This window comes from Capsicum annuum, chromosome 8, assembly GCF_002878395.1.
Source record: "Capsicum annuum cultivar UCD-10X-F1 chromosome 8, UCD10Xv1.1, whole genome shotgun sequence".
Classification (NCBI taxonomy): Eukaryota; Viridiplantae; Streptophyta; class Magnoliopsida; order Solanales; family Solanaceae; genus Capsicum; species Capsicum annuum.
The window spans coordinates 168,381,870-168,453,958 of record NC_061118.1 but is presented as its reverse complement, the minus strand read 5'-3'; the positions used below and the strand labels follow the sequence as shown (position 1 = coordinate 168,453,958).

The 72,089-nt window shown below is 33.4% G+C and overlaps 5 protein-coding genes, 1 long non-coding RNA gene and 1 other non-coding gene across 7 annotated transcripts in view; 4 read left to right on the top strand and 3 right to left on the bottom strand.

The window, feature by feature from the left end:
• Window positions 1–6,622: 6,622 nt before the first annotated feature.
• LOC107840368 (proteasome assembly chaperone 2) lies at window positions 6,623–10,872 on the bottom strand. The gene is made up of 7 exons (XM_016684204.2): window positions 10,714–10,872; window positions 10,438–10,603; window positions 9,586–9,644; window positions 9,200–9,318; window positions 8,611–8,845; window positions 8,199–8,322; window positions 6,623–7,086 (listed from the first exon to the last, which is right to left on the bottom strand). Exons 1-7 carry the CDS (start codon window positions 10,771–10,773, stop codon window positions 7,007–7,009), a joined length of 843 nt encoding a protein of 280 aa, XP_016539690.1. The 5' UTR covers window positions 10,774–10,872; the 3' UTR covers window positions 6,623–7,006.
• Window positions 10,873–33,037: 22,165 nt separating this feature from the next.
• On the top strand, window positions 33,038–35,076 carry LOC107840367 (protein JINGUBANG). Its single transcript, XM_016684203.2, has 2 exons — window positions 33,038–34,161; window positions 34,262–35,076. The coding sequence occupies exons 1-2, from the start codon at window positions 33,172–33,174 to the stop codon at window positions 34,652–34,654; spliced, it is 1,383 nt and encodes a 460-aa protein (XP_016539689.1). The 5' UTR covers window positions 33,038–33,171; the 3' UTR covers window positions 34,655–35,076.
• Window positions 35,077–40,066: 4,990 nt separating this feature from the next.
• LOC107840366 (extra-large guanine nucleotide-binding protein 1) lies at window positions 40,067–45,680 on the top strand. Its single transcript, XM_016684202.2, has 9 exons — window positions 40,067–40,745; window positions 40,848–42,185; window positions 42,280–42,417; window positions 42,505–42,609; window positions 42,695–42,880; window positions 43,342–43,516; window positions 43,980–44,221; window positions 44,322–44,485; window positions 44,881–45,680. Exons 2-9 carry the CDS (start codon window positions 41,037–41,039, stop codon window positions 45,473–45,475), a joined length of 2,754 nt encoding a protein of 917 aa, XP_016539688.1. The 5' UTR covers window positions 40,067–40,745; window positions 40,848–41,036; the 3' UTR covers window positions 45,476–45,680.
• A 9,940-nt stretch (window positions 45,681–55,620) lies between these two features.
• LOC124886495 lies at window positions 55,621–56,157 on the bottom strand. The gene has a single exon (XM_047395132.1). The coding sequence runs from the start codon at window positions 56,064–56,066 to the stop codon at window positions 55,830–55,832; it is 237 nt and encodes a 78-aa protein (XP_047251088.1). The 5' UTR covers window positions 56,067–56,157; the 3' UTR covers window positions 55,621–55,829.
• A 5,155-nt stretch (window positions 56,158–61,312) lies between these two features.
• TRNAA-CGC lies at window positions 61,313–61,385 on the top strand. Its single transcript has one exon. It is a non-coding gene; the product is annotated as a tRNA-Ala (tRNA).
• A 784-nt stretch (window positions 61,386–62,169) lies between these two features.
• The window catches only part of LOC107840365, a 29,713-nt gene continuing 19,793 nt past the window's right edge, over window positions 62,170–72,089 (bottom strand). The window contains exons 8-18 of the mRNA XM_016684200.2: window positions 69,299–72,089; window positions 69,073–69,186; window positions 68,292–68,422; window positions 67,267–67,359; window positions 66,018–66,287; window positions 65,557–65,946; window positions 65,360–65,483; window positions 63,906–63,981; window positions 63,558–63,825; window positions 63,164–63,445; window positions 62,170–62,905 (exon numbers count right to left, since the gene is read on the bottom strand). The exon at window positions 69,299–72,089 is cut by the window's right edge and continues 48 nt beyond it. Of these exons, the coding sequence (XP_016539686.2) occupies window positions 63,726–63,825; window positions 63,906–63,981; window positions 65,360–65,483; window positions 65,557–65,946; window positions 66,018–66,287; window positions 67,267–67,359; window positions 68,292–68,422; window positions 69,073–69,186; window positions 69,299–72,089 (4,089 nt within the window). The 3' untranslated portion in view covers window positions 62,170–62,905; window positions 63,164–63,445; window positions 63,558–63,725. The remainder of the gene's footprint in view (window positions 62,906–63,163; window positions 63,446–63,557; window positions 63,826–63,905; window positions 63,982–65,359; window positions 65,484–65,556; window positions 65,947–66,017; window positions 66,288–67,266; window positions 67,360–68,291; window positions 68,423–69,072; window positions 69,187–69,298) is intronic.
• LOC124886494 lies at window positions 62,493–63,612 on the top strand. Its single transcript, XR_007043789.1, has 2 exons — window positions 62,493–62,979; window positions 63,106–63,612. It is a non-coding gene; the product is annotated as an uncharacterized LOC124886494 (long non-coding RNA).

Here is a 72,089-nt window from a genome sequence, read left to right as displayed (position 1 = left end):
TGCGTGTGATTATATATACTATTGTTCATTGAAATTTATTTTTCACATGCAGTCAAAATGAAAAACCTGTCAAGTGGGCCGCACTTAAAGGACCCGGCCCGGTAAGTCCTAGGGCTTTAGGATTTCGGGTCCTAGATCGATTATTTTTTTAATTTGAGCCCGGTTAACTTGACCCGGATCAAGCCTGCCGGTTAACCGGCTCAAGCCGGCCCGGAATGCTTTTAAAAAAAAATAAATTTTTTTTTTAGGGTTTTGGGCCAAACTAGCCATTGGCACAACGGCTAGTCTGGCCCATTTCTTAAAAATAAAAAAAAATTTACATTAAAAATTATTTTTTAATCCCCCAAAAAATTCTATAAATACCCACACCTTCAAATCTTTTTTCACACAATTTTTCACTCTCTCAAATCTCATTCTCTCTCAAATCTCAATTCTAAATTCTCAAATATTCAATATATTTAATTTCTTAAAGTGTTCACTTTAATTTTTTAATTTTTCATTTACAAAGTACGAGGTAAGTTTCTAAAGTCACAACCTTCGGATACTTCCAAAATTTAGTATTGTCGTTCCATCTCTTACGTTTAATTTTTATTTATTGTATTAATTGTTTAATATTTAATTTTATTATATTTGTGTATTTTGAATTTTTTTAGTTTAATTTAATTTATACTATGGATAAATTAAGAAATCTCGCTACTAAAGGTGTTAAAATTTTTTGTCCCGGAAACGGTAGTGGCAGTAAAAAGCGAATTACTAGCGGTAGAGGTAGTTCAAGTAGTAGATATACCCGTGTACCTTCACCTCTGGTACCGCTTGATACACCTTTTGAGGAAGAAATAGGTGTAGGTGCTCACGATATGGATTATGTAGAAGGTCAGAAAAATTACAGTGTAGAAGAAGAACATGAAGTTGATGCGGTTAATTTAGACGAAGATAATGAAAATATTGGTGACACCCGCAATAGAAAATGCTAATGTTAGATCTGAATCGGTTAATCTCCCTCCCCGTCCTCCCGTGCCCCAAAACCTCGTAAAACAACTAGTGTTGCATGACAATTTTTTGAACGTATATCAGATACTGAGGTGCAATGCAATATTTGTCAACAAATATATAAGCATAGAAGCGGAGGCAAGCAAAGGGGTACGGGTACGTTAATGAGACATATAGGTGAAGCTGACGAAAGAGAGTTAAATATTGCACGAGGCGGTTGGGATGTTGGTGGGCCAACGCAAATTAGAATGGACCCAGCAACCAGTCATGTAACGAAGAAGTATAATAAATTGAGCGACCGGAAAGAAATAGCTAAAATGGTAGCTGTGGGATGTTTACCTTTTAGTTTTCCTTCTTCTAGTGCCTTTATTCATTATATACAAACAATTTATAATCTTATGTTTAATGGTATTCCTAGAAGTACTTGTCGGTCTGATATTTTTAGACTTCATTCACAATATTATTTTTATTTATCAATATTGTTAAAAAATATTTAATGTAGATTGTCCCTAACTTCTGATCTTGGCCGTGTTGTAAATAAAAATGATTATTTAACCGTTACTTGTCACTGGATGGATAGTAATTTTGTGATGCAAAAATGTATTCTTGCTTTGTTATATGATGAAGATCATAAATATACTGGACACTTTATTTTTGATTCTATTGTTAAAGTTGTCGGATATTATGATATCGAAAATAAAATTTTATGTATAGCTTTTGATAATACTTCTAACAACAAGACTGCTATAAAAAAATTAAAATCTACGCTATCTTTGCCGTTGCCTGAAATTTTTCATATTAAGTATGCATGTCACATATATAATTTAATTGTAAAAGATGGTCTTGAGTTTTTTGAGCTTTATATTGAAAAAATTCGTCTTGCTGTTGGTTTTATTCAAGGAAATAATCGTAGATTGAGAATTAGAGAATTTAAAGTTAAATGTCAAGAAAATGGACTTACATCGATATTGATGCCTGAGGAAATTGATAGTAGAAGGATTTCTACGTATAAGTTTTTAAAAATTTGTTATAAATATAGAATTCCTATTACACTAACTTTTAACCAACATTGCGGTCCATTTGCTGATTTTGCTGATTGCATGCTACATGATTTTGATTGGGTTGTAATTAATGATCTTGTTAAATTTTTAGAAAAATTTTATGTAGCTACGGTTGAATTTTTCGGTGTTTATTATCCTACTATTTGTAATATTTTGGCATATATAGCTGATATTTCTGGTTTGCTCAAAGAATATAAAAATAAAGAAGGTTATAAAGAAGATGTTGGTGCCATGTTTACAAAATTTAAAAAATATTTTTTTCCGATTCCCCCTATTTACTTAGTTGGTGCTATGCTAAATCCGTACATGAAATATAATAATATGTGCCACTTTAGTACTATTATTTATACTAACTTAGAAATAAATATTAACAATGATTCTGAACAAGTACAACCTGATTTGTGGACGACTATGAGTGATGCAAATGAATACATAGAAAAATTATATAACCACTATGCTGATTTATTTGATTTAGCCATACCTACAAATATCACTTCAACTGTCGCTCCTCATCTTCCCGATGAGCCATCGTCTTCTAAAATGTCGGCACATAGTGGTTTTCCTGATTCCTTTTATGATTTAACTTGTTGGAACAGTGTTAATGAGAGAGCTTACGCATCAACTTATGAGAAGAGCTGAAATATTATCTTCGATCGCCGCCAAGGATCGCAGACGACGGATCAACACGTTGGATTGGTGGAGGAGTAATGAAACACAATATCCTGTACTTTCAAGATTAGCTAAAGATATCTTAAATGTTCCAATGTCAACCGTTGCATCAGAGAGCGCCTTTAGTCAGGGATGACAATAGCTTGGAGACAACCGACACTCATTGAGAAGCAATGCAATGAATGTTCTAGTTTGCCTTAGAGATTGGATTAGAGCGGAAAGAAGAAACCAAGGAATGGAACCGGAGCCGAGCGACGAGCTGAAACTTGAAGAAATTATGTCTTCACGAGAGAACTCAGCAGAATCAAGTGTAACGCATAGTTTTATCCCCGTTAACTTCGACTATCCTATGCAACTTCCCGTTAATATTAACATGAATGAGTTGAAAAAAATGATGCATAATTTGTAGATTTTTCATTCATGTAAATTATAAATTTTGGATCATTTTGCAATCAATAAAATTCCCCAAATTCATTCACTCCTTAGTCCTTACTTTTTATATTTTTTCATTTAATGATTTAAAATTTTAAATTGAAATTCTAGTTTTCTACTTTAAAGTAAAAACTTACTTCTAATATATTGTTAATTTACTACCAAATATTATTAATTTATTATATTAAGTAGCATATATTTTATATATTTGTGTATATATCTTCTATAGACGAGTATATTTAACCTATACATGTGTATATGTTTTATAAATTAGTATATAACTATATATATATATATTGTAATGTATATATATTGTGGTATATTTTATTTAAAGTAGTACGTATATATTGAATGGTGCATATACATGTGTATATATCTTCAATAGACGTGTATATTTAACGTATACATGTGTATATATTTTATAAATTAGTATATAACTATATCTATATATATTGTAATGTATATATATTGTAGTATATTTTATTAGTAGTAGTATATATACCTTGAATGGTGCGTATACACGTGTATATATCTTCTATAAACGTGTATATTTAATGTATACATGTATATATGTTTTATAAATTAGTATAGATGTGTATGTTTAACGTATACATGTGTATCTGTTTTATAAATTAGTATATAACTATATATATAGAGATTGTAATGTAAATATATTGTAGTATATTTTATTTAAACTTTAAAGTAGTACATATATATTAGATGGTGCGTATATATGTGTAATTATGTATATGTGTATATATTTTTTAAATTCTAATATAGTATATACTATATATATATAGTGTATATATATTATTTAACGTATTTATAATGTATATAGGTGGGGTATATATAATGTATATTGAAAAAAAGTTTATTTTTATATATTTTTGACCGATTTTTAACCGGATTTAGGTGGGTTTGACCGGGTTGGGTTAAGTGGGCCGGGTTAGGGTTGTTTTTAATTTTTTTACTGTTGAACCCGGACTGAACCGGCCCACTTAGACCCCAACCCGAACCCCGGCCCGACCCATAAACCGGCTAAATGACACGAGCCGATTCGCTCGGCCCGGCCCACTTGATAGCTTTTCTTTATTTGTTCGAAAATTCGAATCAAGCAGGGGGCATTTCTTCTTCTTCTTCTTCTTTTTTTTTCTTTTATATTACACTTCGTGTGGTCGTGAATGACCTCATGATTAAGCTTATGAATGATCCTTCTGTAATATCTGAATAACACAAATAATTTAAAGATTGTTTCTTGTTAAGGATATAGATATCCAGAGTAATTTTTTCAGATATGAATAAGGAGATATTCGATGATATTGTCATATATCCGAAAAATCTCTAATAAATAATTGCAATTATCCTATTTATTGATCAATTTTACCTTCTAAAACACAATTCTCTTATTGTAACATTTGTTCTTTGATGCAAATATATATGTTCTTGATAATGAGATGATTTATAAAATAATCAAGCGTCCATTTTTTCAGTTTTCATATGCATTTTTAACCAAAGTGGTAAAAAGAGCTTATTATGATCACCACAAGTATTTTTTTTTTTAATCTAGTACTACATGGACAAAAATACTGCAAAACTGCAAATGATGTGAGGACCCTTTTTCTTTATAGAGCGACTAACTTTTAATTGAACATTGCTTTTAATTGTATGTAACTTTTAATCTGGTGCGACTTTTTTGTCATACTTATGAATTCTTGAATATTTTTTGTTACAAAATAAAGTTAAATACTTTTCATTGCCAAAAATAATTTATTGGATGATTATCTATGAAACTAAATTATAAATTGATAATGCAACCGATCGATTCTTCGTTGAGGTGAGGTATGGTGGGCAGGAATCCTGTGTATAAATGTAGCACCATGAAATTCTTTTATTGAAGGCACTAATATTCTTGTCTTAAATTTCATATTTTCGATTTATTGAGAAAGAAATATCAACTAGGACCTTTTGTAAAATAATAAGATAACAAATACACAATAATATATTTACGTAATTTCACAAGAGCAATTTAGAAGGAGTGGTATGTATACAGTCATGTTCTTACCTTGTGAATGTAGAGAGACTTATTTCCAGAGACGATTATCGACTCAAATGAAACATACCAAAGAAAAGGGAGAAGAGCAAATATCAATACTGATAAGAAAAATCGGAGGATGTGGAACTCCCTACTTACCTTCTACTCTAATTCTTGACTTCCATATCCTCCTATCTAATGATTATTTCCTCGATAAGTTGCAGGTGCGTCATGTCCAGTCTAATAGTGAAGCATACCAAAAAAGTAGGAGAGCACTCATAATAACAATACCGATAAGAAAATGGTAGAATGTGCAACTCCCTATTAACTTTCTATTCTAATTCTTATTGACTTCCATATTCTCCTATTTAATCATTTATAGCTTCTTTAGCTAAAATTTTTGAAAAGCTGAAAGTATTATTTTTTGAAGTGTATATCTAAAAAATTTGATTATCTTGATTACGTCTTTATGAAAAAAAGCATACTCACTAGTAACGAGAGTTGCTTTTTAGAAGCTGATAAAATAATTTACTTCTGAGAAAAAATAATTTTTCTTCATAATCGTATGTGGAATCTTGATCCTTGACCTAAAACAAATTGCTGGTCTATCATTAATAGATGCTTTTCAAAATTAATTAACCAGAAATATTTTTCTTGAAAGTGATTTTCCAACTGAATAGATTTTGTAATGTGTGTTGGTAGTCAAGTGTATAAATATAAAATGAGAATTTCTTTTATTTACATTATTAGGTTTAAATATTACTAGTTATTTGACAAATTAAATTTATTTTTACATATTTGATATTTTACACAACAAAAACTACCTTTAGAGTGTTGTTTTAAATTCACTCTCACTGCTCGAATAAATGAAGTGTTAATTAAGCGAGACATCTAAAACAAGTTGTTTTAAACAACAATAGTAATATAGAGAGGATCAGGTAATGTCATTTTGTCTTAAATTTCATAATTAGCGCTTTAATTTTTGGAAAAAGAAATATTCACTGAGGACTAAACTATACAAATCCAACATTATACTGGCTCCTAATTACTATCATTAGTTTAGAAATCTAATCAGTTAATGAATACTAGTAATAATTATTTCAAAGTACTTGTCATGTTGTGATCAGTTATTTTGTAGTCCTATTTTAACAACGGCATCACACATGCATTTTGCTGTTTTAGTAAACTGAGTATCTTTCTGTCTTCATGCCATGGCATCCCAATTAATACATCTTGGCCAGATTGGCTTCTAAAATACTTAATTGAAAACACCATGAACAGCAAGGTAGCTAGTACAATAATGATTTGGTGTACAAAATAAACATGGAAAAATCAAATACACTACTCCTGCATCAGAAGAAAATGTATCGTCCTATATTTGGTAAGTCTTACAATTCCAACATCTACTACATGACAAGATTGATTTAACACCGCAAAATTCAAAAGTCTCCTTATATTTCTTAAATTTCACCACCAGTCCAAAGAAGACAATAAAATTGGGACACAAGGAGCACTATTTTCCAAGTAAATGTCGAGACATAACTTTGACTTCCAAGTACTCTTTGTTTCAACTTCAAAGAGAAATTATACAATGCAATGCCTACTTAATTTCAGCAATTTTCTGAATCAGCAATGTTGCAAATGATGATTCTGAGTTCAAATTACTTATCTACTCTTTCAGTTAAAATTGTAAGGGCTAACACTCACAAACTACAAACTAACTTGTACAAGCCAAAGTGAATCGCAGACATAAATTTCACTTTATCATAGTCAAAAGGCCGAGAAAGATGTGACAGAAGACTTAAAACTGCTCCAAAGTGGCCTAGAAAAGAGACATATCTGGTGGAGGACCATACACACTCTTCCACGAGAACGGCACAGTCCAGCTTCCACCTTCATTACCTGGAGAATTCCAGTAAAAAAGATCAATTAGTGCCTCAGAAAATTAGGTTACAACATAGTGCAACTAGGGACGTCAAACCAGACTATTTTATAGTTGGACAGTAAAACATGTATTATGATCCTTCTTTGGCCTCAGAAATAGCTAAAATATTTAAAAGTTCGGCATCAATCTTGTAAAATTTCGAAACACAATACTCACTCTATTTCTAACTAGACCTACATGATTCAATTTACAAGTGTCGACCTGCCATAAAATTGTTTAGGTCCAAGAGTTAATAAATCTACTTTTGAATTAAAGAATACGGATTTTAAGTAACTACAGAATTGCAAGATAGAATAAAGTAACTGTACTCAATTGCTTTGGATTGGCTTCACCAAGTTTCAGACCAATTTCCCAGCCAGCAACCGAAATATTAGAAAGAAAAGAAAACGAAACTAACAAAACAAACGAAATGGTACTTGATTAAAAACTCATAGTTTTTTATTCTTAACCATAAACCCTCCCGCGCAAACAGATTCTCAAACTTAAATTTCCTTCAAATGCACCACTGTTTTTTATACACTCAGTAGCTCTTCATCCACAAAAAAGCTTCCCTGGGCTGCATTGGATTTAATCCGCCCAATTGACATCTCTTATTGTGCATATCTGTGCAGCCCATGAAAATTTTCAATGTACTACTAGATAGGTGTAACTACCCTTGGGTTACCCCAGTCCATACGTATGCACTTCACGATAATTTTAAGTGTATTCGAAATGTGTGAACATTCCTCCCTCCCAAACAGATAAAATAACAATTAAAGAGAACCCATTTACATTCACCATCTCAGTCACCTCTCATGTTGTCCAAACAACATAAATTTATCAAGTACACACTGGACAGCACTTAGTTTTGCCAGCCAGATTTGGATAGGACCGTTAGGCTAGGCCAATATTCAAGCAGCTAACGCACTAGCTCACAGGATAAGAATTACTTGGCTGTATTCGGGATTTTTTACGAGCAGGAGGCTATAGCACCATTATTTTATCCGGGCATTGTATAGTTATAAATATATAGGATTTGAGATTTCAAAGAAAGAAAGCTCCTTGTAAATACAAGAAAACAATGTCTCACCGTGAGAACTATTAGGTTTAAGCCCTAGAGCTTTTGATACTGCATCAGCCAAATGGAAAGCATCGGGAATGTTGTCCCCCTCCGAGCAATAACAGAGTAGACAAGTGACCTTCACACCTTTGGCCTAGACCAATAAACCAATAGTTAATACACCAATTCAATCAGTGTAGAAATTTATACTTGACATAAGAATCTGGAAGGCATTCTATATGATATGACAAGTCACATATGACGACTAAAATCCTTAATAATGAAAGGTATTTGGAAGCAAGGACAATTTGGAAGCAACCATAAAGTGATGAAATTGGAACTCTATATGACAGTCACATATGCTGACTAAAATCCTTTATCATGAAAGATGTTTGTGCATCAAGTTATCCATGGTGAACAAGTGAAAGAAACATATCACTACCTTAAAACAAGAGAACAATGCAGCATAAGGCAAACTGGCATAGTAATCCTCATCTCCCAGCTCTTCAAAAGGCAATTCCTCTACCTCTGAGGCACTATTTTGGGCTAAATCGTCTAAATGCTTCCACATTCTCTGTGTAGGATTATACTCTGGCAATCTCTTCCAACCCTGTTTTTCACAGTGATCGTCCGTTCCATCTGAGTTGGAACTGGAAAGGTAATGAATCTGCGATCCACTGGAACAGAAATTCCATATGATCAATTTCAACACAGAATCAAGTAACATGTTCAAATAAAAGAACACAGTGCAAGTCGGCTTGATAAGTAACAGAAAACTTAAAAGCTTACAAGGACGACAGTTTAGTAATGTCTATCTTCACGAATAGAAGAATTCTTCACATGCACACAATCTTGCAGTTCCAGCAAAGAAACGTCTTATTTAGTATTCTTTACTTATCAAGTCCCTCTTTTCAGCATTAGTCAAGATTCAAGAGGCTAAAATTCCCCTAACAGAGTTTCTATCATTGAAGCACATAAAAAGAAAAAAAAACAGAAAAATATGTTCAAAGGGGAAGATCAGATGTTTATACCTTGACATATCAATGTTCTGCCAACGCCCGAACTCCATGCTAGAGAGCACAATAACGTGTTTCTTCCCATTGACCGCAGCAAAATTTGCCAAGTTCCTAGCAAATTCAATCATCATGCCCTGTTGGGTAAGCAATTAGAACTATAAAACCACATACAAGCATACACTTAATATGATACATTGCAAGAATTTTCACATTCATTGTAGCTCATCCAGGAGTAGTAGCTTATACAAATTTTTCTGATTGCAATTAACTAATTCACGGTTACTTTTAACAGTTACGTGTAGTTATGTTTAAACACCCGATGGTATAAAAAGAAGTTACACCATCAACGAATACAACAAGTTAAGCAACAACAACACCCATAGAGAAAAGGAACACTATACCTTAACAACTGGTGATCTCTGTTGTACAAGAGCCAATCCATCGGGAGATGATTCATATACTGCCAAGAACCAAATTGGAAACATCATTTGCCTTTCTAGAATGTTACAAACAACTATACTCCTATTATTTCATCTTAGGCTCTTCCCAATTTGTGAAGTTCTAAAATATCCCACCATTTTGTTAACATTGCTATTTAATATGACTTTCAAGAACTTAAATCCATGTAACGATTTCAGGTTAACTTTAAATACGTAACAGCAACTTTAATATTTTTCTTCAATCGTCCTCAATACAATGCACTAATTAATACTCCCTCCATTCACTTATTTTTTTATAACCGTGGTGTCTGGGCCAACTTGCGCATCACCTCGACTAATTCTATAGGATAGCTGCCACCTCCCACCAACAACAAGTACCAGGTAACTCATCCACCAGGGCTAGAACAGATGGAAAGAAATCACCTAATCATTGACTCCGTTGGGAATTGAACCTGAAACCTCATGGTGCTCAACCCAACTTCATCGAACCACTATGCCACACCCTTGGGTGCTCCATTCACATTCACGTTTCGCTTCTCGCGATTCAAACTATAAGAACTTTGACCAATATTTTAAGATGTATTTTTTCATCATCTTAATATAAGAAAAGTTGCTAACTTATAGTATTTTCGTATAGTTTCGGAATACCTACGTACTAAATTAATCTAATTCATTTCAGCTCTAATAATTAGTCAAACTGAGTCTCACAAAGCGAAACGTGACAAGCAAAAGTGAACGGAGCGGTAACTAAATTTCGTGTCCAGTATAAAACGAAACAAATTTAGTCATATGTTGTTGAAATTTGAATGATACCTTCAAGAGGAAGAGCCAGATCACCAGGTGGAGAAGGCCAATAGGCATTATTCCCAACGCAGGGAACAACATTTGGATCGTCCAAGCAACCAATTCTCTCCGCTCTTAAAGAAGCTACTAGAAGATCCACCGCTAATTGCCCTACATTCCCTATGGACAGCGCCGGCTACAGTGCAAAAAATTGTAAAAGAAAAAAAGAAATTACAGAATCAAAAAAGTAGAATAATAATAATTAGGAAAAGAGAAAAACATGAGAGCAAAACCCTAGAAACAAACCAGAACTAATGTGGAGTTATTTGAGCTCAAATTCTTTCCTTCTTCAGCATAAAACTCCATGAATTTGGAAATTTGAAATTCGTGTGAATTGTTAGTGTACTGATTCGGAGCTGGCCAAGTTCTTGTTGCACACGAATGCGAAGGTTGTTTTGTTCTTCTTTCCTTGGTTCCTCTGTGCTGATTGGGAGGGAGTTGGGCTGGGCCTGATGGAGGCCCATTTCTATTTTGTTATGGGCCAGTCCATAACGTTGAAGATAGAGTTGTTTTGTGGGCCTGCTCTTGATTCCAACATAACAGAAGTAAACATTGGCCCGTACTGGGAGGATTGGACCAAAGCTTCAATTTTCCTTGATGACAATTATTATTAGGAATAATAGCATACATATACACCTTAACTTACTGTATTTAAATAAATTTTCACCATTACAAAGTAATTATAAATATATCAACTAATTATATATCTTCGTTGGATGTATCATGAGCTAATTATATATTTCGACAGATCAAAATCAGAATTTTTCAGTAATTATACAAAATGTCAAAATTTTCTATAATTAAACTTCAAACTGTCGAGATTTATGTTGTTTTTCCTTATTACTAAGAAGTAGAACAATCAAGAGTAACAAAATTAAGAAGACAAATAGCAAATATTAGAAACAACACTTGACCCTAACGTAAGTGAAACAACAACTAAATATTAATTCCAAGTAAAAAGATTGTATTCATTAATGTATTTTTGGCGTAAAGTTGACAAATAGCCATTTTTCCAGCCTCAATAATTGAAAAATTGTCTAGGTATTTGTGAAATTTAACTAGTTTAATCACGAAAGTAGCTATTTTGAAAGCAAGATCGAAAAGTGGTCAGTGACGCTATTTTTTTTTTTTTAAAAAAAGAAAATTATTATTATTATTTGCTTTAACTGTACATTCTTAACTAAAATCTGTATGAATTTCAAAGGGTATTAACAGAGTTTTCATATGTACTAGGGCCCATTTCTTGAAATAATGCAAAGTGAAAACATAGAAATCAAACACTTTGGTGCTGAGATAAACAACATTGAAGCCACCTCAATAGCTGATTTGATAGCTTCTGTTTGTTCTGCATTATCCATATATGACAAGACAGATCAAACTTAATGAAAGAGCATTATCAAATAAGGAATTTAATAATGTCTGCTTAATTGTGATTTCTTTCTCTATTAACTTCAATCTAGATAAGCCACATCTTTAATACTATCAGTAACAACAATTTAAACATATATTCCAAGCAATTTAAATCAACCCTGACGTTTAATTTGATTCAAGTCAAAATTAATGGGGCCCCAATAAAGGACCATTTTGCCTGGTTTTCATTAGCTTCTTAATTCCTTGATTATAAATTCATCCCAACATTACTGCTAAGTGTCATTGATTTGGACATCATTACCATAAAAAATAGGACACTTAGCATCATTTTGTCCTTTCATGAAGTGGGATTAGTAAAGTAATTAACTTGATTTCTAGTTTTTGGTTTCTTCTTTGATTTTGTGACTAACTCATGATTGCAATGAAGTTGGTGATGCAAGAAGTGCAAGATCGATTTGATGAAACAAATGCTATGAATAGTATAGTGGCAGTTGATAATTTAATTATATCAATGTCCATACATATAGTGAATACTGATAGTTACGTTACGTTACTGCGCCATGCATGCGTCAACTTGAACCACTATTAATTCCTATTGCCACTCAAAATTATTCTCAACTTTCTTCAATTGTTTCATTCCAGAATATTCTTGAAATCAAATTTGTTTTTCCTTAAGTTATGGTTTCATCATGTCGGGCTTGTTGTAAAACATAGGTGTTGGACCTAATTTTATTAACTTTAATAGGTGAGCATATTTTTCAAGTCATATAGAGACCACTTAAATGGTCGATATGAACTCTTTCAAATATCAAATAAGAAAAATATCCTTTTGAAAGTACTTTAACAAGATTTCTCATGTACATATACCAGAGTAATTTCTTCATCGGATTAAGCTCAAATGACCTATGCTAATAAATGATTGAATCAAATATATAGCCAACTTTGAGCCATCATTTATCGGATCAGATTTTCACAGACTAATTTTTCTAACCCTAGAATTAACAAGAGAGGAAAGATAAGAGCACATGCTGATTGAGCAAGTTTTCGAAAGAAATAATAATCAATACAAAATGCTTTAATTTCAAGTTTCAACCACACATTAGCTTAACCTTTTTCAGAGACTTAGTAATCAAATTGATGATTATTTGTTGTGAATGTCTTTTTTAATTTTTTTTCTAATTAGAACTTAAACATGTCTAGATTCGAATGATATTTACTTTTTGTTCAATTGCCAGTTACTACACTCTAATAAGCAACTATACAGTTGAATAGATATTGTTGTCTAATTATCAGGAATTGTTCAAATTAGCAGCCACAAATTAAATTAATTAGGCAGCAATACAAGTCTGTACTATATACGCTAGAAGAGATATATACTTTATGATATTTTATCATGGTAAAGCTGTGTGGCAGCATCTACGTGATCACACATACTCAGTATGAAGATTTTTGTGATACTGGTTATTATTAGCTAGGTTTGAAATAAGGGTAGCTGTTATTAGTAGATAAAAAAAGAGTGATACTATTGATTATTAAAGTGTGCACGTCTTCTTTTGCCACCCTTCTCTTTTTGGAATTAAAAAAAAATCTTTTTATACCTTTTTTTTTTATCTTAAATTACTTCTGAAGGATGATACATAATGAAAGTCAAAGGTTACGGAATTCCTAATTTCCAATATATCCTGAAATATTGGATACAATATCAAACCAATATAGGACAGGTATAGGACCTAATGTAAGTGAAACAATAACTAGTTTAGTGTTAATTCTAACTAAAATAGTAATTAATACAATTTTGGCATCAAACTTAAAACTAGAAAATAACTATTGTCAAGGAGGGAAGAGAGGTCAATGCTCGACTCTATTATTTCCTCAGAGTCCATTCTTACTTGTACAATATTATCTTTTCGCTAGGATTGTTAGTTTATTTTGTCTGTACAAATTTATATGCATTTATGTTTTGTGTTTGCTATACTGTTATTGGTTCTAAGCTGGGGATCTATCGGAGACAACCTCTCTACTTCACCTGAGATAGTGGTATGATCTACGTACACTCTACCCTCGATCTACGTACACTCTACCCTCCTCAGACCCCACTAGGTGGGAATACATTGGATATTTTGTTGTTGTTTTTATACTCGCTCAGTTTAAAAAAATTAAGAGATAATTTACCATTATATATATACCTCATATTCCTTCTGCTTCATGTCTTTGTTTTATTGTGCACTAATTTTGAAAAGGACTATTTTTAAATCTTGTGGTCTTTAAGGTTGTGTATATGTAGTTTTTTAAATCTTGTGATTTTAAACTTGCAATGTTACAATGTAAAATGTTGGAATCAGAAAACGTACTAAATATAGAAAGAAACACTATTTTTGAAATAGACCAAATTAAAATAAAAAGACACTTAAATTATAACTTTTTTCTTTTATTGTATTTTATTCTTAACTTAATGTGTATGAACTTCAATAGATATTAACAATCAAACTGGACCAACATTTTAGTGGTACTAGAACCCCTTGTTAGAAACAATGCACTATATTTCCACAAAGTTAAACTTTGATATGTTAACAGCTTAAAACATTTTTCATTTTTTTAAAAAAAAAATTGGCTTATTTAATTATGGTAAACCCAATAAATCAAACACTTTAATTTGCTGCTGAGATAATAATCATTGAAGCCACCTCAATAGCTGATTTGATAGCTCCTGTTTGTTCAGCATTATCCACAGATCACATGACAGATTAGACTTAATTAAAGAGCATTATCAATAATGAATTCAATAATGTATGCTTATAATTTCTTTCACGATTAACTTCAATTAATTAGAAAGTAACAACAATTTAAACATCCCAACAAATGTTAATCTGCCTTTTGACGTATGATTCAGGTCAAAATTAATGAGGTCCCAATAAATTAAAGGGCCATTTTGCTAGTTTTTGATTAGCTTCTTTCTTGATTCCAATAGTAAGACTGCTAAGGGTCACTGATTTGGACATCATCATAATTAGCATCTTGTTATCTTGAATTTTGTGCATTTTACACCATGATTTTTTGGATCATACATTTAATCAGCAGCTTAATTTTCCATTATATCTAAATTTATCATCCTATAAACTCTGTGTTGTGCTGACAATGTAAATAAATTTTTCGACATATATTTTTAAACATGTTTTAGAAGTTTGCTCACGTACATTATTCTTCTAAGTTTACAAAATTCCATCTACTATTTCATAATTCATATGTTAAACATAGACCGATAGACGCTAGTGAAAATATAAAGAATTTAGGTTATAATGTTAATATAAACAATGTTTATTCTATATATCGATGTACAACAACAATTACATGCTCATTGTAAATCCACAAATAGGGTTTGAAAAGGGTAAAGTGTATACAGATTTTATCGAGGGGCGGACCTGAGGCAAATTTTGGAATGCTCCGACACCCGTTAAATTCAATACAAACGAGGTATAATTATATAAAAAAATATATAAAAATTGATATAAGACTTAGAAAAACACCCACTGAACCAAGATTATAGATGAACACTTTAATTTTTAGGCGAAACTTTAAAGCTTTGGGCTTCAATATTTATACTCGAATCTCCTGGACACCCACAAATTCTAAATATCCTGAATTCGCTACTTACTTTACCCCTACCATGAGAGAAAGCTATTATATATTGATATATATAACTTAAATCCCTTATACCTTTACTAGTGTATGTCTAGCTAGTGACGTGTCATTCTCAAATATTCCCTGTTTGTTTTCCTGTGGGGATAATGAAATTGGAAATTATATTAGTCTAAAAAAGCCTCTGATTTGACGATATGAGGATCCCATGCATGCATTATAACACCAGAAAAAATAGGACACCTAGCAAGAGATCGATCTAGAGAATTTCAAATATCTCCAAATTGCATGTGGTATATACCATGTTTACGAATCCAGGACTGCAACTTCCAAATTTGGGGTTTGATAGCAATGGCACATGAAGTTTCATGGAGTTATATATGGGAATAATCTAAGAAATTGGGTATTTTAGCCTTTTTAGAGATAATAATAATACAAGAAAAAGTAAGTACTAAATGATTGATCAAGATGATCCATCTGTTGTTCATTGTCTCTTTGTGGATGTAGGATTAGTAACTTGGTTTTTAGTTCTTGTTTTTTCTCTTTGGATCTTGACTAACTCATGATTGTAGTAAAGTTTGAGATGTTAATAATGTTATGAGACATACAACATTATAGTGGAATATGAAGATGATGCTTATATCACTATTGTCCACATATAGTGAATAGTGATAGTTACTGCATGCATGCGTGCTATGTATTTCCACTTAAAAGAATTAATTCTCAACACTGAAAAAGTATTTCTTCTTCAATAATTTCATTCCAGAATTGTCTTGAATCATCCATACATGTATAATCAATTTTTTTTTTCCTTTTATGGATCATATGTCAGTCAAGACAATGGTTGCACAACTGCTCCATATATCAAAAAGCAGAGTTATTGCAACGAAAACATTAAATAATTAATTAGAAACATACATTCAGTATATACTAATTATATAAGTAATTTGTGGGTCACGTACGTTAATTAATTAAGTTGTAAGATTGTATACGTATTTGTTGTTTCATGAGTTTAATTATTGATTTTGTGAAGGTGTAACGTGGCAACTGGCAAGTTTAGGTAAATAGGATTAACTACAAAGGAAACAAGAGCACACGATGTTTGATCAAGTAATCGAAAGAAATAATAATAAAATTAATTAATACAAAATGCTTTCTATCAGCACTAAGATTTTTTATTTTTTTATTTAAAAAAAGACCCTTAAAAAAGACATTAATTAAGCTACTAAATATCCAACAAAAAGGCGTGGACAACAATAGAATATATATCCAACTAGCTTATCTTAATTTCTTGTTTAGATACTTTGTTTAGTTCATAATTAAATCGATGGTTATGTGTTGCCCCCAGAATACCGGCATATAATAAAACGTATTTAAGAAATTGGAAGAATGTGATCAGCCTCACAATCCTTCGTGAATTGGTAAGAAGTCAGTCTTATTTGGTGAGACGTAATTAGATAAAGACTAAACAAGAGAAAACATGTCTAGATTCAGATGTCATTTCCCTTTTGTACAATTGCCAGATACTCTAATAAGCAACTAGAGTTGAATATATATTGTTGTTTAATTACCTTGAATGGTTCAAATTAGCAGACACTAATTAATTAATTAGGCAGATTTATAAGTCTACTATATACGCTAGAGATATTTTATTGAGCTGCGTGGCAGCATCTATGTGATCAGTAAGGAGATTTTGGTCGATACTGTTATTAGTTAGGTTTAAAATAAGACTAGCTCCTATTATAGTAGATAAAATAAGAGAACACGTATCCTTTAGAAGGATCAAATGAGCAAGTTGTATTAAATTTGAATGGCTTAAAATAAATTGAGTTGATAAATGATAAATTATTGATCGATTTGCTCAAAAATTATTTGGGCTCAAATGCTAGTGCATTAGCCAAACGTCCAATCTTATAAAATTTTACTTACTTTATTTGTGCTTCACTATGACTATTTTTTAATCAATATTTTGACGAGATTTCTTATTATTAACCAATGAAGTACATATCAACCCATTTTTCATAGACCTGCCCATACCCAAACGGATTGGACAAATTATGTTTTCATAAGCTAATTTTATCAATTCCTAATTGCATTATTCTAATACGTGTGTCCTTAAAAAAGACATGAACTGGTTCTTAATTACTTTTAGATTTAAGCCAAGTAATAACCAAATATGAAAGATATTAAAAAGTGGGAGTTACATAGTTTCCCAACAAGTGGACAAAATTTTTTTTTTTTTTAAAAAAAAGAATAAAAAAATTGAGTAGATGATTATCTAAGCTGACAAGGTAATTAACCATAGTTTAATTTTCAACGAATGTACTCAAACTAAGATCACCAGCTAAAATAGAAGAGCGTAATATTGAGACATTTGGAAGGTAGCTTAGGACAAATTAAAATAGCCATTATATTATAGTTAATATTACTATATGCTATTTCAAGGTTAGGTATATAAATTTAAAGTATTAGTGATAAGCATTGATATATACGTGGCCCAACCTGCAGGATGTTAAAGTCAATAGCTTGTCCCTAGCTATAACCTAATGTATTAATACTGCCTATCAAGCTTAGCTAGTTAGCATCAAGAAAATTTAATAAAAAGAGTTAATGAAATTGGGCACGAAAAATATATGTTGGCTGCTAGTGAGATTTTGCTTATGTCATTCTTATTTTGTGAAAACAGCATTATACCGTTCACAAGATAGATCAGATATACAAAACTAATTACGTACTGAGATGATGTCATGAATTCTTACATGTATTAGCAATTTGATTGGCTAAATGGAACTGTCCATAATCATTTTTTTGGAGCTTTATATATGTACGATTCACTAGAAAAAGAGAAAAGGAAAACAAAGAGAGATTGCATTTTTGCACATTTTATCATATAGTTAGAATAAGAAAAGTGGGGAGATATACTCAACGATAAGACAGATCGATCAAAGTAAGTATAAACTCAATTAGTTTACTGTGGATCGTATATATTGACAGTGTATGTCTTGATTTTTTTGATCACTTGCGAAATTGTTGGAAAGTTGTTTGAGAATATAATTAAGTAAATAAAAATGTGTATTTTAAGTGGAATGATCACACTTCAATAAAAGTTATGCATGTATTGGATACAAATGTAAAATTCTAATAATTAATTTATTTACTGATTTAATAATAATTGAATAAGTTAAATTCTAAATCTGTATGGGTAAGTTATCTAGTAGTATTAAATTAAACTACTGACTAATCTGTTAGGATAATTGCTGACTCTTAGTAGGATAATTACTGCTATTAGTGAGATAATTATTATATCTCACAATCACGTTGATGGAACGTGAAAAACTTAACTGTCTATTCCCTATATTATAAAAGGGGTCCTCTCTGTCAAAAAGCGAATAAGCTCCATCAAAATTATTCTGAACTGTCTATTCCCTATATTATAAAAGGGGTCCTCTGTGAATAAGTTTCATCAAAATTATTCTGAAAGTAAGGTAAAGAGGGAGAAACATAAAGTAAAGTGTGCTTCCGCTAATCTCTATCAATAAGAAAAAAATAATGGAGAATTTAGGTAAGTGTTTTTACTGAATTACTGTTATTATGTGTATGTGAAAAATCATTAAGTTCAACGCTCCTGAATAATTGATAGGATTATATATAAGATTGATTAAGTTATATAATCTGTTAAATCCTTACATGTGGTATCATAACCAAATTTTAGAACTAATGATTTTTCATTGCAGTTTAAGTTTTTCATTAATTTTATGAACCCTAATTATGAAATTTAGGGATTTAAATTTATCATTATATTAAAATTTTAGTGATTTAAATTGGCGTGTCCCTTCTACTTTGAATTACAATACATCAAATAAAGTAACAACAACTCTTATTTCTGAAAAAGGCAGATTTTTTTTTTATTCAAACAAGACAACTCGATGAAAGACAAAGAATTACTAGGCTGTCTATGGATTTTTAATTCAATGTTGCTATGAATGTTTATTGTTATTGTATTTGGAGAGCAGAATGTTTTTTCCTTTTTTTTTCCGTGAGACAGTATTTCTTTTGGCCTATTATTAATAATAATATTAATGTTTGTTATTACTGTTATTGGTGTTAAATCATTAAAATTTAGTACTGTTAATGTTAATAATAATCACATTTGTTATCATGTCACGGAAATAATTGTTTGCTATTAGAGTAATTTAGTATTGTATAATAAATTTTATTATTTCGTAATGTGATTTGAAAAATTAGATTCGTTAATCACCAAAGAGGTCAAATCTTTATGAAGTTAATTCCAAAATAAAGGTTAAATTTAAATTAATTGCCCATTAATCTTGATGCTTATAAATGATTTACCAATTATGGATAAATTAAAATTTTGGTTATAAGACATTTGTGGATCACCCAAAGGTTGATTGTTTGTTCGTATGACCAATAAATATTAAGGAGATAATTTTGATGTATCGTTAATTTTATTTGTTTATCCAAAGATATTAAAAATTTATTAATTGATGCATTAAATATTATCGATTTATGTTGAATATACTTTTAAGCATCATTACGTTTAAAGTTGTATGTTGATGTTTCGCCCAAAGGAGAACATCAAGATACATTTAAGAAAATAAGTCATTTCTAAATTTGATAATGTGTTTAAACTCGTAACTCAAAGTATTAATAAATGAGCATGTTTTACTTGCAGCACTTGCCCTTCATTAGTACTCTGTCTCTGTTACAGCTTTTAATGGACTTAACTTTTCAGATTGGTGCGAACAGATCAAATTCCATCTTGGTGTTTTAGATCTTGATGTTGCACTTTACTATGAGAAGCCAAGTGCTATTACTGAAGCTAGCAGTGATGAAGAAACGTTCTATTATAAGCACTGGGATCGGTCTAACAGATTAGGCCTAATATTCATGCGAATAAATATTGCGGGCAACATTAAGACTACTCTTCTCAAAACTGAAAATGCAAAAGAACTTCTGAAACTTGTGGAAGAGTCTTCCCAAACTGTTGATAAGTCTCTTGCTGGGACACTAATGGGTACTTTGACCACTATGAAGTTTGATGGTTCACGTATTATGCATGAGCATGTCATTGAAATGACAAACATAACAGCAAGACTTAGGTCATTGGGAATGGAAGTGAAACAGAATTTTCTTGTGCAGTTCATTATCAACTCATTACCGTCTGAGTATGGTCCTTTTCAAATGAACTACAACACCATAAAAGACAAATGAAACGTGCATGAATTATATTGTATACTAGTTCAAGAGGAAACAAGGCTGAAGAATCAAGGAACCCACTCCATTAATTTTATAAATCATCAAGGAGCTGAAAAGAAAGGAAAGAAGCATGGTAAGAACAACAGAAGCAACTTAATGTTAAGGAGTCCTCATCTCAAGTACATAATAAAGGAAACAAGAATGGGAAGTATCATTTCTGTGAAAAATCTGGACACTTTCAGAAAGATTGCCTGAAACATAAGGTATGGTTTGAGAAGAAAGGTAAGCCTTGCACTTTTACATGTCTCAAATCAAATTTAACTGAAGTTCCTTATAATACTTGGTGGATTGACTCTGGTTGTACTGTTCATGTTTCTAATAGTATGCATGGATTCTTTACAAGCCAAACCATAAACAAGAATGAAAGATTTGTTTACATGGGGAATAGAGTAAAGGCTCCAGTTGAAGCTGCCGGGACTTATCGTCTGATTCTCTATACTGAACGTTACTTAGATTTAGTTGAAACGTATTATGTTCCTTCTCTTTTGAGAAATTTAGTTTCTTTATCTAAGTTATATAAGACTGGATATTCTTTTAACTTTGGTAATGGATGTTTTAGTTTGTTTAAACATAATTATCTCATTGGTACTGGTACTCTTTGTGATAACTTATACAAACTGAATCTTGATAATTTGTTTGCTGAAACACTCTTAAATCTGCATCATAATGTTGGAACCAAACGAAGTTTGGTGAATGAACAATCTACTTACTTGTGGCATAAACGTTTAGATCACATATTTAAAGAAAGACTGGAAAGATTGGTTAAGAATGAAATTATTTCAGATTTAGATTTTACTGATCTTAACATTTTTGTAGATTATATTAAAGTAAAACAAACAAGACACACAAAAAAAGGAGCCACAAGAAGCACACAGCTTCTTGAAATTATACACACTGATATATGTGGCCCTTTTGATATCACATCTTTCAATAAAGAAAAATATTTTATCATTTTTATTGATGATTTTTCACGTTATGGATATATCTATTTGTTACATGAAAAATTTCAAGCGATTAATGCCTTAGAGGTATTAATTACTGCGGTTGAAAGACAACTAGATAGAAAGGTGAAAATAATCAGGTCTGATAGAGGTGGTGAATATTATGGAAGATATGATGAAAGTGGACAACACCTAGGTCTATTTGCTAAATTTCTCGAAAAATGTGGCATATATGCTCAATACACAATGTCTGGCACACCACAACAAAATGGTGTGGCAGAAAGGCGTAATCGTACATTAATGGAGATGGTTAGGAGTATGTTAAGTAATTCATCTTTACCTCCTTCGTTATGGATGTATGCTTTAAGGACTGCCGTTTACTTTCTAAATAGGATTCCTTGTAAAGCAACCCCAAAGACACCCTTTAAATTGTGGACTGGTAGAAAACCTAGTTTAAGGTACCTGCATGTTTGGGATTGCCCGGCAAAAGTTAGAGTATACAATCCACAAAAAAATAAACTGGATTAAAGAACAATTAGTGGTTTCTTCATTGGTTATCCAAAAAAATCAAAGGGGTATAGATTTTACTGTCCTAATCATAGTACGAGAATAGTTGAAACTGAAAATGTTAGGTTCTTTGAAAATGGCAAAGTTAGTGGGAGTGAAGAACCACGTAACGTGGAAATTAAAGAAGTTAGGGTGTGAATTCCTCTATCCTATACTTCTTTTAAATTTGTTATTCCTGAAGCTGTTGCACAACAAAGTAATCAACAAGAACAACAAATTAATGATCCTACTAATGAAGTCATAATTGATGAACCCGTAGTAGGTGAACCAAAAGAAGTAGCATCAAGAAGATCTCAAAGACTAAGAAGATCTTCTATTTCTGATGATTATTTGGTATATCTACATGAGTCAGAAACTGACTTGGGAATTGATGATGATCCAGTTTCATTTTCACAAGCCATTGAAAGCAACAATTCTGATAAATGGATAAATAACATGAAAGATGAGTTAAACTCTATGAAACAGAATGAAGTTTGGAACCTTGTTGAATTACTCGAAGGTTGCAAAAGAGTTGGGTGTAAATGGGCCTTTAAGATCAAACGCGACTCAACTGGCAACATTAAACGTCACAAGGCCAGACTTGTTGCCAAAGGTTTCACTCAAAAAGATGGCATTGACTATAAAGAGACGTTTTCACCTATCTCTAAAAAAGATTTACTCAGAATTATAATGGCCTTGGTAGCTCATTATGACTTTGAGCTACATCAAATGGATGTGAAAACAACCTTTTTGTATGGAAATTTGGAGGAAGAAATTTGTATGAATCAACCTTAGGGGTTTTCTATTAAAGGAAAGGAACACATGGTATGTAAACTTAAGAAGTCAATATACAGACTTAAGCAAGCTTCCCGATAATGGTATCTTACGTTTAATGAAACGATTGTCACCTTTGGATTTAAAGAAAACACTGTTGATCAGTGTATATATCTAAAATTCAGTGGGAGTAAGTTTATTATGTTTGTCTTGTATGTTGATGACATTTTGCTTGCTACTAATGATCTTGGTTTGTTGCACGATACCAATAAATATCTCTCTAACAACTTTGAAATGAAAGATACGGGTAAGGCATCCTATGTTATTGGAATAGAAATATTTCAAGATAGATCACAAGAATTGTTGGGATTGACTCAGAAAACCTATATTAATAAAGTATTAGAGATATTTAGAATGAAAAAATCCTCATCAAGTCCCGTTCCAATTCAGAAAGGAGATAAGTTTAATCTCAATCAATGTCCAAAGAATGACTTGGAACGAAGCAAATAAAAGACATTCCTTATGCATCAATAGTTGAGAGTCTAATGTATGCCCAAACATTTACAAGACCAGACATCAGTTTTGTTGTTGGAATACTGGGCCGATATCAAAATTATCCTGGAATGAATCATTGGAAGGCTGCAAAGAAAGTGTTGCGATACTTACAAGGAACGAAAGATCATATGCTCACTTATAGAAGATCTGATCATCTAGATGTGGTTGGATATTCAGATTCAGATTATGCTGGTTGTGTGGATACAAGAAAATCCACATTTGGATATTTGTTTCTGTTATTTACAGGAGCAATATCATGAAAGAGTGTGAAGCAGTCTATTATAGCTGCATCCACTATGGAAGCTGAGTTTGTGGCATGCTTTGAGGCCACAGTCCAGGCTAATTGGCTGCGAAATTTTATTTCAGGACTTGGACTAGTCGACAATAAAGCCAGGCCGCTAAAAATTTATTGTGATAATACTGCCACAGTTTTCTTCTCTAAAAATGATAAGTATTCGAAAGGTGCTAAGCATATGGAATTGAAATACTTTTTGGTTAAAAAAGAAGTCCAGAAACATAGTCAATTGATCATATTAGCACCAAACTTATGATTGTTAATCCTTTGACGGAAGGATTACCGCCCAAAATATTTGTTGAACATGTTGAAAGGATGAGTCTTATTGATAGCAATGAATGATTTTATGTAAAAACTTTATTATGTTTATGTAATTGAAACTTTGAGCTCAAATCATATATGTCTCTGTTGTTACCTGTTTTCTCCTATATACATAATATTGTGAATAATGATGACAGGTTCTGACTTAGAATAAGTATTCTAAGTATTATGGTTGGACCCATTATGAATTTGAAAGGTTATGTTAGGTAATAGACTAATATTGTAGTACATCGAAGCAACTATGTTAATAAAGTGACGTACAACCGCCATAACTCATTTTAGTTGACTTATTTAACGATGACAAATGATGTTGGATTTAACGTTTATTGTGCAAATAATTGACGTACATATTAAACTACTAAATATTGTGTGTGCCAAGTGAGAGAATGTAAATTTCTATGGCTCACATAATTAATTTATTTACTGGTTTAATAATAATTGAATGAGTTAAATCCTAAATCTATATGGGGAAGTTACCTAGTAAGATTAAACTACTGACTATTCTGTTAGTAGGATAACTACTGACTCCTAGTAGGATAATTACTGACTCCTAATAGAATAATTATTGCTATTAGTGGGATAATTATTAGTGGGATAATTATTATATCCCACAATCACGTTGATGGAACGTGAAAAACTTAACTGTCTATTCCCTGTATTATAAATGGTGTCCTCTCTCTACCAAAAAGTGAATAAGCTCCACTAAAATTATTCTGAAAGTAAAGTAAAGAGAGAGAAACATAAAGTAAAGTGTGCTTCCACTAATCTCTCCCAACAAGAAAAAAATAATGGAGAATTCAGGTAAGTGTTTTTACTGAATTACTGTTATTTTGTGTATGTGAAAATCATTAAGTACAACGTTGCTGAATAATTGATAGGATTATATATAAGATTAATTAAGTTATATAATCTGTTAAATCCTTACAATAAATAGTAACAATTTAGACATCCTTATCGTTCTAATAATAGACTGTTAAAATATAGGTATGAGAACCTTTGGCTGGTTAGTGCCGCATACTTGCATAGTTGCATGGTCGATAATCCAATAGCAGAGGGTAACTATAAAATTATAAAATTAAAATTTGATGAGTTCAAACCAATGATATTTTGGATGCATGATGAAGGTTTATAATTTGAAGAGGAACATATTTTATCACCAGACAAATATGGACCCTTTAGAATTAGAAAGAGGAAGAATCCAAATATCTTCACTTAGTGTACGAAATTTGTGGTCTATACTATTCATAGGACCATGATTTGAATTTTGAAGTTCTAATTTGTAACTAGTTATAAAGTAGGGAATATTATTTTCCACACAAATGCAAAGTTGGCAATTTCAGATAAAAAGCAACAACAATATAATTGTCCTTTTATATAAACAAATGATCCTTTATTCTTTGTCATTTAATCTCTCGTCCCTTCTTCTTTGGTTTCACTAACTCATTATTACGGGCAATACATTAAACAAAGATTTTTTGGGAAAATATGAAGCCAAATTCTCTGAACTACTTTAGTGGAATCTGCTACTGATCACTAATATTCACATACGGTGAATAGTTTTTTTTTTAAAAAAATAAACCACTTCTATCTAAAGAATGCCACGTAAAGAGTTTCAAAGACCCTAGAACACATATTTTATCTTTCAATTATTTGATTCTAGAATATATTTGGATCACTAATTAATTTCATACTGGAAAATATATAGCCTCACGTAGCAAAGCAATGATTTAATTCAATACTAATAAATTTTAGGAAAATATCATTAACACAGTAAATCCAAGATAATGAAAAAATTATTTCAGCATATAAATATAATTAACTCGTGTTGAAACAAGCTTGCTCAATTAAAACAAGAAAATGAGCGTTAAAAAGTTTTATGCTTCTAAATACCCAACAAACTACATGTATATATACATCTTGACGATAACAGATTCGATAACAACTATATATATCCGAATATCATTTTCTTGATTAAGTCATCCTTATTTAATTCCCAGAGTATTTTAATCTAATTTTTTTATAATTAACTATTATTTGCTTTTTGTTTAATCATGAAATTAATTTTCAGTTTCATACGTGATCAAATCCCTCCAATATTCTTTTATGTCAAAATTATTACTCACTTATCTTGTATGTCCATTTTCTAGTCCCTTAGAACGGGGAAGGGGGTATTTTTTTTTTTTTTTTTGGTGTATGGTTTACTAGGAATAGTAATTTTATTTTTTAATTTATTAGGCCACGCATATAAGCAAGAGTCAACAAAGGAAAAACGATTTAAATTTAAATAATATTGTTTCCCGATAAGATGACAAATTTACCAAAAAGGTAGGTTATCTTTATCGTGGACAAAGCTAATCATGATTTTATTTTAAACTAAGATCACTAAATTTATATTTAAAAATGCATAATACTCGGACGGTTGGAAGCTTAAGACAAAATGTCTTCTATATTTTATTCTTTTAACTATTGCTATTTCAAGATGTGTATCAAATATAAATCTGCAGGATCTCAAAGTCAATAACTTGTCCAGGACGTGATTATTAATATTAAGTGATAGCTAGTGAGATACTTCTTATGTCATCCTTTTTTTTTTTGGTGGTATTATGTCATCCTTATTCTTCTTATAAATAATACTATTTGGGAAGGCATCAATGTATCTGATGTGCTTAAAAAGTAATACTAAGTAATGCTAATTAAATTGAGATATAATTTCATAATGATTATTATTTGCTTTTCGTTTTAATCTGGTGTCTAGTTTCCATATTAGGATCGGACAACTATATAAATTCAAATTTTAGAATGAATTCAAGATTTAAGTTTTATGTGTACAATATTTAACATTAATAGCTTCCAACCAGTATATTTAAAAGGTATGCATGGTTCATATCTACTAGTGTTATTACTTCCTTCATTTAAAAAAAAATGACTTATTTTGATTTGACACGGGGTTTAAAAAATTAAGAAAATTTTTGAATTCTATGGTCATAAATTTAAGTTATATCTAATGTATCAAAATATCTTTTAATATTGTGTTTTTAAACATACCACGTGAAAGTTGTAAATTAAAGTATTGTCAAAAAAGGAAAGAAGTCATTCTTTGTGAAACAGATTAAAAAGAAAAGTAGATCATTTTTTTAAATGGAGTGAGAGGGGATTACATTTCAATGAATTTCACATTAATTTATGCACTGCATAAAAAATATTGAGTTCAAATAAAACCGATAATAGTAAGTTGCATCAGCACCTTTCCTCGAGGCCTGGTTTGATTAAGAGTAAAAGAGTGGGTACATTTTAATGAATTTTACATTAATTTATGCATTGCATAAAAAATATTGAATTCAAATAAAGTCGATAACAGTAAGTTGCATCAACACCTTACCTTGAATGCCTGATCTGATTAAGAGAAAAAGAGTACTTACGATTATTTATGAATATGATAGGAAAATAAATTCAAAGAAATGGTAGGACGAAAAAGTGTTGTTATATATATCCTGTGGACTTTCCTTAAAATAAGAAAAAGAAAGATGTTGGTACTTCATCAATATTAAGTTATTAACTATTGTAGAGGAGGAAACTCATAAATAGGGGATTGTTCCATGAGCTACCACGTACTATATATCTATATTTAGATGGGGCAACTACTTGAAATGGACAAGTGAACCTAATTCCAATCAATCTTTGAACATGAAATCACTTCACCAAAACCTATGACAAAGAAAGCAAACACTTAATTGTTTTTGTTACTCTAAAGTACTCACAACATTTAGTTTCACATTTTGATGGCAGCGTGATTAACGACTTGTTATATTGTTGTTCTTACCTCTTTAACTAATCAATGAACTTAAATTCTATACATTAACATGATAAATGAAAAACTTTGCAAGTTACCTAAATAAAAAATAAATACACATAAATATTCACAAAAGGTTGTAAAAAGAAAAGAAAAGAAAACTATGTTGTATAAAGTTAAGTTATTAATCCTTGAAATAACAACCATTTTAATTCCACATACCATTTTATGTACGTTATTCAAAGTCTGTTTTAGCCTAATATAACAAATATTTCATTCATCGACCAAATTTCTTTTTGTTTATTGAAACCTTTTTAACTTTATGTAGAAATTCAACCCAAACATTCAAAAAGTAGTGCACTTTTTCCTTAAATAAATCAAGTCAATGTCAATTGCATGAAGCCAAAAGGTACAAAATTCATCTTAATACACAACAATGTAAACGTTCCCTTTTTTAATAATACATCCTTCGTCCCCATTTACGTAACAGTTTCATTTAGACATAATTTTCTTGAAATAAAGAATAATTTATTGTTACTCTGGATATTATAATATGACGACATTTTGCAGAAGTATGATGTAGAAATTGGTCGTTGGCATAAAGGCAGGTGTCAGTTATAAGTTGAAGCCCCTCTTCATTGGATATTTTGGATGCAAAATGCTATTCATATTGCCGTTAATATGAGGACAGCTGGCACCAACCAAAAACCGTAATGTACGTCATGCTGACGTCAAAATGAACCACCTCTACCCATGGCCTTTGTTTACACCACGTGTCAAGTTGATGACATTAAACAAGTAAAAACAACCTAAACTTTGCATGTTTGCAGCTTGATAATGCAAAATTTTTAGTAATATTTTATATAATTATTAAATATCTTTAATTTGAGTCCACAAGATACATACTTAATTTCTCATATATCCAACGAAGATATAATTTTTTCTTTATAAAGATATATAATTAACTTTTGATATATATATTTTTTTCGATTTCGGATCTATTGAGATGCATAATACATTCAACAAAAATATTTATTTTCTTTATAAAAATACAATTAGCTCCCTATATATTTTTTCGATCTTAAATCTATCGAAATACATAATTTAGCTCTTCAATATATCCAAAAAAGATACCTAATTAATTGAAATTTACATAATTACTTTGCAAAATTAAAGTTTTGTATAAATATAATAAATTAAGATGTATATTATTTTTATTTTATTTCCATTAAAGAAACAGTAGGGTGAGTGTGATAAGGAGCACTTAACGTGGCGGCTGGGTCCTTGTCATCTAGGAGACAAGGCTCATCAATTCGTTTGGTTCGTTCAACTGTATGATGGAACGCCGTCATGTCTTTCTTGCGTCCAATTTCTATGCTCAATAGCTAGATTTATACTCTGGCAAATGGCAAGTAATTGAGCGAGTTGTGTTGAATGGATTGAGTTAATAAGCAAGAGGATTAATGAGTTATTCAAAATTTGTTACAACTGAAATGTGTTAAAATATGGTCATATAACTTAATCTGATCATTTTTTACTAAGAGATAATATCAAATTATTCCCTCAATTATACTAAAAAAGGATAGGGTTCTATTACCCCACTGAACATTCTCACCTCCTTAGTGTCTATCTGCCATATAAGTGGCACACACGTGTGCCTACGTGGATACTTCAGTGTGTTGTGCCACATAGACACTAATGGGATGAAAATTTCACTTTTAATTAGTTCTGGGTAATAGGATCTCATTTAAGTTGAGGTGTGACATAATCCTTTTGGATATAGTTCAGGGAGTAATTGGGTATTTTCTCTTTTATTTTCTAGTATTTAAAAGTATTTTTTTATTATTATTATTATGACTATATAACATGTCAAATACAGCTATTTGATAAGATTTTTATGAATTAATTTTAACAAGATATCAATTCAAATTTTAATAGGCTGAACTAAGAGGCAAATTAGTAATCAATCCAAACTTAAGGTGAATTGAGCAAATTATGATTTAATAAATTAATTTTGCCGCCTACAATTTTACCAATTATTATTATTGCAACATGACAGTTATTATTAACTGGAAATTCTGCCCGTTTGAACAATTTGATTTAAGCAAAATTTCTGAAGTTTTAATTTTGACGAATTAACAGTTTGAACACCTTAATTTTTTCACACTTGGAAAGCCCTTTGTTTAGCAGCCTTGGTAAGAGTATATTTTAAACACGATACCAATATTAGGTAAAGAGATAAATTAGAATACAGTAACACTATTTACATTATACTTCTTCTTAATTTTTTATACGGCGCAATTTTCATATATTCGACTTTGATTCTATTTCCGTACAGCTCTCATAAAGGTCAAATTATTGATCAAGCTGCTGCCCGTATTTTGAACTTTGAAATCAAAATTTTACGCCAATTGAACTCAATTTCCAAAACTTTTTCTTTTTTTTTTCAATTTCAAAAGGAAACTTTCTATTACCAAAAGGCTAATTTGTACAAAAGTCAAAACTGTTTATGAGTAACAGCCTAAATAGTTGAATATCTAGCCACCATTATTTCAGATTTCAGAATAATTTGAAGCCTTGAGCCCGTAATATTGCATGGAAACTCCTTCATTTAATGAAACAAACAGAGTATAATATATAAAACAAACAAAAGTTTTGAATAAATTATACTAATCAAAATTGTACAAAATGAAAGGAAATATAGTCCTTCCATTTTTTTTTTTTGGGAAAATCATTGTGCTAGGTAATTAAGCAAAATTAAACGACTATTAACATGAGCTGACTAAATTATGAGAATTAAAGAAAATAAAACACATATACAATTATTAGCCTACAATTCTTCAGACTATTTCAAAGTCAATATAATTACCCGTATTCCCTTTTAATTTCCTAAGAAGGAAAAAAACATGTCGAAAATAACTTGGTCATTTCGACTTTTAAAATTCAACATTTAAATTTTAAACTCTTATCCTTCCACGTTGCTATTTCTAGAATTCAACGTTTCCTTAACTGGCACCAAACATATATCTCGTCTAACACAAGCCAATCAAAGAGACAAAAAAAAAATAAAAATCACCTGAATGAATTATTTGCTTTTGACAGTATAATACTAATTTTTACATTATTAATAAAAATTAACTTGGTATAATTTATTATTTATTTTAAGTTATTAAGTTGCAATGAGATTACATTATGTAATGAGTAATTTATCTTACTTTTAATTAAAAATAACTTTTTTTGTTATGAAAGCTTACCTTAGTTTGTAAAACTATTTTACATATATTATACATAATTAAACTCATTTATAATTACCTTTTATATTTTTTACGTCGTGCATATATATAATTATAATTTAAACTTTCTAATTCAACGATATAACTACTATTGATGAAATAAATTGATATTCATGAAATTTTAAATTCAAATTATTCTCGACAGAGTTAATTGATTTTAGGCACGTGAAAGTAAGGAGTACATTCAAACTCGCTTCAACACATACATAATTCGTATATTTATTTCTGGCAAAATGACCTTCTGAACTCCTGTACAATGTCGGTTTTGTAAGTTGAACACTTCTACTTACATGGTTGTCATCTGAACCCTTCAACTCAATAAAATTCAACATTTTAAACCCTTTGACCGTTGACTTAATCTATGTGGCATTAAAAGTGCTGACTAGGCTAAAATGCGTGTAGTCGCGCGTGTATGAGAGAGAGGCACATTTTTTCAGCTTTTTAAATTTAAAAATAATTTTAAAAATTAAAAAAAAAAATTTAAATTTTTTTCATCTTTTTAATTTTAAAAATATTTTTAAAAATTTTAAAAATAATATTTTAAAAAAATAAAATAAAAAAAACCCTCCCCTCCCCCAGCCCCGTCCAACCCCCCCCCCCCTCCCCCCCCACCCCCCCCCCCCTCCACCAGTCCACTACCGCCCCCCACCCCATCCACTAGTCCAGTCCACCATCACCCCCAACCCCATCCATCAGTCCATCACTATTCCCCACCTCATCCAACACCCTTCCCGTCCCCCACCCCGTTCCCCCCTCCTCTACCCTCTCTGCATTCTTCCACCCCGTCTTCCATCCTCTCCAAGCAACACAACTATCACCAAACTAGTGTTCCGCCTCCACCCCACCCCACCTCACTGCAGCATCATAAAAATCATGGAATCAATTCAAATCAAACACTATGGAATCAATTTTTTTTAAAAAAACTTCACATTTCAATTTCATTTCAATTTTACCATGGAATCATAATCTACTAACAAAATCTCAAAGATATAAGTTACTCTTAATGTAATCGATTAAATAAATTCAAGAAAAGAATACAATCAAAGATGTTCATTACTTTACCATAGAATCATCTGCTAACAAAAAATAAAAATAAAATTTTACATCAAATAACTAAAATATTCAATATATAAAATGGATATGATGAATATTGAATTTATATGATTTTATTTTTATAAAATCTAACAATTTTAATTGCATTTTTTGATTCATTACAAGTAGAATAAAGAAAAGAAGAGAAAACACAAGAGAAGAAAAGAAGAAGAGAAAAGAAAGAGAGTAGAAACAGAAGAAGAAAGACAGAGAGGAGGAGAAGAATCGGTGAAAGAGAAAGAAAAGGGGAAGAGAGAGAAGACAGGAAGAAGGTGGGGGTGGGGGGATTATTTTTATTTATTTATATATTTTAATGTTTAATATTTTTATATATAAAAATGATATGGAGGATGACATGGTAGTTGACGTGGCAAGAGTGTATTACATTTATTAAAAAAGTGTTTAAAATATTTTTTTTTTATAAATTTAGAGGTTTAAATGACAAATATGTAAGTAAAAGTGTCTAACTTATAAAATTGATATAGCATATGGAATTAGAAGGTGATTTAACGAAAAAACGTGATGTGTCTTAGTTCTGAGTATCTCTTCTTACATGTAAACGATCTTTTCCTTCTTCTTAAACCTCACGTATCATACTCCCACGTGTCCCCCTACCCCCGCACCCCGACCCCCCACCCCCACTGCTTATATATATATCTCACCCTCCCCTTCCATTATTTGCATATATTATCTTCTTCTCATCCTTCCATTTCTCTATCTCTCACTATTCACAAAGCTCCACATTTATTCTACTTTTATCAAATATCTACTCAAATAATTTCAACTCAACAATTCATCTCTAACTTTTCTATAATGACGAGAAAAAATAATAGTATGGGAGCAATGTTGCTACAGAAAGAGAGCTTTCGAAGAACAAAATTCGGTACCCTTTTATACTCTGATCCAATAAGTGACCACGACGAAAGCAATAGCAATTCAGCTCGAAGTAGCAATGCTTCTTCTGCTCCAAGTCCACCTAGAACATCCTCTTTTTACACCTCAACTACTACCAATTCTCCTAACTATTTCATGTCTCCATGGAATCAATCAAATTCTCCTTATGTAAAATCACCCTGGATTCATCAGCCACTCCACGATTCCTCGGAAGAATCAGAATCCAGCGATTGCAAAAATGGTCTCATAGGATCTCTTGTTCGTGAAGAAGGGCATATATATTCACTAGCTGCATCTGGGGATTTGCTGTATACGGGATCAGACAGCAAAAATATTCGAGTTTGGAAGAACTTGAAGGAGTATTCCGGGTTCAAATGTCAAAGTGGATTAGTAAAAGCCATTGTTGTTTGCGGAGATAAGATCTTCACAGGACATCAAGATGGAAAAATTCGGGTGTGGAAATTTTTGGGCAAGAAGAGAAAAGCGTATAAGCGTGTTGGTAGTTTACCTACCGTAAGAGATTATTTGAAGAGTTCAATTAATCCTAAAGCCTATGTTGAAGTAAGACGAAATCGGAACGTTCCTTGGATTAAGCATTTTGATGCTGTCTCTTGTATGAGTTTGGATAAAGAACGAGGATTGCTTTATTCTGGATCTTGGGATAAAACACTCAAAGTTTGGAGATTATCTGATTCGAAATGCCTCGAATCTATCAATGCTCATCAAGATGCTATTAATTCTGTCGTCGTTGGATTTGACGGGTTGGTTTTCACTGGCTCAGCAGACGGGACGGTTAAAGCTTGGAGAAGAGAATTAGTTGGGAATAGTGCAAAACATGTCCTCCTGGAAACACTGTTGAAACAGGACAATGCTGTTACTTCGTTGGCCGTAAATGTTGATGCAGCAACGGTAGGAGAGAATACACTTTTATTTACTTATTTCATTACGATGTCCATGTTATATGAGAGAACGCAGTTCTTATTATTTTTGTTATATTATGTGTTGATAGGTGTATGCCGGATCCTCTGATGGACTAGTGAATTTCTGGGAGCGACAGAAGCATTTTTTAGAGTACGGAGGTGCGCTGAGGGGTCATAAATTAGCGGTACTGTGCGTTGCTGTTGCTGGTAATCTTGTATTGAGTGGATCAGCTGACAAGTCCATATGTGTGTGGAGAAGGGAAGAGGGCGGTATTCACAGTTGCGTAACGGTGTTAACAGGACACAACGGCCCCGTTAAGTGCTTGACAGTCGAAGAAGATTCAAATGACACTGAAGATGAAGCTCCGGTGGAGAAGAAAAGTGACAAATATTATTGGAGGGTGTATAGTGGGAGTTTGGACAATTCCGTTAAGGTCTGGAGACTATCTGAGCACGGATTTAGTGGCTACGAGGAGATGTGAAGAAATCACAATAACAATACAGAGGCGGAACACCGAATGTCAATTGCCGTGTGGGGATGCTAATTTAGGAGTTTGGTCACGAAAACTAACCGTTAAAAAACCGGTCAGAGGACGGTGGGGGACCAGTGAGCAGAACCTTCATAACGAAGGAACGTTAATACAGAAGCAGTGAAGAACTAACATTACTACTCTTTCACCAAAAAAAAAAAACATTACTACTCAAGTACATTCGTTGTTTTCTTTTTCTCCTATAGTTTCCACATTTGGTTGTGGTCTGCTAAATGATTGTCTTGTAAATTTCAAGTAACAAAGTGTTTGAAAGTCCTCAATCATCCAAGGAAACACTTTGTTTGATTTGAGGAACAAGTTCTGTAATTTCATTGTTACAATTCATGAACAAGTTTGTATTTCTTCGCTCATAACTATTTGGAGACTTGACTACTTCGGAAAACAACTCTATATTTTCAAGATTCGAATTCAAAACTTTGGTCAAGGATGAAGAGTTATAATTTCCCGCCGCACTATAATCAATCTCTTTTTCTTTTTGGGGGTGCTTATAACTATTGAATCAGCATAATCCATAAATGTGTGTTAATTCATAGCGCAAAGATATGTATAAAAGGTTTGCTAGTGAAAGATTAAAGACAAACAAAATTCTTACTAGAGCTGAATTCAGCTATTCATGTATAAACACAAGAAAACATAAGTAATAATTGTCTCCAATTTTCTTAGCAATTCTCTATTTGCACGTATTTTCTTGAGCATTTTGGTGTTAAGAGTAGACTTAATTGTAATGGATTAAATTACGCTGTCGAACAAAAAATGATTTTTTTATAATCCGTTAATGTATTTTACCCTAATCAATCAGCCTTATCGAGAAATATTAATTTTTTAGGCCATTTGCTTTACAACTTAGAATCAGATTTCCTTTTTTTTTTTTTTTTTTCCTTTTAATGCAAAGATTTCAGTTGCTACTCCATAATTTAAGTTAAACTCTATATAATATTTGTTGGTATTTTGTTTCTGATTCCTGCATTAAGAAGTCTAGTCGAGGACCACCTAGAGACTAGAGTTGGCTGAGCCTATAAATTAAAGATGTGGTAGACACTAAAAGCATAAGAATTGCTAATAAAGAAGCAAGGTAAGTCATACTTTCTGGTTCTCTAGAGTAATTTACAAGTAGCAATATGGCCTAAGGAGATATTATTAATTATCAAAAAGTGGATCTTTTTGTTGTTCAGGAGTTAAATAATTCACTAGTTAATATTGGAGTCAAAATAGCAATGCAACTGAACATAAAATTGAATTTTTAAAAACTAGTAACTTAATAAGAAATACTACAAAATTAGCCAGTGAAAAGGGTCGGTGGGCATCATTAGAAGCTTTGAACGAAATGAGCACTTTTACCTTCCTCCTAGTTGATTTATTAATGTGAATTCAAAAATTATATCGACAAATTTCAAATATTCTTTTTCTAAAGAAAAGCACAACCATTTGACAAACTTAATTTTTTCTTTAAAAAATAAATTTAAGTTAGTATTATAAGAATGAGTGCAATAAATGTTTGGTTGGTTGGCCCATGGGTTCCCATTGCATAATGGCTCCAAAGCTACCTCTAATAGCTGAAAGTCTCAATGCACACCTAACATAGAAAATCTAAGTCCTCAACAACATTATTTAATACGTACAGATTGAAATTATTTATCTTGTGTTTTTGAATTGTTGGAATTGCCTTTCCTTTTCCTAATTAGCATATATTATCCCACATCTTATGTAAAGGTTGAAAAATTCCATTCAACGTTTAAACACGTTACTCAAATATTGAATTCTTTCACATGATATGAGAGGGCAAACGTAGCGTAGCTAAACTCGGAATTATACTGATAAGTTATTTTTCTAAAAAGAAAGACACACACATAAAGAAGGAGAATGAGGATCCTTTTATTCTTGGGCTTCCAGTTGTTCTTCAAAAGTCCTCTATCTTGGGCCTTGTTTAATCTCCAACTAGCTATTGTATTGGACTAGCCTTTTTGTATTGGGCTTGAATTGAGATTCCTTTTTGTTGGGCTTGGATTGTCCTGGCCTAGTGGCTAGCTCCCCATTTCCTTGTTTCGTGGGTAAATTGTAACTAGAGCCATAGATATGAGCCAGACCCGTTGGACTGGCCCAGTCCAGTTTGTTATTTGATAGGGTTAGACTACGATTTTTACAGTCGGTTTACGGACAGAATTTTTAAGCCCAGCCCATTAAGCTCGTTGGCCCGTGGGGCTTGAGCATTGGTCCGTGGATCAAATAAAAAATAAAACTAAAAATTACACAAATACACAACTTATGTTTCCAATATTACAAAAAATCTTAACTCTCTAAATATATTACAAAAATCCCACCATATACATAGAATGTTATGTATATGTCGGTTATGTTATGTATATTAATAGGGAGAGAGAGTAAAGTAATTAAAAAAGTGGGAGAGAGTGTAATTACTTTCAAAAGGATTGGTATTTATGTTATTTATACAAAATAAAATAAAGTACTAAGAATAAAAAGAGGAGTCCAAACCCAAAGTCTATTTTTATCATTTAAATCCTAATTATGTTTATGAAATATATAAATAAGTAAAATATAAAATACAATTTTTTTTAAAGAATCAAATATGTTTGATGAAGATGACATGGTGATGTTGAACACGCCATAAGTGTCATGAGAGTTTCTTTTTAATAGTTCATTTTCACTTTTTATAAACTAAATATTGATATTTTTTTGTGTTTTATTGTGATCAATTAAAACAAAATCAGATTAATATTGCTATTTAGCAAGCTATATTATTACTCATTAACTGTTTCGTTTGGTTTCAGCATCTCTATTCGGTTTGAATTTTGTGTCAAAAGTTATTCAATTTTACGAATTATTAGATTTTTTTTTGTAAATTTGAGATTTGATTAACAAGTAGTAACTTCATATAATATTATATTGTAAATATTTATGTAATTAACATTTTAAAATTTAATTTAAAATATAAAAATAATATATTTTAAAAAGTGAGCTGGCCCGTGGAGGACCACATCCCGCAGTTTGATGGGTTGGACTTGCTATTTTCTGACCTGTTATGTTGATGAGCCAGCTCAGCCTGACTCGTCAAAGTATAAAGTTTGCGTGGGCTAGCCCAAATGGGCTGGACCGATCCGTATTAACAACTCTAATCGTAACAAACAACAACGAAATAATTAACCAATAATTGAAGTGGTGATGATACGATTGCTAGGGATACGAGAAATGGAGGAGATGAGATACTAAAACATAGCATGTAGATGAAGGTATAACTAACTTTGTTAGCTACAATGTAATATGCATAAATAACCTTTTGTTGCTAGACCCTCGTCCTTTTTAACTTGCACGCTTGCATCCATTTTGAAGGCCTTCAAACCCTATGGCTTCTTCTCGGACCAATAACTCCTTTATTAGCCTAACAGTCACTTGTGTGAGATTCTGATTGATATTTACAATAAATACTTAACTAATACCTGTCTACATTTCAAGTCAATTCTTATTTAAATAAAAATAATCTGATTTTGCTGAACTTGAGCCAAGTCGAGCTACGCAAGTACAAGATGCAACTACTTTTTGGGAGCATAGAGCACCCCAAGATAGTAGTTGGTATTGGAGGAAGTTAAATTCCCTAAAGGATCAAATGAAGGACTGGTATACTGGGAATGTATATAAGCTCACTGCAAACCATTACAAGTAGTTGTTTGCAATTGATAGTAGCACAAAAAAAGCAGAATATAATGTTGCTGAGCTCATCTGAACTGCTGTAGCTCAACCTCGACATAGGATGATCACATAGTTAATAGAGAAGGGGAGATTACTAACTAAGGAAAGGATGTTAAGGCTTAAGATGGTAGTCCCAGATCTTATATGTTGCTTATGTGATGCACAAGTTATGAAAACCAACAACCATTTGTTTGCAGAGTGTACTTGGTACAAGACAATTCTAGCTGATTTATTGTTGTTGATCAATATTACACTTCAATATGGTATTGTGCAGCAAATGCTTCATGACATAAAGAAGAAACACTGGAAGAAGTTCAAAAAAGAGGTGGTTGCAGCGTTAATTAAAACAACTATCTACCACACGTGGAGGGCAAGGAACTGGAAGTTGTTCCAGCAGAAAAGCTTGATAATAATTGAAGTGATTAGGCAGATAAAAGAGGAAATAGTACATAGAATAAAATTATTAAGTAATTCAAAGAAAGCACAGATTAGTAGAGAGTTCATAAATCAAATTTTTTGTATTTGGTGTATTTTTTCCTTCTTTTTTTTCATAGATATTGATGGAAGTGTAAATAGACTACTTGAGGCTTACCCTTAGTACTGCTTGAGACGGTTAAAGGGTAAGAACTCTCTAGGTGTATTATTTTGTTGGTTAACGATACTTTACATGGTTACCAGAAAAAAAAAAGAAAACTGATAAGAGGTTGATAAAAGGTTAATTTGTTTGTGTACCAACATGACAAGAACATTATTCTAGTGATTGGTGTTTTACACAAACTTGGACAAATATGCTATTCTTGTGACCAGTGCACATACATAGGTCCTACGTTTCTTGTTTTTCTTCACTAAAAAATGAGAAAAGAAAGCAGAAGAATCCTGGAAATAGCCAGCACAATTCTTTTACTTGATCCAATTTTCCTTTGACCCACGTAATACCGTCCCATTTTATATGTTTTTTTTTTTTTTTTTCAGTTGAGCATGAAATTTATGAAGAAAAAATAAAATTATTTTGTGAAATTTCTAAAACGAGACATAAATATTTAGGTGATTATGAATTATCTCACCAAAATTAAAAAATACAAATTTTTAAACATCAAAATATATCATAAACAAAAATAGAAAAATGTGATTTGAGATGTATAAAACATTCTTGCCTAACAGGTTGGCTTGGTGAAACTAACTTCAAAGTTTTAATTGGATTGAAGGAACTTGTAATTAACTCAATCAAAATAAATAAAGAAAAATTAAGAACAAGGACTTGGTTCCTAATTAACCGGCGGGTCAACCACGTGATTGCTGCTTCATCTAACCCCGAAAAACTAACTACTTTATTATTATTATTATTATTAAAAATTAGTTTTTGATTAGTCTCAAACAATATAAATTTTTTAGCTTTTCATTATAATAATAAGGTACCAAAGATTGCAACTTATACCTAATAATGTTGTTCCTTTAGTTATCAAACATTTAAATTTAAAAATTAATCCTTAAAACTCATAGATAAAACAAAAATAAGGAAGACAAGGCAGGCCCTCACCTAATCTAGGATTACTCAGATTCCAAGCTGCTAACTCTTTTTTATGCCAAAACAAACTTCAAAGTCTTGTTCACATGCACTAAGATGAACCCGGAATCAAAATATCTTCTGCAACTAAAAAAAAGAATCAATTTATGCCATTTTAAAAAAAATATCAAAATAGGCTTTGTATTTTGATGTTTTTTTTTATATGGAATATATTGATTTTTTTTTTATTTTTTTTTTAGTTGCAGGGCATATTTTGATGGGTGATTCCACTGAGATGTTATGGAAGCAGCGCCAAATTTTCAAGTCAATTGTCAGAAATACCCCTCTATTTCATCTCATACCCCCTTATTGTCAAAGAAGTTTGCTAAGTTTTGGACCAATTCAAAGTTCAAATTTAGGCAAAAAAATAAGAATAATATAAAATCCTTCAGACTATTTTCTTGGAAATGTTTACTAAACGCGTTGATCAAGAAAAAAGTGAGTTGACGAATTGGGAGGAAGAAATGGTCTACGCAAAAAGAATTGCAAGACTTTTTTGTAGTCTCCAGTCTTGATGTCCTACTGCTAAGACTTACAAGTTTGAACAACAGAATAAACACATTATATTTGTATGCTAATTAGTATTGAATCTCTCAGTTTCATTCTCAAATCTCAAGCTTAGCTTTCTATCTTCCAATAACAGAAAGAACAAAAAAAAAAAGTTCATATTTTTGATTTTTGGGTATTTCAAGAAACAGTTTTCCAGGCCTGTAATCATCAGTTGACACAACTTTCAAGTACCCCTTTTGGATACTGGTAAGACTCAAGTTCAAGATTATTAATTCTTCTTATATTGCAATTACTGTATTTTTCAGTTTCCATTTCTAAGCTCTTATCCCTTTTTTCCCCCCAAAATAGGAAGGAGCAAAAGGGTCATCAAGAAACAGGATTTTTTAGGGTCATCAAGAAACAGTTTTTTTCTTGGGGGTGTAATCAGCAGTTGATTACTATTGTTGAGTACCCTTTTTTGGTGTAATCAAGAAAGTTTCTGTCTTTTGATGAAATTGTGGTTGATGGGGTTTTGAGATTAGGATAGAGTTATCAACTATGGCAGCAGTCTTGAAAAGTCTTTTCCAGGTTTCTACCTCAAAAAAGGAGGATAATCAGGAGGAGTTTGATGTAGAATACTCCTTTGCTGAGGAGTATTCTGGTCCTCCTGTTAGTTATGACATTCCTAAGGTGGTTCCGGTTGATGTACACCGGATTCCAACTGCTTCAGTAGTTGCTACTGCTGCTATTTTGAGTAAAAATTTGTCATTACCAGTTATTGAACCAATAGTCAAGAGGGATCCTCAATCAATCAAGAATCAGAAGTTAAAGGAGTCAGATTTAGACTCTGTAGTAACTTCTGTTTGTGTTGATAATGAAGATTCCACCTTAGAATCAGAATATGTTGAGAATGATCATGGCTGCTATAGAGCATCAGATGGAATTGAAAGTTCTGGTACGTTAGGATTTTCTGACAGTCATGATAACTCCCGTGAACTGTCAGGAAGTTCGGATGTTGAGGACCTGGTAGATGAATGCAAGGAAGAAGTAAGATTTGTGAGTGAATCGAACCCTGTTGGCTTAGACTATGAGGAACCAATTTTGAGCTCTCCAGATCTTTCCTGCGAAGTATTGTCCTGTGAAGAGGTGGAAGACTATGCTGATGAAGTTGCTGTCAACCAAGGTAACAGAACAGCAGTTGTTACTTTCGGTGAAATTCAATCAAGTGATGTTTCTACCGACAGTGATGAAGAGGAGCCAGGAATGTTTCCCGAAAAACCAATTGTGAGCAGTGATTCCAAGAAGTGTTTTCGGTGTCATAGAGGGAAACGATTCACTGAGAGGGAAGTATGCATAGTTTGTGGTGCAAAGTATTGTATCAATTGTGTGTTGAGAGCAATGGGGGCAATGCCAGAAGGAAGAAAATGTATTACTTGCATTGGTTACCGTATTATTGAATCAAAACGAGATTCTTTAGGTAAGTGTTCTGCAATGCTTAAAAGGCTGCTAAGTAAATGGCAAATGAATGAGATTATGGAATTGGAGAAGTCATGTCAAGCTAATCAGCTTCCACCCCATCTCGTGAGCGTGAATGGTAGATGTCTTTCCCTTAGAGAGTTGGTCGACTTGCTAAGCTGTGCATATCCACCAAAGAAGTTGAGACCAGGGAAGTACTGGTATGACAAAGTGGCTGGATTCTGGGGAAAGGTGAGCGTTAGATCCAACTCTTTTTTTTTTTGTTGCATTGAAACCTTAATGGTGTTGTTTGCCTGAATTTTTTTTCTTTGGCTTGATAAAACAGGAGGGACATAAGCCTTGTCAGATAATTTCTCCCCAACTAGCTGTTGGTGATACAATTAAGAGAGATGCTAGCAAGGGGAACACAAATATTCTGATAAACGGCCGGGAAATTACACAAGCAGAGCTGTATATGTTGAAGGTTTGACGTCTTAACTAATTAATTGAGTCTTCTGAAATTATGAATGCTTGAGGTCGGAGTTCTTAGCATGCTGTAAAATTATTTCAGCTGGCAGGAATAAACTGTGAAGGAAACGTTTGCTTTTGGCTCAGTGCTGACGGATCCTGCCAGGAAGAGGGTATGAACAATGTGGTTGGAAAAATATGGGACAAGGTTGGTTTTTGTCCATCTCTTCACTTCATTTGACCAGTTTGCCTACTTTTTCTCATACTCTCTGATAATCGTGATCTTTTTGCAGACTACACACAAGCTGTTTTGCGCTGCTTTGAGATTGCCTATTCCTCCCGTGTCTGCAAATTCTTCCGATGAAGAAGTTGGAAGTGGATTGGGTGCAGGTGACTCACGCAGCACAGATAGCAAAAAACTGAATAAACTACTTCTTGCTGGTTGTGATCAATCGGGAACAAGTACTCTGTTCAAACAGGTACAATATGGGTGGAACAATTCACTTAAAAAGAAGACATTTCTCTATGTTTCTTTGGATCCGTGGTTGATAGCCAGCTGAACTAAATCTGTGCACAATGCATAAGATTGCATTTTCTGGTCTGCACTGTTCTAAATGAGCTTCTCGGCATCTTAATATTCATCAGAATCGCATATATAAGCTGGTTATTTACATAGTTGTGCTAGATCAGAAATGGAATGCATGATGTGGTTACTAATGACGTCAAAACTGCAACTTTTAGGCTTTACCATTGTAGTCTCTCCTGGCTTATGCTAATAATAAGAACCAAAGTAGTGGATTTGATTACATATTCAGTTATAATATTCTGAATGAAAATATGTGTTTTCTGATTAGATGCATTTATATCACATAAGATGTATAGAGGATGAGTGATTTTAGATAACATATGTTGCTAAGGCAGGCGTTTGTTTCTACTTCAGGCCAAAATTGTATATCGCGTTCCTTTCTCAGAAGAAGAGCATCAGAACATTACATACACGATCCAAAGAAATTTGTACAGATATATTGCCATACTCCTCGAAGGACGTGAAAAATTTGAAGAGGAGTACCATGTTGAAATGAGGAAAAAATGGCTTGACGAACCTGGCCCTTCAGGTATCGAATTTAATAGTTGTTCCTAACCTTTGAACTGAGCTTTCTGTTACCTTTTCTCTCTAATTCTTAAGAAATGTCATTTCACCTGTTTGTCCACTTAAATCTGCACTGCCTTTTATGCCAACGTTGAGCAGTACAGAGAGTGATCTATATTAATGACCGTTGATATGTTGATCTAGTGCTGCTATGGTTATGTTATTTACTATTCTGAATTTAGCTCTTTGACTCCTGAGATACAAGTCATTCACATTATTTTCACGCTTTTTTGTCACAAAGAAAAGTACAAAGAGCTATACTCATTAACTATACTGTAAGAGTTTTGCTTTCTCATTAACTATACTGTAAGAATTTTGTTTCAAATCACTTGTATTTATGAAGTCATTTGATTTTATCAGGCGTTAGTATCTTGAAATTAAGAGTTTGAGTTCTATAGCTAGATTCTAAGTATCATCTTTGCTAACAGTGCTTCCAGACCTGATTGAAGAAGAGAATATCTATTCCATCAGCCCCAGACTGAAAAACTTTTCGGATTGGCTTCTTCAAGCTATGATGTTAGGAAATCTGGAGGTCATTTTTCCTGCTGCCACTCGGGAGTACGCAGCCGTAGTTGAGGAGTTGTGGAAGCATAAAGCATTTCAGGCAACGTATCAGCGGAGAAATGAGCTACAAATGCTTCCAAGAGTTGCCAATTATTTCTTAGATCATGTAGGTTACTCTTTCTCTTATTCCTCATTCTCAGTTAGGGATTGATCATTTTCTGCTCTTTGTTTCCACCTACAACTTATGAAATTATTGTCCTTGGTAGGCTGTCGAGATTTCAAAGGCAGACTACAACCCTTCTGATATGGATAAGTTATATGCGGAGGGCATTACTTCATCCAATGGGGTAGCATGCATGGACTTTTCGTTCCCTAATCCAACTCAGGATAGTTACATGGAGGCAGTTGATCAGTATTCATCCTCAATGAGGTCAGAGCTCTCTATCTCTCGCTCTCCAAGTTACAAAATTCATATTCCTAAAATGGTGGAAACAAGTGTACCTTCTATGGGTGGCTACATCATAAGGGCAGTCCGGGAAGTGTTAGCTAAAGATCTGTCCTGATGCCAATTTAATAGGAACATCTTATTATCACTTGAAGCAATCTGGTAGTTATGTGTATCAGATACATGACAATTATTATACAAACTTTTCAGCAGTATTAGATGAGTAATGAACATGCATACATGGGAGGGTGGTCAAGATCTTCTCCCTTTTTCAAGGAGCAGCTTCTTGATTCAAGTAGTTAGTTGTACTTTGTTTCATTCTCGAAATGTAAGAATGTGCTCTATATGCCTTCCATCAACTCATCCTTTTACGAATGTAGGTACCAACTAATAAGAGTACACGCGAGCTGCGTAGGGAAAAACTGCAAGTGGTTGGAGATGTTTGAAGATGTTGACCTCGTTATCTTTTGTGTTTCATTGACGGAGTACACCGAGTATATGGAGGACTACAATGGAATTTGCACAAACAAGATGATGGAAAGCAAGAAGCTCTTTGAGAATATCATCAGTCATCCATCTTTTGCCCAGAAACATTGCCTCTTACTATTGAACAAGTTTGACATACTAGAGGAAATAATTGAACAGGCTCCCCTTTCTGAATGTGAATGGTTTCAGGACTTCAATCCAGTGATCAGTCGTCATCCCAACAGCAACACCAGCAACAACAACCCGTCGTTGGCTCAACGTGCTTATCATTACATAGCTGTGCAGTTTAAACGCCTATATTATTCCATAACACAGCAGAAGCTGTATGTTTCACAGCTAACTGCTTTAGAGCCTGATAGTGTTGATGGAGCTCTTAAATACACTAGGGAAATTCTTAAGTGGGATGAAGAAAAGCATAAAATAATGCGTGATTGGATGACAGAGGATGCTGAGGCTAGCACAACTCTGGAGGCCAGCATAACAACATAGTTATCATTCTTTTGTTGAGTACACTTTGCCTTTTGGCTGTACATAGTTTTAGAGTAGTACACTTTACTCGTGCACCTAGTTAATAAAAAATATAATTTTTTTTCTTCTGCAACAAAGATGAGGTTCTCTTCTGCAATTTGCAGATACTATCTTGTAAAAGGGCATTTGTCATTCAATGATATAAATTTTTTTTAGGTTCTATGTACACTGGAGTTTAACCCTTCTTGAGTACGCGATATCTATGAATCTCATCCTACTTCATGTCTTGTTCGGATAACTCAAACCCTTCCTTAACCAGTTTGTAATGAAAAACCTCAATGAGATCGCTTACTTCATATGTTTCATTACAGCATCGTTAGAGAAATCGTAACTGGAATCTCTGTATACTTTATTCGTAGCATTCTCATCAACACTGGCATTGTTATGGTCACTCACTGGAGATTTGGAACCTGAGAACCAGTGTTCCGGGTGTAGCACTATTGTTTTTATTCGAGAATAATGTCTCCAGATATTGTTCTTATGAATGTTTATAAACAAACAGGCACCTCCTGAGTTACATTTATATCCCCTCCTTGCATGCATTTGTTGATTCACTTCCCCCATCTTTGTTAGTCAAAAGGTCCTGTAGCATATAAATATACATAGGACATTTTGAGGCAATTATAGATCGCGGGAAGCAATTCTGATTGGTCAATTAAAACCGATTTACCTATGGGTACCAGTTACGGCTTCATTAAATTTTCTTTACTAATAGGTCCTTGCTTCAACTTTGATCTTTTTAGACTAGTCCTGGCAAATATTAATTCAGCAAACAACTGGAAATTTGTAATATATTGTATGGCCACACAGTATATGATTTTTCAGAAAAATTTATAGCATCCATCTGCTGATATTTTTCAAAAAGATTCACTTGAGACCGTGAGTAAACACAAGCTAATGACATACACAAGAGCTTTTATACATACTACTAGCTAGTATAAAACAATGTAAGAAAAGCTATAGATATGCATACTACATGTAGTTAAATACATGATGGTTGGTTGATGGTATCAACAAGGTGCAAAACGATCCATTAGCAAGAACATAGTTGCTTCACACATTGTGTTATCATTTTTGTTCTCTGCCATTTCTGAATAAGAAGAAGAAGAAGAAGAAGAATTCTTGCTTTTTTTGCTTTCTTTCTCTTTTTCCTCTGATTTTTTCTTCTTCAACAAGAAAAGGCTTCTGGTTCTAACCTGTTCACTTATCTTTGTGATCTCACAAACACAAGCATCAACTACTGCTGCCATTTTCTTTCTTGACAAAAGTTCCTCTCTTTTTCTCTTTTCTCTTGCTTTTTGTATTCTTGAAAATATGTAAAACTAAGATGTGCAATTGAAATGTGAAAAAGGGTGTCTACTTATATAGTATGAAACCAGAAGGTAATTGGGTGGGGTGGGGGGTGGAGTGCTCCTGGTGGAATTGAGTGGTGTTTAGAAAAAAATCTATAGGCAGAATCTGCCCACAAGATACACAGACTTGGTATATTACATATTTTACTAGAATATTCTCCACTTTTTATGCCTTAGTTTGAGAGTATATCCAATAGTTTTATTAATATTCATATTGAGTTTTCAAAAACTGTGAGTTTGTCTGTGTTATTATCTGATGTACCAATACCTTATTGTTTTTTGTTTCTACATTATGTCTTTTCTACACTGTTTTTGTCTTGAGGTGGAGGTTTATCGAAAACGATACCTCTATCTCACTTCTAAGGTAGTGGCATGGACTGCGTACACATATCATCCTGGACCACACTTTGTAAGAATATACTGGGTATGTTGTTGTTTTACAAATTGTAAATGGCTTCAAGTTTGAGCAAGAGAAGATGAATATACAGAGTAACCAACCCAGCTATGCTCATTTTTTCGAGTGGATACGACAGATTTTTGTTAAAACGACCTCAACATGTTAGTTGAGAAACGTTTAATTTGAGTAATATATAATTTCATAAAATGAGACAAAAGCAAAAAAGTGAAGGGAAGAGCATTGCAACTTGTTACTGAAATGAAGTTTTTATTAAAGAAAAAGACACGCTTGTTTGTTTCTTAGGTTAGGACCACAAATGAATTCTACTTTGTTTTTTTTTTTTGGTTTTCATTCGATTTCTAGTACCCGCATTGAAGCCCGACTAATAAAAGGTGGGATGCAACACGAGGACTTCCTAGGGACTCTATTACGCAGAAAGTTGTAAAACCTACTGACAAAATAGTGTTCCATAATGCATGCTTCCCCAAAGAAAACGTAGGATATTTTTGTAGGCTGTGTTGATTGGTGGCATCTAACTTTGTTTTTATTCATTTTTCCTATTTCTTTTGTTATTTCCTTTTACGGATACGCAGAATCTGTATATGCAGAATAACAATTTCAACTAGAGTTCAAGTATATCAAATAACCTCAACACAAGATCAAAATGACCTTTCCAAGAAGTGTATTTTTTTTTTTTTTTTTTCAGAAAATAGATGAAACAAAAATGAATAAGGCCAAGTCGTCCGAATTCATGGACTTTTCCTAAGGAAATAATTCCCCTCACTGTACCCGAGGTTGCGGAATTTTCCTCCCAGGATAAAATGACCAAACAAACCAACTGTAGCGGTACCTCAAATTAGAATATCGTCGAACTCACTTAACAGATTGACTGATCACACAGAGTATTTGTAAAGACAAGAAGAGAGTTTATTGCAGAAAAATTCATATCAAAACAGACATACCAGTTCACGAAACAGAACATCAGTTCATTGAACAGACATATCATTTCATTGAACAATTGCATCAATTCGAAGCAGTGTATCATGTGTGTTTTCCTTTTGGCATTCGGATTAAATTAATGTGAAATAAACTTTGTCCAAAAAGATAGATCTCATCGATCGATCCGAAGCCGAAGTTGAAGCCGAGCGACGACGACGACGATGCGAGGCATTTCTTATTTCTTTCCTCACTTAGCATGTGGAGTAAGTGCTTTCTATTAAAAACACTCCATAGTTCCCTTCTCTCACCAATGTGGAAAAATTAGTGAACTTTCCAATTTTGGGAGTACACCTTCTAAATTGATATCTTTTTTCTTCCATCATTTTTCTCTCCATTTCCATTCACACCTTTTTCATACATATTGAACCCAACAATCCCCCACATGAATGGGGAATGGCTATTTTCGTAAAGGTTTTACGGACAAGTATGTGATCATCAAGCAAAGATTGATTGCATCTGGATAAGTGGGTTTTCCTTTGAACTTTCCGTAGTGAACATGTATCGGATGCACTCGGTCAATCGGTAGATTTGATATCTTTGAATCGTCGAGCTTTAATGTACACCTAGACAACACGTCACACAACCAGCTTTTTACCATTTTATGGCTCTCACGATTTTGTTCTTTTTAGTCATGAACACGTCCCGATTTCATGAGAGCTTAGAGAATAGGCCTTTACTAACGTTCTCCTTGAAGCGGCTTACACTTCGCCCTCACATAGGTGATTTCTCTAAATGTTCAATCCTATAGATTAAACTGTTTGGTCAAATCTGCCAAATTTAGATAATCATTAAAAAACTTTTCACTGTAAGTCTTATCCTTGATTACTATACATTGTCTACATCATGAGAATGGGTTGGATAATTGACAATGTTGAACCTGTCAGACACAACTTTGTTTGATCTCCTTAAACCTAGCTCTTGGGATCTCCAGTCTACTAGGTAGAGTTACTGCTATGCTGACTTGTCCTAGGCCTTAAACCCATTCCATTGGATGTCCTTTCCACTCCGTCTCTAGATAGGCCTTTTGTAAGTGGATCCGACACATTATCCGTTGACTTTACATAGTCAACAGTGATAATTCCACTAAAGAGAAGTTCCCTAATGGTATTATGTCTCCATCGTATGTGACGAGATTTACCGTTGTACAACATGCTCCCTGCCCTACCTATTGCCGCTTGGCTATCACAGTGTATACATACTTGTGCCACTAGCTTGGGCAAATAAGAAATATCTTCTAAGAAATTTCGGAGCCATTCTGCTTCTTCACCGGCTTTATCCAATGCGATAAATTTAGATTCCATTATAGAGCGAGCAATACAAGTCTGTTTGGATGATTTCCAAGAGACTGCTCCTCCACCGATAGTAAATACATATCCACTTGTGGATTTTACTTCGTTCGATCCGGTGATCCAATTTGCATCACTATATCCTTCAAGTACCGCAAGATATTTATTATAATGCAAAACATAATCTTGAGTGTATTTGAGATACCCCAAAACTCTTTTCATTGCCATCCAGTGAGTTTTGTTGGGATTACTCGTGTACCGACTTAATTTACTGATAGTGCATGCTATGTATGGTCGTGTACAGTTCATTATATACATTAAACATCCCAAATCTCTTGCGTACTCCAATTGCGAGTCACTTTCACCTTCATTCTTTCGAAGTGCAAAGCTCGCATCCAATGAAGTCTTGGCAATATCGAATTTCATATACTTGAACTTGTCAAGTAACTTTTCGATATAATGAGACTGTGACAATGCCAACCCTTGTGGATTTCGATGGATTCTTATACCTAAGATTACATCTGCAACTCCAAGGTCTTTCATATCAAACTTGCTCTGGAGTATTCATTTTGTTGCATTTATATCAGAAATGTCTCTACTGATGATCAACATATCATCCACATATAAACATACAATGACTTGTTGATTTGGAGTGTCTTTAATATAAACACATTTATCACATTCATTTATTCTGAATCCGTTTGCCAACATGGTTTGGTCAAACTTTGCATGCCATTGTTTTGGTGCTTGTTTTAGTCCATATAGTGACTTGATAAGTTTACACACGTTGTTTTTCTTTTCTGGAACCATAAAACCCCCAGGCTGTTTCATGTATATTTCTTCCTTCAATTCTCCATTTAGAAAAACAGTTTTCACATCTATTTGATGGATTTGGAGATCATATACCACCGCTAAGGCAATCAACATTCGAATCGATGTTATCCTTGTTACTGGAGAGTATGAATCAAAGTAATCAAGGCCTTCTTTTTGTTTGAAGCCCTTTACTACAAGTCTTGCCTTGTATTTGTCAATAGTGTCATCCGCTTTCATCTTCCTTTTGAAAATTCATTTAGAACCTAAAGGTTTATTTCGGGAGGAAGATTAACCAATTACCATGTATGTTTGCTTAAGATTGAATCAATCTCACTATTGACTGCCTCTTTCCAAAAGGGTGAGTCCGAAGATGCCATCGCTTCCCTAAATATTTGAGGCTCATTTTCTAAGAGAAATGTTACAAAATTCGATTCAAATGAAGTAGACGTTTTTTGACGTATACTACGTCTTGGATTTTCTTCATTATGTACATTCTCACTTGGTTCATCTTGAGATCGTTTAGATCCTCCACTAGACTGTTCATGTCTAATTTTATACGGGTAAATATTTTCAAAGAATTCAGCATTGTCTGATTCAATTACCGTATTTTTATTAATATCTAGATGTTCGGATTTATGAACTAAAAATCGACATGCTTTACTACTTTTAGCATATCCTATGAACACGCAGTCCACCGCCTTAGGTCCCATCTTAACCCTTTTAGGCATAGGAATTTGGACCTTTGCTTGACACCCCCACACTTTGAAATATTTTACGTTGGGTTTCCTTCCTTTCCAGTTTTCATAAGGAATTGATTATGTCTTACTATGGGGAACTCTGTTGAGTATACGATTGGCTGTAAGGATAGCCTCCCCCCATAAGTTTTGCGGTAAACCGAAACTTATAAGCAAGATATTCATCATTTCCTTCAAAGTTTGGTTTTTCCTTTCCGCAATTCCGTTAGATTGAGGTGAATACGGGGCCGTAGTTTGATGGACGATTTCATTCTCTACGCATATTTCGATGAAGGGAGATTCATATTCTCCGTCCCTATCACTTCTTATTATTTTTATCTTTTTATGTAACTGATTTTCAACTTCAGTTTTATATTGCCTAAATGCATCTATTGTTTCATCCTTACTATTTAGCAAATAGACATAACAATATCTAGTGCAATCGTCAATAAAAGTTATGAAATACTTTTTCCCACCACGTGATGGTGTTGACTTCATATCACAAATGTCAGGGTGTACTAAGTCTAAAAGATTGAAATTCCTTTCAATGGACTTATAAGTATGCTTTGCATACTTTGATTCTACACACGTTTGACACTTTGATTTATTGCACTCAAAGTTTGGCAAAACTTCTAAGTTAATCAGTTTTCGTAACGTTTTATAATTAATATGGCCTAAACGTTCATGTCATAAATCATAAGACTCAAACAAATAAGAAGAATTTAAACTTTTATTTATTTCAACAGTCATTACATTCATCTTATAAAGGCCTTCGGTAAGATAACCTTTTCCTACATACATTTCTCCTTTGCTAATTATAATTTTTCCAGAAACGGTTACACATTTGAATCCGTTCTTATCTAGAAGTGAAACAGAAATTAAGTTCTTACGTAATTTTGGAACATACAAGACATTGTTAAGTGTCAAGACCTTGCCCGAAGTCATTTTCAAGCACACTTTCCCTGTTCTTTCCACCTTAGCAGTAGCGGAGTTAGCCATATAGATCATTTCTTCTACTTGAGCCGGAGCAAATGATGAAAACAACTCTTTGTTGGCACATACATGACGGGTGGCACCAGAATCCATCCACCATTCTCGAGGATTCCCCACCAAGTTGCATTCTGAGAACATAGCACACAAATCATCACATTCTTTGTTGGATTCAATCATATTTGCTTGATCCTTTTTCTTGTCTTTCTTTGGGGAATGACAATCCGTGGACTTGCGGCTAATCTTGCCACAATTGAAGCATTTTCCCTTGAATTTCTTCTTGGGTTGATTGCTTCCTTATTCAACTTTCTTTCTTTTCTTAAAATTATTTTGGTCATCTTCTACAATATGTGCTCCATTAATTGTAGAATTTCCTTTTGACCTTCTGTCGGCAACTTTATTGTCCTCTTCAATACGCAGTCGGACAATAAGATCTTCGACAGTCATCTCCTTGTGTTTATGCTTCAAGTAGTTTTTGAAATCTTTCCACAAAGGTGGTAGCTTCTCAACTATCGTTGCTACTTGAAATGCATCATTCACAATCAAACCTATAAAACAGTTTATGTGAGTATTAAGAACTTTTTTAATTTGTTCAACTAAGGTATTTTTCAAAGATACACCTTCTGCTAGGAGATCATGTATGATGACTTGCAACTCCTGCACTTGAGAGACAACCAATTTTCTATCTATCATTTTAAAGTCCAGGAACCGTGCAACAAGGAATTTCTTAATTCCCACATCCTCTGTTTTATATTTTCGTTCAAGTGCCCCCCACAATTCCTTCGACGTCTTAGTTCCACTATAGACATTGTAGAGGTCGTCTTGGAGACCACTCAGAATATAATTCCTGCAAAGAAAGTCTGAATGTTTCCAAGCTTCTACAATTACGAAACGCTCTTTGTTCGAGGTTTCCTCAGGCACCTCAGGAGCGTCTTCGCTAGTGAACCGTTGCAGACATAAAGTGGTGAGGTAAAAGAATATCTTTTGCTGCCATCGTTTAAAGTCAATGCCCGCAAATTTTTCGGGCTTCTCCGTCGGTACCATTGTAGGCGGAGCATTTGTACGACTTGATGTGGCAATATTAGTTGCCCCCACAGACGTTGCCGCATCTTGCATTTGACTATCGTTTGTCATTTTTCCTGTCACCACAAGACAAAAAATACTTAGTATTTTCAGAATACTACTTATAAAGTTAAGCAACTTTAAACTTTTCTTCTTGTTTCTAGTTGACAATGAAGTTTTTATGACTTCCAATTGTCAACCGAATGATCTTTAACTTGTGATGAGGTTTTTATGACTTCAAATCACTAGTTAAGTTCAGACGGAGTAGAAAGATAAAACTTTAATCTACAAAAACAAGCTATACAGATTCTGAAACTTATTTCCTTAAGATTGTTATTTCCTTCTACGGGTACGCAGAATCTATATATGCAGAACAACAACTTCAATTAGAGTTTAAGTATAAACAAGAACACAATGAAGTATATCAAATACCCTCAACACGAGATCAAAATGACCTTTCCATGAGGTGTATTTTATTTTTTTCAGAAAATAGATGAAACAGAAATGAATAAGGCCAAGTCGTTCGAATTCACGGACTTTCCCCTCACTGTACCCGAGGTTGCGGAATTTTCCTCCAAGGATAAAATGGCCAAACAAATCAACTATAGCGGTACCTCAAATTGGAATATCGTCGAACTCACTTAACGGATTGACTGATCACACAGAGTATTTGTAAAGACAAGAAGAGAGTTTATTGCAGAAAAATTCATATCAAAACAGACATACCAATTCACAAAACAGAACATCAGTTCATTGAACAGACATATCATTTCATTGAAAAATTGCATCAGTTTGAAACAGTGTATCATGTGCGTTTTCCTTTTGGCATTCGGATTAAATTTACGTGAAATAAACTTTGTCCAAAAAATTAAATCTCATCGATCAATCCAAAGCCAAAGCCAAGCAAGCAACAACAATTTGAGGCATTTCTTATTTCTTGCCTCACTTAACATATGAAGTAAGTGCTTTCTATTAAAAACACTCCATAGTTCCCTTCTCCCACCAATGTGGGAGAATTAGTAAACTTTTCAATTTTGGGAGTACACCTTCTAAATTGGTGTCTCCTTTCTTCTACCATTTTTCTCTCCATTTTCTATTCACACCTTTTTCATACATATTGAATCCAACATCTTTTATATCCAATTCATTTATTTGAAACTCAAAAATAAAGAAAAAAAATGAAGAGAAACCCTTGAAGATACTGGGAATTTTCTCACCGTTTGGGAACCTGGCTACGCGTCTTCAATGTAAATATTAATCTCTTCATTTCTTGGAATATAACTTATCATTCACTTAAAAGGATGAAAATCGTGGTATTTGCTTGATATATCTCTTAAGAAATAATAAATAAAACAATAATTTTGCTATATAACCTTTTGAAAGTAGTAATAACTTTAAGAACTAACTATACTTAATAATAGGAATAACTAGAAACTAAGTGATAAACAAATAAGATATTGTTTTTACATTGAAAGTGGGGTGCAATTTCGGTATTCGGTTCGATAGTTTTAAAGTTTGAATCCGGTGATTCGATAATCGATATTTGAGAGTAGATATCATACTTTTAAACATCGGTTCGATTATTAGGTAATCATTAAATTAAACTCCGGATTCGATGCGGTATTTGGTAATACCATATTAAAGTTGGAGATGTGCGAACTCCGTTTAAACTTCAGAGAGTATATATATTTTATAGAAATCCTATTTAGTATTCTTTTTTATTTTTTTTTATGAATATATTACAAGGTCTAAGAGATTCTTTATAATGACTAATACTATTGTCTATACCGAACCGAAAAATTTAGTTATTGGTATTTAGTAATTCGATATTTGATATGTTATTTATCAGCTTTTTGGGATTTTATGTTCAACCCTAATTGAAAGATATAAATTTTTTAAAATTGGACAAGTGAATGGATGAGGAGTATTATCTTGCCAAGTATTATTCGATGCTCGAGCATATATGCATATGGTATATTGATAATTCACTACTTGGCAATAGTAATGTACACAAGTGTTCAACAAAAGAATACACAAAGTAGATAAAAAGCCAATCCCAATTGGACATGTATGCATGACTCATAAATAATTTGGGTAACATCTATCTTATCCGAAGCTCATTCCAATAATGTATCTCAAATTATTGCATACCATGTCGCAACAAATAGCATTAAGGTACATGTTGCACTTTTTTTTTATTTTTTGAATTGGTACGTATTTAACTGAACTCAATAGGAAAAAAAAACAAATTTGATCGAATTCAATAGAATTGAAGTACGAACTTGACTGACCCAATAATCTTGATCCTGAAATTTTTTATTTATTGTCAGAAATTTATTAAATATATAAAGTTTATTAGTTAAAAATTTAATTATTTAGAAAGATTAACATCGTGAGTTCATGAAGTTCAAATTTTAGCTTCCATTTGGCAATCACTAGTTATTACTTGGAAGATTAGGAAGAAGCAAAGTTATGATGATAAAAAGAAGCTTCCTTCATTAAGTACAACTCACGTTAATAAGTTGGGATCATGAGTAATTAAACAACAGGCTAGCTACATGACATTAAAAAAGAAATCTTAGGTCAAATACCATATACAAGAACATTTATACATAGATAGTTGCATACTAAGAAATTATACATATATATACTTCCAAGTAGTATCATGCATCTATCATGGTATCAACAAGGTGCAAAACGATCCATTAACAAAGATAGAGTAGCTTCACACATTGTGTTGTCATTTTTGTTTTCCTCCATTTCTGAAGTTGAAGAAGAAGAATTCTTCTGTCCTTGTTTGCTTTCGACAACTTTCCCCACTGATGATTTCTTCTTCCTCAGCATAAAAGGGCTTTTGGCTCTGACCTTTTCACTTAGCTTTGTGATCTCACAAACGCAGGCATCAACTACTGCTGCCATTTTCTTTCTTTTTTTCTTTGGCAAAAAGTTCCTCTCTTTTTCTTTTCTCTCTTGCTTTTTGTATTCTTGAAAATATATAAAGTGAAAAGGGATTATTTATAGCATGAAATCAGAAGGTTGGGTGGGGTAGGAGTTGGGGGGGTGGGGTGGGGTGGGGTGGTCCTGGTGGAATTGAGTGGTTTTACAAGGAAAAATTAGAAAAAATCTATGGACACATTTCCCCTTGGTATACGGAATTGATATATTTTAGCAGGATATTCTCATAGGAATAATTTTTGAACTTTGGGTTCATACCTTATTTTGAGAGTATATGGAATAATATTATATTATCAATATTCAATAATTATCAAGTTTGTAGACATTCAAATTTTGTGGATTCTACAAAAATAGTTTAATTTTGGTTAGAGTTCTTTTGGGGCCTACTTTACCCTAAATCTAGCTTGATGGTTACTCTACCTAAACCCTAAATTACGCGTTGTAAAGGGGCAAATATCCTTTGCATCTCCAAGATTCCAAATATCCCACAAATTTATGAGATATTCATAAATCTCGAATATCTCAAAGGGATCAAAACCCTTTTTTCTTGATTAATCAAATAGATCAAGAAGATCGACAAATCCTCCTTTCAAGAAGATAAATCGATTTTCTTCCCTATGAGTTATAGTCTCAATTTGTGGGCGCTGAAATTTTATTAAATTTAAATCCGTACAAAATTTGGATTATATTAAATTCAAAATATATTAGTCCCAAATAAATATTGCGTATATTGCGGATTAATATAATTGAATTAATTATTTAAATCCAAGAATGTATGGATTTAAATAAGATCCAATATTTATTAGGTTAGTCCATTAATTTGGGCTACAAATAATGAGCCAACTTTATTAAGCCCAAGATATTGTCATGTTCTATAGGCGGCCAAAATAAGCGCCACATGTCAAATGACGTGGTATGCCAAGTCAAGGGATGGATCTAATAGGACCATGCCACATGTCAAAATAATGCACATGCCCATGAAATCAAAGCCCATAAAAGGTGTCATATCACTCAAATCTGATTGGTCAAAGAAAGTTCATTTTCATCATGACTCTTCCTTTTTCACAACTATAAATAGAGCTCTCATAACCCCAAAACTCTAACAAGAAGTAAGAGAAAACTTATGGATCAAACGCCGCAATTTCTCTACAAAGCTCAAGCATTCAAATCAAGTTCATCAAGATCAAGACCACAATATTAAAAAGCAAGCTCAAAAGTCCTTAAATTCAAGCACAAGTCAAGAACAAGTCCCTTAAATTAACAAATCAAGTACAAATTCAAGATCAAGCTTTAAACCCTTAAATTTATATTTGAAAAGACGAATCAGAGGACTCATAGAGATTGTAACACTCGCATATTGAAATCAATAAATTGATTGTTGCAATATTTTCTTGTCTCGAATTATTTATTTTTCGGTCTCGAGAATTTTATTGTCCAACAAATTCTAAATTTGTTTGCAACATAGTTTAATTCATGGAAAATAAACTTCAACCACAAATAAAAAAAATGAAGAAACAACAATTTTATTGATAAACGAAGTGGGTACAAATCTGTTCCTCTCTTGACTCTTCTCTCGTGATTTTCTCCTTAATTCGAGGGCCGTCAGTAGCGTATTTCTCAATTGTAGGAAGATTTGGATATGAATTTCTTTGTAATCCGAGGGCCGTTAGTGACGTATTTCTCGAACATAGGAACATTGGGATTTTTTCATAATCCGAGGGCCGTTAGTGGCGTAAAGGGTTTTGATCCCTTTAGATATTCGAGATTTATGAATATATCATGAATTTATGAGATATTTGGGATTTTGGAGATGCCTCTATATAGGGGTAATTTAAGGTTTAGGTAGAGTAGTCATCAAGTTAGATTTAGGGTAAAGTAGGCTCCAAGAGAACTATAACCAAAATTGAACTCTTTTTGTAGAGTCCACAAAATTTTAATGTCTACAAATGCCCCGTACTTCAAGACTTGTCGGGGTGTAGACTTGATGAAACTCAAAGACGAGTCTTGAAGTATTGTTTTCATCTTTACGATCCCGCGGCTACAGATTTGCATATTTGATTTATGAGAGAAGAGATGAAGGGCAGACTTGGTCCCACTGGGCGTGTCAATTTGTTTGCAACATAATTTAATTCATGAAAAATAAATTTCAACCACAAATAAAAATATGAAGAAACAACAATTTTATTGTTAAATGGGGTGGTTACAAATCTGTTCCTCCCTTGATTCTTCTCTCGATTTTCTCCATAATTCGAGGGTCGTTAGTGGCGTATTTATCGAATATAGGATGATCTCTTTATGAATATTCCATTATTTTGTAGGATATTGGAGATCCGATCTTTTTACGAATACCCATCAGTTTATGGGATATTCAAGATGCCTCTTTCGTGGAATATGTTACCCTTTAAATAGGCGAGATTTAGGTAAAGAAGTCTCCTAGAACTCTAACAGAATTTGAATTCGTTTTAAATAATTCCACAAATTTTAGATGTCTATAAAGGTAATTGGAGAATCTTGAAATTTTAAATGGAGATAAAAAGAATAAAAATAACGTGACTTTTCTTTCATCTACTTTAAGTTTTGATATACAAAGTTGTGCGATATTTATATGATGAAAAGATAGTAAATATCTAATGCACAACTTAAAATAACGAATTATTAAGTACTTGATGACACAACCTTTAAAAAAATACTCTCATTCAAGTACCATAATAAAAACTTCAAGGTATTGATTTGAATATTTTACACTAACTACTAAATTTTTCTAGAGTAAATTTTAAGTATCTAGAAGATAAACAAATAGTATTACGTATTACAATTTCTTGTCAATAAAATTATATAGAGAACTATTTGAAAAATGGGGTCAAATACTATAATATTTCAAAGTAGTAAAATGATAAACATGGAAGAAATTGAGAAATGCATAAAGAAAATGACTACTACTCTAATTGTTATGCTTAAGGACCACAAAAGAATACAAAAATCAAAAGGCGCGTAGAAAATTCTAAATAATTGACAAAACACTGTTCAATTTCTGCAGGCGTTGTCGCTAATAAAGGTCTTCAACCACGTGATTGGTGGCCTTTAATTCGGTTAAAACTTAAACGCATTCGATTCGATGTATGTGTCAAATTAATATATGTATGTTATGTATTTGAATTTAAAGTTTATGTTATTTAATTATAATTAATTAAAATATATTTTACTTAAATTAATTACTTAATCATGATAAAAAAAATATTAATTTGATGTATGCAAACGGATGTGCGTAAGTTTTTACCCTTTAATTCTTCGTGTTTTTATTCACTTTCTTTTTGTTAAAAAAAAAAAAAGAAATAGTCTTTGAGTCTTGAAAAATAAGAAATAAATAGCAGGGAATTTAGGACCAATTGGACACTTGCTACGTGTATTAGATTATAGTATTATTGCAATGATATATAATAATGTGTGAAAGTCATTTCTAACTTTCTTTCACACGTCAATTTAGTGTCGGCCGATGAATACGTATTTTGATTGTAGCAGTTAATGAATTATAGCCTGTTTGGATTGGATTAAAAAAATAATTTTTTATTTTAAGTGATTAAAAATATAAAATAAGTGCTTATAAATTAAGCAGATAATTGTTTGGATAGAAGTGCTGAAACTGAAAAAAAAGTTGTTGATTTGTTTGATAAATAAGTGATGTTAATCATTTTTATGCTGTTAAAATGATTTAAATGTCTTTAAAGTTGTTAATATCATAAATAAGGTGAATTATTTATAATTTTTAATTCTAAAATAAAATTTTTGAACAAACCTCCTATGTAATGATGGATTCGATAAAAACAAAAAAGAAAGATGAAGAAGAAATTGAAGGGAAGAGACGAAGTGTAGTGGCAAAGAGAGAAAAAAAATAGTTTATATTTAAGGGCTACAAGTTTAGGATATTGTTGGAATTGGAGGAAAATATAAGGATAAAAAGATAAATGTTTTGATCAAATCTAAGAGAATTTTAATCTAAAAAGCAAGAGGTACTTAGCTTCTCACTTTTTGATTCTTTTAATCAATTTTTAATTTTTTTAAGCACTTTTTAATTTTACTAAACATCTTAAAAAGCTAAAAAAGAGATTAAAAGTTAATTTGACCAGATTTTAATCTTATTCAAACGGACATTTACTGAATTATTGATCTCGACATTAGGTTTTAATTAAAGAGTTGAATTATTGATCTCGACATTAGGTTTTAATTAAAGAGTCCATAATTTCATTATTCTCTCATTTTGTATTGCACCTCTTGAAAAAAAAAAAAGATTTAATTAGAGGTGGATTTTAGGTGTCGGGGCCAAAGAAGATAAAGCAAATCAAGTGGTTATTTATTTCTTTGTAAGAAGAAGATATTAATTTGCAACTCTGAAAGCGAAAGAGGAAGCTAGTAACACAACAATTACCAAGCAAGACATAAGGAAGACATTTAGTTACATGATCATCCTTTGATTTAGAGAGTTAGAGCCCTTAATAGTACAAGAATATAAATTTTCCAATAGGAAAGCATGAAAAACAAATTAAAAAGGCCGCACACTGCATTAAATTCTGCTGTGTGTAGAATTTGGGAAAGTGTTTGGATCAACAAGAAAAAAGAAGATAAAATGCTAATTTGCAAGAGTCGTCATACTAACTGCGCTTTAAGGATGAAAATTGAATCTGTTTTTCGTTGTTCTTCTTAAGTTTTTGAAGATCAAATTTCTTTTTCAATGCTTGCAAATACTTTAGGTAAAGTTGAGGTCTCGGTAGGGAGCGCTTTCACCCGAATGAGCCCCTACGCGGCTTGAATCCGAATTAGTCGGACTTCAATGCGCGTATCAGACATTGGATGGAATTTTTTTATTTTTTTTTTAAAAAAAGATAAGAATAGATGGTGGAGAAAAAGCCAATCCCAATTGGACATGTATGCTGGTGGTGGCAATGTCATGACTAATAAATAATTGTGTATGTTCTTATCCAAATTCCATTTCAATAATGTATCTGAAATTATTGCATTCCAGGTCACTACAAAGACTATTACTGATAGAGGTGACTTTGTAGACGACTTGATTGCAATGTCATTTCCTCATTATCTATCTGCCTAACGCTTGCTGAGTTGTGATGATCAAAATGAACTTGCATTATTGTAGTAATGTATTACGAGAAAGATTTCTTTGATACATATCGATTTAAGTGAGATCTGAGGAGACAAATGGGGGTGTAGCTCATATGGTAGAGCGCTCGCTTCGCATGCGAGAGGTACGGGGTTCGATTCCCCGCACCTCCATCCATCATATCTTTTCATTTTAATAGTACCTTTTGAAAGAATGGATGCTGGTACAGATTAGTGTTCTATGTGAATGAATGTTGGTATTAATTTTGACAAATTATTTCTCTCTTGCAAAAGTTTCACTTAAACACTGAGTGAGTAGACTGAATCCTCCCAACATTTCATCAAGTGACTTACTTACTTAATCAAGATGTTCTTCTGTGTCACGATATATCGTGAACAATCTCGCTAGGGTACGGTAATGCCTATATACACCGTACCTTCCTCAGACATATCACTTATGAAATTACACTGAATATGTTACCACTTGATGAGTGGAAGTGGTCGATTTGGAGCCATCTGAGAAAACCAATTCAGCAGCTACAGCTTAGAGCCTTGTTGCGTAACTAACTGGCAATTGGCGTACTTATAAATATCTACAACCCCTCACATCTTTATTTTCCTTTCTAAACTTTTTCAGCCTCACATATCTATAGATATTTTGTTTTTTTTATTCGAATATCACTCTTCGTATACATGGTTGAATATGATGTTCATAAAAGGCTAAAAAAGTGCGTCTCTTTTATTTGTTTGTTCTACAGATTCACAAATATCTGTGTCCCAAGTGATAATATTATTTCATGTCTAAAACCAGGTGCTCCTCACCCCTTGATATTTACTGAATTTCAGGTGCAGGAGATCCAACTAATCATGATTATTAGTATCTCTTTGGGACCCAAAGAAGATTAGTAAGACTTCGCTTTTCCAAAATACGATTTTTTTGAACACGACACACATCGTGTAGGTAAATTTATTTAAGAGGAAAAGAGGAAGGAGAATTCTTTGATTGTTAGTACATATTTACCAACTTAACTGAGCTGCTGTAATTTGTTACTTACTACTAGTATCCTTTTTTTACAACAAACTATGAGCTGCCGTAATCTATTAAAGTAATTCCATTTTCCCAATACATGAAAGGGCCCCCCATTTGCATATTCCATTCGAAGCTATTGACAAACAATGGCATACACTTGGGACATGAATATGAGCATGATTTAGACCACTCAACTTCCAAGTTGTTGCCTTCATCTTATTCCTCTGGATTGCTACTATGCCTAGCCCCAAATAAGCCAACTATGCGTCCAGTAGACCGAAGCAAAACCCCTGGAGACGAGAAAAAAAAATGCATTTGTGCCTTTCCTTTATCGTCCCTGTGAGTATCCGGTGCCCAATGACAGGATAGTCGAGAGATGGATGGTGGTGGCAGGCACATATCAGGTCCGCTCCAACGTGGTTGGGTAGGAATATCGCTAGAACTTGTGAACATGTAGAATCATTACAGATATTTACAAGATACCTAGTGCTCCATGGTAAAAAGCCAGACCCCATCTAGAGCAACAGCAGGAGCTATAAGGTATACCCATATTGGATCCTCACTGCCTCAGCCAAAAGTCAAATTTCTCATGACATATGAATGGCATTAGCCAATCCTCATCAAAGTCCATAAGCAGCTGTTGCAAGTGAAGTGACCAATAGACCTATCAAACAAATAAACAAGAGGCAGCTTCAGCACAAAAACTTGACACGAATAATTGAAGAGTAATGTAATAAAGTAAGTGAGCGTAGCATACATATCCATGCATAAATACATCTGAAATAAAGCTAACACCTACATCTTGGAAGTTCATTCCGCATTCCACAAGATATTCCAACATTTACTCATTAATATATTCTACAGAATTATGCAAGGAATCCATAAGAGCATCCACAGCTCGGCATCCAGATTTTCATCTTACCATATGATAGTTTGAAAAGGTAGTTGTTGCCAATTAGTGGATATGGATGGACCATGCTACCGTTGGAAGCACATTATATTGTCTTCCAACAGTGTTTGAACCATGATCAAACTGTTGCGAAAGTGTAGATTTGACGTTCCAGCGTCGCATATGCAGATTTGAATAAGCAACATGCAGCAGTTTCTCAAAAGGCATCATATAAAGGAAGAATAGGCAGCTGAAGAAGATGAGAGCATTCTACCCACAGCCTTCAAGTTGGATCCTCAAATTCGCTTGCACAGACTGCATCAGAAAACCATCAATCCTACTAGTTACAAGATCCAGGTTGTATAAACAAGATTATTTAGTTATGCCTACAAAAGGCATTAAACAAGATTTATAGAATATTTCTCACCTAAAATTGCTTGCCAATTGCCACGTCCCTCACAATGAGGAAGTCAAAGTTCCAACACGCATCTTGTGGTTCAGGAGACTAAGCTCTATCTCAACTTCTTCAATGATCACAGAAAATCATGAAAAGAGCTCTTGTGTTGAGAAAAAAAAAAGAATAATGTTCACCAGCTCAAATCCACGGTGTCCAACCCTCATACATGTTGCAAAGATTATCTACACTAGTTGCTTGTTTGAGAAGATAATCCACTTGTTCTGCAACACTCATTTCCCTGAGGAGAAATATAAACAAACATGGTCGTTCACATTTAATACAAGACACTTCACTAAAATTTTCATGGGAAGGATATACCTGTTATCAGCTACATCTCGACCATCTAACTTCATCTCGACTCTCCTTAAAATTGATAATGCATATGTATTTTTACCTAGGAGAACAAAACCATATATTTATTATATGAAGTGTAACCATTCATAAAATGTTATTTAATAATCAAAAACTACATTGACAATAGAGAATAAGAACAACCAATTACTAAGACTGATACATCACACTGTCGGCTAGTCCTCCAGTAATTTGATACGGTTAAGAAGGGGACAAACTTTATAATTAAGATAACACCATTAAGTACCTAACAGCGGAAGTATTTCAACATTTCCTTTGGTTGTTCAAGATTAAAAAACAATTTTGTTAGTTTCGAACGAAGTCCTCTAGCTAAGTTTGTCCTCTATCAGATATTTCTTTTTTGATTATTTCTAAAAATTTGGACCATTTCTCTATTTGTGTGTCATTATGAAACATGTATCTGGAGCTTAGCAAAATAAAGCTCATCCACCTCTCCGTAGTAGGAGAGTGATTACGCCTAGGGTGTTTGGCTTTCCAAATCAAGATGAACAAGAGTGCTCAAACTCAACGTTCAATAAATACTCTCAACTGCCATAACCCCAAAGACACCCGAAGTACATCAGAAGGCACTCTACGGTGCTGCTCCTCCCAACTAAAGAAGCATGATTACACACAGCCTGGCCAACAACCACACATTTAGCAATGAAGTGCAAAAACACAAAAGTAAATCAGCAATCAGGAGAAGCTTCATCTTAGAACCATGTAAGAACAAGAAGTCACTGCTACCAAGGTCTCCAAGAAATAAAAAACAAGGAAAATGACATCATTGATATTATTTTAACCTCCCGAAAGACTAAGTGAAAGGGATAGTTTCCTTCATTCGTGGTAGCCTGTACTAAAATCTTTTATAAATTCCTATAAGAAATTTGCCACTATCACTTCCTACTGCAAACTGCTTTAAGATACAATCTGCTGAACAAAATTACTTCAGAAATATCAAATTTTATTTTCCTCGAACCTACAATTCAAAAGTTACTGCTCAATTTATAAACACCTCCCACAGGAAGTCATGCCCTACAATTTCAATTCAGGTTGCGAACAACTTTGACAACCTAAAAGTGAGAGAATTAATGGCTAGAAACGCAAGTATGTGAAATGAATAATCCGCTGGCTTAAAAGGAAAGGAGGAATTTCCAATCATCTTAAAAAGGTTCTTGAGCCCTCTAAAAGAGATAAATGGCTAATCAAGAAATTGCAATCAGCTGTTGGAATTAGTATGAGACAAGTACATAACCCACTTCTCAAGGTTGATAACTACTCGTTCAAATGTGTAGAAGCCTATTTCATCATGAAGTAGTTTTCAACTATTAAGACTAACCACATGAACTTAAAAGGTCAAGTTAAAGCGGCATTATGAACATTCAATAATAATTGGAAAGAAACTGTTGATAAATCCTAACCTCTAGTTGTTCGGTTGGCAGCCTCCACATTGATAAGTGAAGTTCCATGAGCAGCCCCCTCGACCTTATCTTTGCTTGACAAGGGCTCTTCATTTCCAAGCAAAAGTTTCATCTCAAACGTCTCCTGATCCAATCAATAACAGTATCAATACTGGGTAAAATTCAAACTGTCACATTGTACAAATAAAGAAACAAACCTGTGTCTTTTCAGGTTCCGGCTGTGGCAATTCTGGAAGTGCACTTCCAACTGAGGAAAAATTATGCAAGTATTCTCTTCTCTCTGTGTCATCAGAACAATATGGAGTACTTGGGTCAGTCAAGTCTGGGCCATTGGAACTATTTGCAAGACTAACTTGAGATGATGTAGCTGCAGACTCTGAACTGCCACTGGTCATGCTATCAGGAGCAGATATCCATCCCTTATCTTGCAAAGACAGTCCGTTCACTTCAAGAAAATCCATGCTGCTTTCTCTGTCTGATTGGGAGAAGATCTCATTCTTTCCATCATATTGATCAGCAAGATCTGGCCTGTAGGAGTTAAGATCCTCTGACCTTGCTTCCTGGCTTTCTCCTAATCCCTCGAGAGCCTAAATCAAATAGCAGTTGATTAGAATCTTGGAAAGAGCACCATGAAATGCGTGTGTATTCTCTTTACAACCTTATGCAGATTTCCTGCATGCAGACTTGCAGATTGGGCTAGCCTGGTCAACATTGAATAAAGTCCCTCGACGGAGATTGTGAGAGAATGAACCAAGGGCTTAAAGATTTCATAAGTTTTTTCTACTTTAACATGATAAGACTGGAATATAGCTTGTCCATGAACAGGAGATATTTCCATCGTTGCCTCTCTTTCCTTTGTCATAGCTTCAGTCATGGCAGCAACATCCTTGCATAATAAAGATTCAAGTGGAAGTAGGATGCCATTTGCCTGTCCATCAAGAAAATTAAAAAAGTGGTATTCTTAAATGAGAAGGTTCCTAGGAAAAAATTTCCACTCAAATGAGACCCTGAAATCATCTCTAGTATCACCACCTGCCTAGACGCACCATTCCCCAATAAGAAAGTAATCCTTTTATGGAAATTAATGTAAACTACATTGCCATCTTCCAATGTGATGGAAATTATATGATCCAAAACTGTAGGAAAAGACAGTAAATTAAGAAGGAAATTTAATATGAACAGGGAAAGGGAACAAATACAGGAAACATCATCCCTTTTAATTACTGTCACTTAGCAATTTTATTTTTCCTCACTTTTTTTATCTGTGACAGACCACAAGTAAAAAATGACACCTAAAGATTGTCAACATGCAGTATCAGAATTCAGAACTAGGGTGAGACTGCTCAGAATAAGGACAAATTACAAAACGGAACAGTAAAGCTACACTCTGCTGGAGCTTTTCTTGAACCTGTGGTGTCACATGGGTTGTGCTTTCAGATATTAGGAGCCTACTGCATAGCTGGCTAGGGCAAAAGACAGCAAAGATCCAGAAGCAACTTCAAAGGACCATCACTCTGTGATTTTCTGGACTATTTGGAGAGAAAGCAATATGCTTGTTTTGAGAGTAAAAATAATCACATTTCTAGAGTCAAAAAACTTTTGTCCGCACAATCTGTAAATTTGGCGTAAGAGGTGTCTATTAGAGAGTATGGATCAGTATATGGAATTTTTTGATTTGCTAGGAAAAAATGTAACTGGATGCTCTTGTAGGTGGTAGATTTTGTTGTACTTATGTATACCATCGTGGTTTTTAATAATAAAAAAACTTTACCCTTTCAAAAATTAAAAAATAAACAATTTGCCCCTGCTGCTACAACTGCCCACTGCTCCCCCCCTCTCCACCTCTACCCATCTAAAGATAAAAGGAAGACAAACAAATGGAGAAGTGGAAAATAAGAAAACAAAACCTTTGATAGATCTTCCATAACAGACGAGTGCAAAGCAGTAGCTTCTTTGGCTATACTGTGAACATCATGCACACCTTCTGTTACCGCCAGAACCTTTAGGAAAAGACAAATTATCAACCAAAAAGCAAAGGAAATTTAAAATAGCTGACACAAAGCACCAATAATGTAATGTGATTTCCTCTGGATACTGCAGGCACAAAACTCACTAATCCTTCATTGATAAATGATGAGTACAGCACATGCGTGAAACTTTTAATACAAAATGCCTATTAATTTTCTTTTTGAAAGCAAATAAAATGCCTCTTCTTAATGTATGCCTGTTCAAGATATATTGGAAACAGCCTCTAGCAAAAATGCAAGGTAAGGCTGCGTACGATACACCCTTGTGGTGGGGCCCTTCCCCGGACACCGCGCATAGCGGTAGCTTTAGTGCACTGGGCTGCCCTTTTTACATGTGGTCAACAACACTCAAAAGTAAACCTAGAGAAAGATTGACCATGATTCACATCAAGAATGACATCCAGGACGCTGCTATAACAAAACAACAATACTATGGCAAGCTAAAGGAATCCAGGAATATTATTGTATGGCCAAACATACATTTAGAAGGAGAAATCCTGCAAAATCCATGTTCATTGTGTTAAAGGTGAGACAACTTGCTTAGTTTGGCCTTACTTGTATAAGTTATTCTGTGATTACAGATTTAATCTTCAAAGTTTCTCGAATTACTTACAGAAACTTTCCATAAAGATGCAACCCTTGGTCTACGGTATTTCTACCTATTAGTTTTCTTAGGTTGATTCAAATCTGCCTCTTGCTGCTCTATTAGGAAAAATAAGCTACGCAGATGGAATTAAGTATGCATGCACCATTTCAAAAAAGATGCATGTAGCTTAGGAGAATAGGCTTAGTAGATGAAGTAAATACTCATGCAGCTGAAAAAGCCAATTTAGACACAATTTGATTGAAAGCACTGACATAAATGAACGTTCATAAGAACATTAATTTAGTTGTGAGCAGTCTACCTCTTCAAGCATCGAACCACATTCAGATGTCAAAGCAGTACGCCCCCTTGTAATGGCCCCAAATGCTGATAGAGCCACACTTAATTCATAGGAACAATCCCTCATTGCAAGCAGAGTGCTTTGCATATCCCCTAGGAGAAAAAGAAAGGTCAACAGCATTGAGAAAATAGAGGAAGGCAACTCTAAAAACATCTTGCTCCAGTCAGTGATAAATTAAGAAAATACTAAATAGAAGCACGTGCTTCCACATGTTCTACATTCAGCATTAATAAATAAGTCATTTTTTCCTAGAGTTTCCATCTTCAAGATGGGATCAACTCACAAATTTCATACTTGCTAAAGGTAAAATCCAATATCCTAAACCATGTGGCAACAAGAAGGATGGGATTTGTATCTAGTTATAGGCTGATAACTGAAAATCACGACTGTGGACTACTAATGTTCGCATTACATGTCATAGATTAAAATATAAATGAAATTGAGTGGTTTTATTGGACATACAAATACTGTTGAAATTAATATATAAAATCATGCAAAAACTACTTCAGCTTATGGTAGGCCGAAAATCCACCTCTTGTTTTGCGCAGAGAAAAGTTCCAAAGTTTGAGTTTCACAGTGACCAACTGTCCCTACAGTTACATGTGCTTGGTCCAACTAATGAAAGAACCCCAGCAGCACAAGTTAAAGAGCTTGATCTTATCACATTTTATCAGGTTAAGATTTTAGGTAACCATATAATTGAACAAGTTACATTCAAAATAGTACCATAAAATCATCTTACCTGATGCTGACTTAGCTTTAACAGAAGCAACACAGAGTTCATTAGTTGCAGAGAATAAGCCACTTGAAGCAGCCTCCATGTTGCTCTGTGCAAGTTTCCATTCTTGTTCAGTATCTGATGCATAAAGGACAAAAAGACGATTTTTGCCAATGAGAAGCATGCAATACCACAAGCAATGCACCGTTCTTATTTAGAGAATAAAGAACATATAAGATTTGAGACTTACGAGTAAAGGAATGATAACTAACGTCCAAGTTTGTCAGAGCGTTTAAGTAAGCTTGCTGCCAGGTCCTGCCATCTGCAATGCTCCTGGATGGATAAAATTCTTCTGAAGTCTGGAAAAAGCCATCTCTCGACAATTCAAACTTCATTATGGAGATGCAAAGCTTCATCACATCTGATGCTTTTTCCTGAACTTCACATAATAACTGTTGCCGCCTCATTAGATGATCATGGAATTCCTGAGGTATTCCTGGATTTCTTGCCAAAGTATTTCCACCAGAAGTTGAACTTGCGCCTCCACAAGCCCAGCTCATAGCTCTCTCAAGCTGTCCTTCTGCTGTGACAGAAGTTCTCTCACAAGTTTGCAGGCCCTCTAGAGCTCTAGATATTTTTGCAATCGATGATTGAAAATTTTCAAGCAATTGAGGTCTGCTGATTAGAAGAACTGGAAGGAGTCTAGCATCACTTGAAAGATACTTATGAGATATCAGCCTTCTCTTTTGCAGAATATTAGCATTTATATCATGCATCCATTCAATCTGGACAATTTCAAGGCTGGTCTTAAGAAGAGCCTCCTTCAACTCACTAACCTGCCTCTTCATGAGGGAAGCAGCTGATTTTGCTGCTCTGACAGTTTCATGTGCATTGCAGTATTCCTCAAGCATGATCTGCACATTTCTTACAGCTGCAAAGTTGTTAGTTTCTTGATCACAAGTACGATCTTTTGTTGACTCTGTCACTTGCTTCAAATATTCAGTTTCTTTTTCCAACCTTGTTATTAAAACAGGCGCAACTTTCTCTTTCAAGTACTGCTCAACATTTTCTTGAAGCTGAGATTCAAGTTTTTTCTTCACTACATTTACAAGTTGATCAAATCCCAAATTTTGATCAGCTTGTAAGGCTATATTTTGTGTGCAGGAATCAAGGAAAGAGTCCACTATATAAACCTTCCACACAAAGAAAGCATGATTGCTCCATATGCCAGGAAATTTCCAAATATATTCCGATAGCGGGCATCCTGAATTAAATAAAACTTTTAGGTGAGAAATCCTACTTGAACCAGATTCAACAGGTGCCTCGAGCAACGACAATTCTCGATCAACGGCTTCTAACTCAGCGAAGGGCTGCATTAGTGCAGCCATAAGAGCTCTGCTTCTGAAAAGATGTAGTTCCTTCTCATGTTCATGAGAGATCATAGATTGCAGATTCTGTTCCAAAGAAACAAGAGAACTTCTAATGGCAGCTTCTTTCTGTATAAGAGATGAAGTTCGGACGTCCTTCTGGTTCCAACTTTGGTGGAGCTTGTCAAGTTGGGCTCTACATGCTTCTTCTTGAGAGGCTAATTCCTCAGCCTCTTCCCAAGATAAGTGGTCTCTACCCTTCACAGCAGCTTCTTCAAGAGCCAACTGCTGCTCAGTGATGAAACCAACCTTAACAAAGTAATTCTGCTCAAGCTCAGCTAAAGAAGCTCTCTCCAATTCAACCTCAATAAGCTGCTCTAATGCTGTATCAATGGATCTCCTGATTTGCGAGAGTGATGCAAACACATCCATGACTTCTGTATTGAACAAAATCACCGATTTGATGACATCTGGTAGGACAACTTCAACCATTTGGCCAACCAAGTTTTTACAGGAAAACAAACTGGTTCTAAAAGTTGAAGTCCAATTACTATCAAATAAATATTCAGAAGTGTCAACTGTGTCGATACTCCTATAATCCATGCTGACATACTGCTGAAGCTCATCCAGAAACTTTGCTACTAGTATGCATTTCTCTACTTGCTCCTCAAACTCAGAGAAAAAAATTCCAAGATCAGAGCATAATATCATGTCCGTGTGTCCTCTCCTAGTGAAATGACTCAAATTATTAAGTATTTTATGCCTGACATCATTATATAGAGAACTAAAAGCTGCTTTCAAAACTGAGAGAACTTTTTCCTTGGTCTGTTGCAAACCACCATCTTGTGAGCCTCCATGAACTGAAGATCCTAACTGACCAGCATCCTCTTTTCTCTCAATGCCAGCAGACTCCATGTAGTTCTTGAAAGCAGACAATAGACTATTTTTAGCTCTTAATTCAGTCTCAGGCCCAATTGCGTTAACGAGCTCTGCACACTCTTCTTCCATTCTCTCTATTTCTGCTGCATACTGACCCACTTTTAAGCAAAGATCATCATATCTATTTTTAACAGAATCAAATCCATCAGAATGTGCCTTTCCAATAAGTTCAGCAGCCTGTCTTCGGCTGAGAGATAGAATGTCAGACGATAGCGTATTTATTGCAAGCTGAAGAACTTGAGCCCAACCATGGACTGGACTGGAGGTGTGGTAGTTGATTGGCAAGATCCGTTGCAAAGCCAAAGAATATGTTTGGATTGTTGATATTGCTGAAGAAAGTCCATGATCCAGCTCAGCTACTAAGTGAGAAACTTCTCTATCTATATCATTGCACTGAGCTTGGGTGGGTTCAGGGACGACTGTCAAAGGAACCCCAGCTACTAGAACAGCAGATACAAGAGATAGAGATTCTTCTTTACCAGTCAGCTTTATGGAGGCTCTAATATCTGGGATCGAACTGCTTCTTAGAGCATCAAGGGTCCTTCCATGCTGTTCAATCCAAGTTGTTGCTTCTTGAGCTTTCTCCATTACCACAGCTTGAGCTTGTGCCAGTTCTCGAGCCTGCATCTCAAGAGAAGCCCGGATGTTCTCTGAAGTAGAAGTAGCGTCAGCAACAAGTGACTTTGCAGATGTCTCACGTAGAACAAGGTTAGATCTCTCTTGGTCAGCACGACG

What these genes read in the sequence shown, in the direction of transcription:
- LOC107840368 (XM_016684204.2), bottom strand. Translation starts at nt 10,773, where the DNA reads ATGGAGTTTTATGCTGAAGAAGGAAAGAATTTGAGCTCAAATAACTCC. An exon ending in ATAACTCCACATTAGTTCTG is followed by an intron (nt 10,604 to 10,713) that starts GTTTGTTTCTAG and finishes TTTGCACTGTAG; the next exon opens with CCGGCGCTGTCCATAGGGAA. An exon ending in AGAGATCACCAGTTGTTAAG is followed by an intron (nt 9,319 to 9,585) that starts GTATAGTGTTCC and finishes CTTACCCAACAG; the next exon opens with GGCATGATGATTGAATTTGC.
- LOC107840366 (XM_016684202.2), top strand. Translation starts at nt 41,037, where the DNA reads ATGGCAGCAGTCTTGAAAAGTCTTTTCCAGGTTTCTACCTCAAAAAAG. An exon ending in CAAGTACTCTGTTCAAACAG is followed by an intron (nt 42,881 to 43,341) that starts GTACAATATGGG and finishes TTTCTACTTCAG; the next exon opens with GCCAAAATTGTATATCGCGT. An exon ending in CAGTATTCATCCTCAATGAG is followed by an intron (nt 44,486 to 44,880) that starts GTCAGAGCTCTC and finishes TTACGAATGTAG; the next exon opens with GTACCAACTAATAAGAGTAC.
- LOC124886495 (XM_047395132.1), bottom strand. Translation starts at nt 56,066, where the DNA reads ATGGCAGCAGTAGTTGATGCCTGCGTTTGTGAGATCACAAAGCTAAGT.
- LOC107840367 (XM_016684203.2), top strand. Translation starts at nt 33,172, where the DNA reads ATGACGAGAAAAAATAATAGTATGGGAGCAATGTTGCTACAGAAAGAG. An exon ending in TAAATGTTGATGCAGCAACG is followed by an intron (nt 34,162 to 34,261) that starts GTAGGAGAGAAT and finishes ATGTGTTGATAG; the next exon opens with GTGTATGCCGGATCCTCTGA.